General features: G+C 48.0%; 3 protein-coding genes and 1 pseudogene across 3 annotated transcripts in view; all 4 read left to right on the top strand.

Annotated features, from left to right (window-relative positions):
- Positions 1–5,146: 5,146 nt before the first annotated feature.
- On the top strand, positions 5,147–28,839 carry LOC144737573 (uncharacterized). Its single transcript, XM_078620336.1, is given in 5 exon segments — positions 5,147–5,237; positions 5,676–5,761; positions 11,145–12,059; positions 26,450–27,240; positions 27,243–28,839. Coding segments are annotated over 3 exon segments (2,403 nt in total). The 5' UTR covers positions 5,147–5,237; positions 5,676–5,761; positions 11,145–11,154; the 3' UTR covers positions 27,950–28,839.
- Positions 28,840–47,789: 18,950 nt separating this feature from the next.
- LOC144737560 (uncharacterized) lies at positions 47,790–49,671 on the top strand (annotated as a pseudogene).
- A 4,845-nt stretch (positions 49,672–54,516) lies between these two features.
- On the top strand, positions 54,517–64,034 carry LOC144737565 (uncharacterized). The gene is given in 4 exon segments (XM_078620323.1): positions 54,517–54,667; positions 62,092–62,436; positions 62,438–62,905; positions 62,907–64,034. Coding segments are annotated over 4 exon segments (1,152 nt in total). The 5' UTR covers positions 54,517–54,626; the 3' UTR covers positions 63,205–64,034.
- A 7,631-nt stretch (positions 64,035–71,665) lies between these two features.
- The window catches only part of LOC144737571 (uncharacterized), a gene marked incomplete at its 5' end in the record, with an annotated part of 1,042 nt that continues 618 nt past the window's right edge, over positions 71,666–72,089 (top strand). The window contains one exon of the mRNA XM_078620334.1: positions 71,666–72,089. This exon is cut by the window's right edge and continues 618 nt beyond it. Coding sequence (XP_078476460.1) covers positions 71,666–72,089 — 424 coding nt within the window.

Genomic DNA, 72,089 nt, shown 5'->3' on the forward strand with positions numbered 1-72,089 from the left:
GTGCTAGCTCATCATGTTGTGGCCGCCGCGGTCAAAAGCCGTCGCAGAACGCCGTCGTTCACGCGATGGCTAGCCAAACCATTAAAATACCTGCGGGTGCTCAAATGCTCGTGCCGCTGTGTTTGCGCAGAGAGTTGCTTTCTCCGGGGCCAGAGGAGGGGATCCTGTTAACCCCATCTAACGTTGTGTCGCGGTCCCCTTCGTTAGTGGGGGCTGTGACGGTTGTGTCTGCCATGCAGTCAACGTATCTGCAAGTGTTGATTGTGGGATGCGCCGGTTGTGATTCAGGCAGGTACGATCCTGGCACACGCTTCAGCAGCGCATTTTCTTGATGATGCAGGGCCGGCTCGATTGGTTGTCGGACACGTCGGTAATTCTGACGAGCCGGTTTCCGCGTGGTTGGAATCCCTGTGCTCTGAGAACCATGCACTTATGGTAGTGCAGCGAGCTCAACTACGCCGGCTTTTGACATCTTTAGCACTGGAAAATTTGATATTGGACGCACTTCCCTCCTCCATCATCACATGAATACGGGTGATGCACCCCCAATTCGAATTAATTCGCATAGGTTCAGCCCCGCGGAGAAGGAGCAGGTGCGCCTGGCTGTTGACGAGATGCTAGCAGCAGACATCGCTCCGTCGAACAGCCCGTGGGGAGCACCCATTGTCCTAGTCAAGAAGCGTGATGGAAATTAGAGATTTTGCGTTTACTTTCGCAAATAAAATCAAATATCCGTGGCGGATGTATACCCTCTCCCTCGTATGGACAACTCACTCGATGCATTGTCGGGCGTGCAATTCTTTTTGACACTCAATTTATTATCTGGATTTGGCAATTGCCTCTTGATGATGAGCCGAAACCAAAAACTGCTTTTCGCACGCCCCAAGGACTTTATCACTTCAATTTCCTTCCGATGGGATGGAATTCAGCGCCGGCCACCCTTCAGCGATTAATAAAGTTGGTCCTAACAGGGTTGCAATGGGATTCTTGTCTCATATATTTGGATGACGTCATTGTCTTTAGCAAAACTTTTTATGAACATTTTCAGCGATTGCGCTCGGTCTTCGACAGAGTGCGTGCTGCCAAATTGAAATTCAACCCACAGAAATGCCATTTGCTTCAGATGTCGGTTAAGTACTTGGGGCATGTAGTTAGTTCGGCCGGTGTCGCCACGGATCCAGAAAAGACTTTGTGTGTGCGCACATGACAGGCGCCTAAATCAGTGGCAGACATCTGCTGTTTCTTTGGATTCACTTCTTAGTACTGGCGGTTCATTAAAGATTTTGCCACCATTGCTAAACCGCTGCATGCCCTCACGGCCAAGAGCCAGAGATTTTGGTGGGATAAGGCTGAAGAGGATTCCTTCCTCGCCCTCTGCACTGCCCTTGTCGATGCCCCCCCCCCCCGCTCGCGTACCCCAATTTCACTAAGCCCTTCGTTTTGGACACTGACGCCAGCGATACGGGCATCGGGGCGGTCCTTTTCCAGCTTATCGAGAGAACGGAGAGAGTGAGTGCTTACGGCAGTTGAGTGCTGTCTCCTGCTGAGCAGAGCTATTGCGTCATGGTCCATTTCATTCAGCTCTCTCGTCCTTATATTGTATGGACGGGACTTTGTAGCACGGACCATGCGGCCCTCCAGTATTCCCTGCACATTGACCAGCCGTCTAGCCAGTTGTCCCAATGGCTCGAGATCCTTCAGGGATTCTCGTTCACGGTGGCGCACAGGAAGGGCACCCGGCACGTCAATGCTGACGCCTTGTCCCGGTTGCCGCCCCATGTCGCGTGCACGTTTACTTCAGGCGCGTCGAGATGTAAGCCCCCGCAAAGGGGAGGCGCCCATGGTGCTCACGGCAGCAGGGACAATGTGGGATATGGGCGCTCAGTCACCATGTAATTATATTTATTATCTCGACCACGAGACGTGGGCTAAGCTGCAGTTCGATTATGCTTCGCTGTTGACGTTGCGCCGGCATGTTTCTCGGGGTCCGGGCCCTGCGGGTCGCCCCTCCATCGTACTGCGGGAAGGATTCCTCATGCGGTCTGAGGCGGAGTCCCAGCGATATACCTTGATCGTACCCAGGGTCCTTAGGGGTAAACTTCCGAAGGCCGTAAACGAAAAGTTAATGCATTTGGGTGTGCATAAAACATTGGCAACGTTGAAAAATTACTTTTACTGGCCCGGGATGAATAGTTATGTCCTCCTCCTGATTAGAGGTTGCGTCGATTGTGCGCGTCGGAAATCTCCTGCCACACGACCGCAGATTCCATCACAGTCCATTGTTGTGTCACGGGTGAATGAATTGGTGGTCCTGGACATGTTGGGTCTTTTCCCGGTCTCCTGGAGATGGCACAAGTACCTCCTCGTGGGGGTTGAATATCTGGCTCATTGGCCTATGGCCTGGCCCTTGGTCGACCAGTTAGCTGTGTCTATAGCCGACGCCTTTGTGAACGGCTATGTCCTGGATAAGAGGGCCCCGGAGCAACTGTTCACGGATCAGGGTAGGAATTTCTCCTCCAAATTGCTTCAGGAAATGTGTGAGTCTTTGGGCACGTGGAAAATACGCACCTCACCAAATCATCCGCAGACTGACTGGATGCTTGAGCGGTTGCATAGAACCCTCACCGCTATGCTATGCCAGAAAGTGACTAAAGGACAGTCGGATTGGGATCTGCACATCCCGGGGGTCCTTGTGGCTCACAGACTTGCTCCCCATGCCTCCGGGTTTCTCACCACTTTATTTGATGTATGGGAGGAAGCCCGAACCCCTTGTGCAAGTTTATTTGGGACTGAGCCCCCTGCGGAAAGGTTCGGCAGTGCCTGACCCCATATTGAAAACACTGGAGCAGCTGCGGTTGGGCCGTGAAGCCGCTAGGGTCAACTCGGCCCGCAGACAGGCCTGTAACAAGCGGCTGAAGGGTCATGAAGGGCCCAGAATACTGTGGCAAGTGGCGGACAAGGCTTGGCTACATTACCCCCAGGTGGCTGTGGGCACGTCCCCGAAACTGTACCGTCCCTGTCATGGACCCGTCGAGCTCATTGAGGTTCGGCAGCCACAGTGTGTGCGTATCCGTTTGGGCCAGCGGCGCTGGTTTGTGCATCCTTCGCGGTTAGAAACATACGTTCTGTCCGGTCCGTTCGATTCATCCCCACATCCCTGCCGGCCGGTGTTTGATGTGTCCGGTACGTTGACCGCCATGCCTAAAGTAACAGGCCGTGAGGAGGAATGTTCTGTACCGCCTGCAGGGCTGGAGGACCTAAGGACCACGGACGGAGCGTTGCAGACTACCTCATCGGACCACTCATCACACTCACGCGGACCTGTTTCTACCCGCGGGGACGGGCCTGCTGCACATACCCATTCGCGACGTGTCGTGTTTAGTTAATTCCCAATTCCCTTGTTATTGTTCATGGTCACTGCTTATGATTGTCTTGTAGTTAGGGGTCAGCCACTGGTCACTATAGAGTTGTGTGTTAGGGGTTGTCACGTTGCGTGCGCACGAGGGATGTATATTACAGCTGGTACGGCTGTGTTTTTATTCGTGCAGGGGGATGATGTAGTGTGGTGAAATACACGGTGCGCACTGCTGCCCGAGGGCAGCCGAGGGCAGTCAGGTGCGCGTGTGCAATGTAAGGTTGCATTTGCAAGCCGCCACCTCTTTATCGGGAGATTCGGTTGCAGACGGGGTCGGTCTGGGGTCATACGTTGGCACTGGAGGTGTTACCTTGGAGACGTGCGATAAGGAGTGATTGATGGCCTGACAGGTGCCAGCCTGTCGGGCCCGAAAGAGACACAAGAGAGGAGCTGGATAATTGGGAGGAGGAAATAAGGGGGTCTGTGAGGGCGGAGCGGGAGTTCGGGTTCTGGGGCCAAGGTGAAGACATCTCGCTGCTGCCGCTCAAGCTAGGGACAACCTCAACCCTCGCGAGTCGATGGGCGGGTGATGGTTGATCCCCCCGCCCGGATCGGACTAGTGAGTGGGTCTGAGGGAACGTAGGCGAGGGTAGCAGCACAGAGGGAGAGTAGCTGTGTGCAAGCTTTGAACGAAGCTTCTGTGTGAGCGATGCCTCTGTGTGAGCTCTGCTGTGTTCAAGCTCTGTGTGAGAACGACTGTGTGCAAGCTGTGTGAGCTGCTGTCTGTGTGCGGAGCTGTGAGTGCGGAGCTACTGAGAGGAAGAGCTGCCGCAGGCAGGTCAGCTATAGGGGCAATTGGTTAACAAAGTGGCCGTCTAGACAGAGATAGGAGTGCCTATAACTGGTACGAGAGAGAGTAATATAGTGTAAGCAGGTGGCTTGGAACAACGTGTCCGACTGAGTGATTCGGCACGACACTACATTAATTTTGGGAAAAGGCACGTAAGCATTGATTCCACTCTTATATTCATATTTGCATTCATATGGTGCTTGCTTAATTGCCTCAACACTCAGTTTTGTTTCTTATCTCATCACAAACACTCGAAGAGCACCCCCAAGTGGCATCTGCCTCTGTGTGGCATCAGGTGACCCTGCACGAGCCTGCATGTGGGCATGAGTCTGTAAGTAGGGGGTGATGATTGATGTGTAATCTCCATTCTGTAATTTTTGGATATTGTTTGGAATAATCCAAATATTGACCAGGACACCAACATGAAATGACCGATGCGTTTTGAATGACAATAGTATGCTTTACATCCACTGTTAAGCAGACGGTGCATATTTGGTTTAATGTTACTGGAGTAGCCAGGCGTGCCTGTCGGATGTGAACCTTGAACCTCTGCAATAAATAGAGAATGTGCTACCACTTGGCTTCCCTCAATCTGAGTGTAGGCATGACAGCCTGAATGTTTTTAACCGGCGCAGATGTTCCATTTAGAGGGGTCCACGTTTCACATGCCTACAGAATGGAGGGCATTACTGTGGCCGAGAAGAACCGAAGCTTCATGCGGAGCGACAGACCAGGTAGCTTCCACACAGCATAGCGCAGCCGATTAAATGACAATGCTGCCCGACTGATTCGGACCACCCACACACAGTATACAAACAGCCTGTACACACACAGTAACAAGAACAACAACCGCCATTCGCCACTAAGTGTTAATGAGCCCGGTACATTATCATAATTTATTCAGTGACCCTGTTGCTCGTACGGGGCGGGGGATGGTGTGAACCCCGCAAGTGACGTCATGTCACCTGCTGTCGCATGACGTCACGACATACCAGGAAGCTGCCGCTCCGCTCATGCTCGCTGAGATCCGAGGTGAGAAGTTGACATCGTCGTTGTTGTGGTTGTTGTTGTGGTGGTTGTTGTTCTTGTTGTGAACCCAGGTTGAGCCTCGCTCCTTCTCCCTCGTAGGGATATCAATTGAGTAGCAGCGAGTATGAAATCGATGTCCAGGTTGGAACATTACAACGCGGGGCCTAGCCATGCGGGGCCTTGCCTACTGCCCTCGCCTGATTTCATTTGCTTTAATCCTCTGCTTAAGTTGAATTTGTCTTCACCTGGCTCACTACTTTGAAACTTTGTTTTACTTTTAATATTTCTACGGTTTTTTATTTTACCAGGCATAGCCCACTTGAGCTACACCGCTCTTTTTCAGAAGCGACCTGCCCACAACACAGTGGGATTATCAACGCGTGGAAATGTTTATCGGTCAAATACTATAAACGTGTGGTGATGTTGACTCTAAATGTGCAGGGGAAAACCGCAGGATCCGGAGGAAAATCCACGCGACCACGGAGAGAGAGGGACACGCAAACTCCAAATATACAGCCATAATACAGGTTTGTTTGTGTGAAATCGTGTAAATAAATAAATGTGTCGTTAACCCCGCCACCACCCGACACAGCCAATTAGCAAGGGTTGTCACGTAAACAGAACGTGGACCATGTGTCACTAGTACAGCACTAGTGTGTAGTGTAGTGTATAGTGTAGTGTATGGTAGTGTGTAGTGTAGTGTACTAGTACAGCATATCGGTATGTTGGAGAGCCAAGGCACAACATTTACAATCTGAGTACGACGTTTTGACAGTACAGTGGTACGCCGGGGATCGAACTTAATTCGTTACAGAAGGCCATTCGAACACCGATTTGTTGGAACACCGAATTAATTTCCCCCATAAGAGTTAATGTTAAGGACATGAATTGGTTCCAGACACAATACATCTCTCATACAGCATTTTTACACGAAGTTTACAGTAATTACATGAATAAAATCATACAAAAAAACAAACAATAAATGAAATAAATGAACATTGAACTTCACTACCACTAACCTTCTTAGGAGACATAATGTTTGGATAAACACCAAAAAACACTAAAATAAAGGAAATTAACTAAAAAGTTAAGGAACGATGTTTTGCCGGTCTGCACTGGGTGAGAGCTACGCGTTAACTGAGCCTCTCGCACGGTAAAACGTTTGTCTGGGCAAGCGTCATGCATGCTCGCCATACGCGTCTCAGCCGTACAGGTTCTTTCAAGTCGCGATTGCCCGTTCGACCTCCGAATTTCGTTCGGTTTCCGGGGCAAAAAATGGTCGGAAATATCGTTCTAACATCGATTTGTTCGAGTTCTGGTGTGTTCCATCTCCGAGATTCTTCTGTAATTTCAACAAACTTCATCAGGCGACAGCCAAATGTTGTGGCTTGGCTCTGTGGGAATATAAATTGGCTCACTGGGTTCATAGCGCAGCACGCTAACTGTTGCACTACCGCTCCCCACTCACGCAAAAACTTCATCGGAAGTATATTATTTTTCCAGTAATGACTAAGTTACCCGGCTTAGCTCAGGTCTCAGTAATCAAACATTAAGGGTAATGTCTTGCCATTCTGACTTTATTACAATTATTGAATTTTGCCAATGAAGTCTGTAAATGTGTGTATATTGTCTCGGTTTTTTGGTTGTGTTATACAATATCAGGGCTTGTTTGTTTCATAATGAGGACAACTTCTAAATCAGTGACCCTTGGAGAGCTTCATGATAGACAATGTTGGATGTTTTGCCATCTGGTGGGTTTCATCAAATGAAGCTTCCATTTTGGTATACATGTCGACAGAAAATTTGTGGAAGAGCTCTTTGCATCTCAAGAACAGATTGAAGTTGCCGTTCGCACCATGATCCTGAAGGCAAAGCAGTCCATAGCGGAAATCTTCTTTTGTGTTGGCAAGCCTGTTGCTAGGTCAGTTTGGCGAAGTCGGAAAAATTGTAGCCATCATCACCTTGCCAGAAAATCAGTAGATATTGCAGAGCATCATAGGATCGGTGTGTTTCATTTCTGTGTAAGGTATTGTTCCTCAGTTGCAAGACGATGCCTCGAGTGCCATGTTCAGCAGTCAGAATGACAGCGACTTCAGATGTGAGTGCATTTAAGCGGCACTCATGTTGACCATGTGGAATTTAGTCTGCATGAATGACAACATTGTAACTCTGAAGTCATTTTTTCCATGGCACACTTGAAACTGAATGTAAGAGTTTTCCTTATGGAGCATGTCTTGCAACAGCAATAGGACTGGCATCTTGGTGTTTATGACATTTTTGCAATGCTGGTGAGCCTGTCTGGTATTGTCAGATATGCAAGTAGATCTCTGGTAATATAGGTAGGTTATTAGGTAGTGGCAGCAGACTGCCAATGCGATTATGTACCTGGCCCTGCACTTAAATGTGGGCATGTAGCCAGATGTTACGATGAGTTGGTCGGTGCCAAAACATGATCATTTGGAACCATGAGTTAAATCTTAAATTGTTGTTTTGGAAATGGCTTTTCAGGTATCAATACATGAATAGGCTCGGTATGGTCATTAATTGTAGGAAGCTGAACCATGGTACTGTTGCAGAATAGCCTTGGAGGGTCTCCTTTCAATGTCATTGTATGGCAGTAGCTGCAAGAAGTAGACATGGAACCAATAGCAACTAATGGATCGGTGTAAATGAAGTGAGAAATTTATGGAAAAAAATACTTATCCTTTTGGCTGCAGGGTAGGCACCTGGTTGCAGCCATTGTAGTACTGTTTGCAAGCTGACGTGCTTGTTGGCGGACTGGAGTTTATTAGCTGTGGCAACAGCCAATTGTGCTGTGTTACTTTCTGTGGAGCTTATTGCTTTTGATGAGATGCATTTACTGTAGGTGCAGGCATAGCAGCACTGGCAGCATGCCGTCTTGTTTGGTGTTCAGGAGTGTCCTCAATAGGTGCAGCCATCGCAGCACTTGCACAAATAGCATCAATTATTGTAATCCGCTTTGGTGAAGAGAAGCGCACGTTTTCCGCAAGGAACATTATAGGTGGAGGTAAAAGTTAGTAAGCAGAAAAAAGCATAAATAGTGAGTGTGTGAGTAAATGCTGTGGTGAGATTGTTTATTAAATTATAGTTGAATGTGGAACCGTTATAAGAATATGAAGACATAGCTGCAACGGAATAAAGTATGAGGATGTAAGTTGTTGGAGGGAGTAATTGTTTGTAGTGCTTGAAGTGGGTATGAATAGTATGTGTGTGGTGGTGCGTATACACAAAATAAGTTGAATGTGTGTGTGCGTGCTTTTTATTCCTTACCAGGCGATCTAGACTTGATTTATTTAGTCGTAGCTGTTGTATAGCGTCTATATTGTGTAGGAGGAGGTCGGTAGTCCTGGCACATAGATGTAGACATTTTAGAATCGTACATGTCTTTTTAAAATAAATATTGCAGTGTGTGTTAGAAGTGAGCCATGCATGTGCAGAGAGGACAGTAAGGAGCTCTATGTGGATTAATTTGGCAGCAAAAACGCAGGTTTGATAATAGGGACGGATAACATGGTAAATATGACAGCAAATATTGCAGTGCAGACACTTATGTTATGATGAGTGCTTGGAATTGTAGTATATGAAATGTCATAATGTGTTTGCGTGTGTGGCTAACCCATGGTGATAGAAATGGAGGGGGGGTGAGGAATGGTGGGGGGTTGGAGTGTGCAGGTGTCTGAGGTTTTGAAGTTGAGCAGGTAAGCTGAAAATAGTGTGACAAACACACTAACTCACCTGTGAGTACTCATTGAATGTTTACGCTGTGTAGGTTTAATGGTGTTGGCACAATTTGGTTCACGAAAAATGTACATGCGCAAAGTCTGCTTTATTTAATTAGCTTCATACTATTTTTCGTCTTCAATTTTTTTTTTTACGGTTTCTGAATGTTTATTTCAATTGTTTAGTTTTGAGTTGATTTGGAATGCACTACAGTACTTGTTTCGATTGTGATGTGAATTTTATATTCTTATTCTTGGTTCTTTCGGTAAAGTCACGTAGAAGGGAAATGATAAAATAATAATAAAAAACTATAAAATTCTCACGACGTTTCGATTGCAACACAAGCAAGCATCATCAGGTGTGAAAACCACAGCAAGATTGTTTTTTACCTAACACCATTACTTTGGAAAGGCTTAAGTATTGAATATCGCACTTTTAGCTTTCGCTCAGCAATTTCCAAGAAGGTAATTTATTTTCTGTCGATCGAGTACAGAAGAGGAGTACGGATTTTTAGCGGAAACTCGATTTCTGCATTTTTATATAATTAATGCCTATAGTATCATAAAGAGGCTTGGGGCTTTTGGTTGTTTGTTTCGGGTCCAGTTCCACTTGTTGGAGACTCAGTGGAACGTAGACCGTAGATGTAGACGAAGGTTTCTTAAGGTTGAACAACAACGCCGGTTCCTCTGGGGGACCCGGCTTATATTTTCCGCGGTATGGCTGGCTCCCTCCCTTGGCCATGACCACTTTCCAGAATCCTCGAGCAGGATCTGGACCCCGACCACGTGACCACCCCTAGCCCCCACTTGGGGCCCCTTCGTAGACTTAACTGGTCACGTGTCCTCTCGGGTCAACCAGAGTGCCATGGCCTTTAGTAACCTCATTCCTACGGCCGTCACTCCCACACCCTATCCTGTAGGGCCAGCACTGCATGCCAAGCGTGGTGCCATCCTGCGCTATCAATCAGCGCTCTAGGGCTGGTACGACACCCACCATAGTGGTATCCGCGATGTCGTTACACCGCACGCCGTGCCCCTCGAGGGCCAGCACGACACAGTGACATCCCGCGATGTCACTAGATCTGTAAGAGTTTATCTGTGGGGAGCGGTGGCGCAGTTATTACACTGTGTAACAAAAAAACATTTTTGTTCCTGGGTAGTGTTATTTCCTCATTGCCTATTCCTCAAAAGTACAGATTATTCCCCACAAACTTAGCTTTTTTGATCAGGACAGTGATATTTTGAAATTTACCTATTTTCATTTAGAAAACAGACTAATTTGTGTCTTTTCGTTCACATAAAGTCCTGGTCACAAAAGCAAAGATTGTGGGGAATAATAGCGATTTTGTATACTTTTTAGGCATAAGCAATTAAAAAATAACACTTTGTACACAGGAACAAAAATTGTGTTACATAGTATTATTACTGTATTATGAATTCAATAATTTGAGTTTGATTATCTCCAACAACAAACGTGATTGATAAGTGAAAACTTAACTTCTTGTGGGTCTCGGCTATGTTGATTGATCTTCAATTAATTACTTGGTGAAGTGAGAGAAGCATTCATATTGAGCAGATGAAGGTGGCCAGGCATGGTTCTGGACACACCACCCCCTTTTTACCATGCCAGTGTGTAACAGTGTCAAGTTTGTATTTGCAGTAAAGTAGATTAACTCTATTGAACACGGAGGTTAAATCAAAACAATAGTTTATTTTTGTTTTCCTCTGGAAAGTTTTTATTAGAATGGAAACAGGAAATGAACACGACACATATGCAGCTGAAGTTAGATCTTTTAATCCCAGCATTCAGGGAAATCTGAGCCTGGCTTCACACCTCTAAGTTTCGTTTGAACATTAATTTATGCATAATACAAACAGTATTATTTTCAACACCCTTTGCTTTGTTAGCTGAATTTAGCTTTCATAAATATTCATTTTCTAGTCAGACAACCGAAATTGTATGCTTTGAGTTTTGGGTTAACATAGGGCTTCGAGGCATATTTATGACTATTTGCCCTCATTGTTTGTCATAACAGTCCGTGTGATGAATTTGGGAATATTAATAAGTATAGACGTGTAAGTCATATGTGCCTCGATACTTACGTAGATGGTGTGGATATTCTCTTTTTTCTGTCTGCAGCTGACGCTTCCTCTGACACTTCCTCTGCAGAATTGGTCTGATGGAGCAAAGGCACTCAGCGCAGCTTGGTACAAAAAGGCAACAATGCGACCAGTGTGCATACAGCACGGATCGTCCTGGAGATTTGACACAGCACCAGAGAATTCACACAGGAGAGAAACCCTTAAAGTGCACTTTGTGTGAAAAGTCATTTGCATGGCCATCAGTTCTTCGGAGCCACCAGAGAACACACACGGGAGAGAAACCCTTCAGGTGCACTCTGTGCGGGAAGGCGTTTGCCGCGTCATCACATCTTAAACTACACCAGAGAACACACACGGGAGAGAAACCCTTCAAGTGCAGTGTGTGTGGGAAGGCATTTTCAGATTCATCTGCTCTTAAAAGACACCGGAGAACACACACGGGAGAGAAACCCTTCAAGTGCAGTCTGTGCGGGAAGGCGTTTGCAGTGTCATCACATCTTCAACAACACCAGATAACACACACAAAAGAGAAACCTTTCAAGTGCACTGTCTGTGAGAAGTCATTTGCATGGTCATTAGGTCTTAATTGCCACCAGAGAACACACACGGGAGAGAAACCCTTCAAGTGCACTTTGTGCGGGAAGGCGTTTGCTGAGTCATCGCATCTTAAACTACACCAGAGAACACACACGGGAGAGAAACCCTTCAGGTGCACTTTGTGCGGGAAAGCGTTTGCAGGTTTATCAAATCTTAAAACACACCAGAGAACACACACGGGAGAGAAACCCTTCAAGTGCAGTCTGTGCGGGAAGGCGTTTACAGTGTTATCACATCTTAAACAACTCCAGAGAACACACACAAAAGAGAAATCTTTCAAGTGCACTGTCTGTGAGAAGGCATTTGCATGGCCATCAGGTCTTAATTGCCACCAGAGAACACACACGGGAGAGATGCTTTTCACGTGCACTCTCTGCGGGAAGGCGTTTGCTCAGTCATCAATTCTTGAAACACACCAGAGGACACACAATCATCAGATCCCCAAGGAGTGGAGTCCGAAATCGGCTTGTGAAAGTCAAAGTGCTGCAATCAGCCCATCCCTCATGAAACCAGAACTAAAGCCCAGCTTGGACACTTTTGAAGGTATCAAGGTGAAATGTGAAGAGGCGAAGGTGAAATGTGAAGTAGTGATCAAGAGCGAAGAAATGACGATGAAATGTGAAGTGATGGTGAAGAGCGAAGCAATGGTAAACTGTGAAGATGAAGATTCAACTCCGAAATTGGACCTTCACATCGAGGGTGGCAACGTGAAGCAGGAGGAGATTTCTGACTGTGAGGTAGAGGGAGGCAACTCCCAGCAGTTTGTGGAAGTAGAGGTGTGGGTGGACTTCTTAGACAATACAAAGTCAAATGGAGACCCGGTAGATGTGTAAGCTTGGGACAATGAAGCTCCAATAGATTCACCTCTGTCACAGGCCTTTAATGAAAAGAACGTGAAGTCGAACACTCAATTCCTGGGTTTAACCTGCAGAGTAAGAGCGACCAGTATTTGTGGATCTGTGGGTTGGGTAGATGATTAACCATGAGCAAGAGCCAATAAGCTCCCAAGTGTTGTATATATTAGGTCTTGAAAAAGAATGAAAATTAAATGATAACTGAAAATGCGCAATGTTTTGAAATGATGCTAATTATGTATTTATGCTATATCTCGGGGTATTACCAATCGTGATAATAATATGAAGGTGTAATTGTATGAAGTTATGCAAGTGTATGTAATTATGCGAATTAGGCTCTGCTTTGTTGTCTCAGGGTGTATTACCAATCGTGCTAATACATTGACTTAAAGCTGGATTCATATTCTTTGGACCTTTCGGTAAAGTCACGTAGGTAGGTTTTTGTTATTTTCTTTCAACCTATCAACGTGACTTTACCGAAAGACCTAAAGAATATAATACAGTCTTTCTCGCTTGAACGATTACCGATTATGTTTTAGTGTGTTTATGTCAGGTCTCAAAATTCAGATCTCACCGCAGGATACAGTTCTTATAATTATGATTATTACGCATGAACTTGGGAAGGGACACTCAGACTCATCTGCGTTAAGCAACTTTAATATCTAAAAACAAAACACTGTAATATGCTAACTCTTACGCTAGGAATTGTCAACCCAGTACTCCTGGAAATGTTCTACTCATTGATCCATACAAGTAACCCTCAATGGTTACGTTTATTAACTGGATAACAGAACAATCGGCTAATTGCTCAGAGTAAAGCGACCATACACGCCGATAGGAAAAAGTCCTTAAGAATCTGTTACAATATTCATATGAACAGTAGTAAAGAAACATGTGCCCAAGGCCAAAGTAGTTTTCAATGAATTAATTGGTAAGATTATGCAATTGATCGAAATGCCCTGGAACAATAATGTGTGTCAGTGTGCCTGTTTGCCTAATAAATGCTTATCAATTGGCTAATGGGCTTGAATCCGCGGGCAAGATTCCGTGATCAAAAGAAATAAATCTCAACACAATAGTATTCCTGTGAGTGTGTAGATTCATAACATCGACGCTTATAAATGTTTAACGTCAATTAATGTATTGCTAAAGCTATGCAATTAACGAACCGAATGACTAAAATACTTCTATACGACCTTATTCAAGCAGCTCAATGGACCAGACAATGTTTTCCACGATCAGCTAATAGTTAATGCACCACCTTAGGATGGCCTTTTTCGAAACAAAGATCACTTTTGGAGCAATCTTATTAGTTCCCGATATGTGTGTTGTGTGTGTGGGTGTATTGTCTTCGTGCTCAACTCTTTGAGTGAAGCCGGCGCCGAGGTGGGGCTTTCCTTGTACCAAGAATACCTCTGTTCGCTTGCCTCCTGGGCGGTGAGTCGTGTGTGTGTGTGTGGGCGTGTCATACACACGGCGCTCTCTCTTGATAGCAGCTCCAAGCTTCTCCACTGCTGGATGATTGTTGAGTCTGCACGATGATTGCCTTTGGCGGTGCCCGATATCGCTCGCAGCTTGTCCGCTGGTCACCAGCGCTGACACTTAGGGGTTAATTTTCCAAGGCCGTAAACGAAAAGTTAATGCATTTGGGTGTGCATAAAACATTGGCGACGTTGAAAAAGGACTTTTACAGGCCCGGGATGTAGAGTGATATCCTCCTGATCTAATCTCTAGGTTGTGTCGATTGTGCGCGTTGGAAATCTCCTGCCACGCGACCGCAGATTCCGTCACAGTCCATTGTTGTGTCACGGCTGAATGAATTTGTGGCCCTGGACAATTTGGGTCCCTTCCCGGTCTCTCGTGGGGGTCGAATATTTGACTCGTTGGCCTATGGCCTGGCCCTTGGTTGACCAGTCAACTGCGTCTATAGCCGACGCCTTTGTGAATGGCTATGTCCTGGATAAGGGGGCCCCGGAGCAACTGTTCACGGATCAGGGTAGGAATTTCTCCTCCAAATTGCTCCAGGATGTGTGAGTCTTTGGGCAGGCGAAAAATACGCACATCACCGTATCATCTGCAGAGTGACGGGATGGTTGAGCGGTTGCATAGAACCCTCACCGCTATGCCAGCAAGTGACTGGCGGACAGGCGGATTGGGATCTGCACTTCCCAGGGGTCCTTGCTGCATACAGACTTGCTCCGCATGCCTCGACAGGTTTCTCACCATTTTATTTGATGTATGGGAGGGAACCCGCACCCCTTGTGCAAGTTGAGTTGGGACTGAGCCCCCTGCGGAAAGGTTCAGCAGTGCTTGACCCCATATTGAAAACACTGGAGCAGCTACGGTTGGGCCGTGAAGCCGCTTGGGTCAACTCGGCCCGCAGACAGACCTGTGACGAGCGGCTGAAGGGTCATGAAGGGCCCGGAATACCGTGGCAAGTGGGGGACAAGGCTTGGCGACATTGCCTCCAGGTGCCTGTGGGCACGTCCCCGAAACTGTACCGTCCCTGTCATGGGCCGGTCGAGGTCATTGAGGTTTGGCGGTCACAGTGTGTGTGTATCCGTTTGGGCCGGCGGTGCTGGTTTGTGCATCCTTTACGGTTAAAAACTTACGTTCTGTCCGGTCCGGTCGATTCATCCCCACATCCCTGCCGGCCGGTGTCTGATGTGTCTGGTACGCCAACCGGCAAGCCTAAAGTAACAGGCCGTGAGGAGGAATGTTCTGTACTGCCTGCAGGGCTGGAGGATCTAAAGACCACGGACGGAGCCTTGCGGACTCCCTCATCGGACACTCATCACACTCAAGCAGACCCGTCTCGACCTGCGGGGATGGGCCTGCTGCACATACCCATTCGCGACGCATTGTTTTTCGTTAATTCCCCATTCCCTTGTTCTTGTTTATTTTCATGGTCACTGCTTATGATTGTCTTGTAGTTTGGGGTTGGTCACTGGTCACTATAGAGTTGTGTTTATGGGTTGTCACGTTGCGTGCGCACAAGGGATGTATATTACAGCCAGGATGGCTGCGTTTTTGTTCGTGGGGGGGGGGGATGTAGTGTGGTAAAATACGTGGTGCGCACTGCTGCCCGAGGGCAACCGAGAACAGGCTGGTGTGCGTGTGCAAAGTAAGGTTGCATTTGCAAGCCGCTACCTCTTTAACGGGAGATTCGGTTGCAGACTGGGTTGGTCCGGGGTTATACGCTGGCACCGGAGGTGTCGCCTTGGAGACGTGCGATAAGGAGTGATTGATGGCCTGACAGGTGCCAGCCTGTCGGTCCCTAAAGAGACACAAGGGAGGAGCTGGATAATTGGGAGGAGGATATAAGGGGGTGTGTGAGGACGGAGCGGGATTCGGGTTCTGGGACCAAGGTGAAGACATCTCGCCGCTGCCGCTCATGCTAGGGACTGCCTCAACCCTCATGAATCGACGGGCGGGTGATGGTTGATCCCCCCCGCCCGGATCGGACGAGTGAGTGGGTCTAAGGGAACGTAGGCGAGGGCAGCGGCGCATAGGGAGAGTAGCTGTGTGTGCAAGCTCTGAGCGAAGCTTCTGTGTGAGCTCTGCTGTGTTCAAGCTCTGTGTGAGCACGACTGTGTGCAAGCTGTGCGAGCTGCTGTCTGTGTGCGGAGCTGTGAGTGTGGAGCTGCTGAGAGGAAGAGCTGCTGCAGGCAGGTCAGCGAGGTGTAAAGTAGATAGGGGAAGTTGGTTTACAAAGTGACCGTATAGACAGATAGGAGTGCCTATAACTGGTACGAGAGAGAGTAATAAAGTGTAAGCAGGTGACTTGGAACAACTTGTTCGACTGAGTGATTCTACACGACACTACATGAATTTAGGGAAAAGGCACAAAAGCATTCATCGCACTGTTACATTCATATTTGCATTTATGTGGTTCTTGCTTAATTGCCTCAGCAACTCAGTTTTGTGTCATATCATCACAAACACTCGAAGAGCACCCCCAAGTGGCAGCTGCCTCTGTGTGGCATAAGGTGACCCTGCTCTAGCCTGCATGTGGGCATGAGTCTGTCATTAGCGGGTGATAATTGATGTGTTATCTTCGTTGTGTAATTTCAGGATAATCTTCTTGGTTCTTTCGATAAAGTCACGTAGAATTTAAATAATAAAAATAAAACATAATAAAATAATTCTCACGACGTTTCGGCCACAACAAAAGCAGCCGTCCTCAGATGGAGAACAGGTGTGTCGAGGAGACAGAGTCTGAATGACAAGCCCCAGGCTTGGAGCGACTATTTAAGCTGGAATGGAGGGGCGAAGAGCGCCTTGACTAAATAATTTGCATATCAAGAGCAATTTAGCATATTTATGGGAAATGCAGATATGCGATTAGTACTACTTGTGAAATGCGGAGGAGGTTTAGCGAGGGGTTTAAAGTCATTATGCCCGTGCATTATGCAGGATTAGCAGTTTAGGGGTAGCATTAATAAAGGGAAGGAGTGTTAATAGTATGTAGCTGCAGTAACTAAACCACCACGTAAACAACTAAAGTATAAACTACATAGTATCAATATACTAAATATACTCTACAATAAGCTGAGTTACTAACAGTAAGTAATACATTACAATTCTATGTCGCAAAAAATATTATATGCTTCCATCTAAACTTTATTCTCTTACATCACACGAGTCAACACCGTACTATATACTGCCATAGACAAACCCAACATTAAATTATATACTGTATTGCTATACACCACCCTATACCTTCGACTATACATTGTAATATTACACTGTATTATTCTACCCACCCTAATGTATATCACACTGCTGTATATTCACTATACAATTACGATACTATATATTACTTTGTACATTGTATCAAGCATTACAATTTTATACTATTTATTATTATACACTGCCATTGACCGTCGTGTGAAAGATAATAAGAGGAAGCAATGAAATATGTCAATGGGAGAGTGGTTGGAGGAGACTTGCAGCGGAGCAAAGAATCCATTCCCTGCGGAGAATACAAGATATATAGTCAATGCCAGTGAGTGGAACGCGGTCTGAAAGTCACCGTAAACGTGAACACAATCAGTTAAGATCCGAAATGGTTTAATTACGTCCTTCCAATGATTGCCGAGCCAAAATCTATCTTCTCGGTCAAGAGGAATTTAGCATATTTATGGGAAATGCAGATATGCGATTAGTACTACTTGTGAAATGCGTAGGAAGAAAGAACCAAGAAGATGAATCCCTGCAGTCACGAAAGCTTTAAATCGAAATTTAACCGCCACTACGGGGTGGGATTCCACAAAACTTTAAGATCTTTCAACAAGCTCCGGGATAAGAAGGCTCAAAAACAACAACCGCCATTCGTCACTAAGTGTTAATGAGCCCGGCACATCATAATGTATTCATATTCTTGGTTCTTTCGGTAAAGTCACGTAGAAGGGAAATAAAAAAATTCAATTCTCGACGTTTCGGCCACAACACAAGCAGCCGTCCTCAGGTGAAGAAGAGAGCTGTCGGAAAAACAGCGTCTCAATGAACGCTTTTAAGCTTGGTAGCGTCTTTTAAGCTGGGTGGGAGGAGCAGAGTGCTTGACAAAGGAGTTTTGGTAGTCATTATATAGTATAGTGCAGGGGTCGGCAACCTGCGGCTCCGGAGCCGCATGCGGCTCTTTTGAACCTTGACCGCGGCTCCGGGGCGGATGCTAGCGAGGGGAGGAGGCGCACTGTGACACCTGCTCTGGCGTTGCCGCTGCTGACAGGTCGCCGCTCCGCTCCACACTGCCCGCCCGGTGACAGGCAATAACGTTGCCGTTGCTAAGTAACGCAAAACATGGCTGCCTCCATCAGCTCCGCTCCTCAGCTCCGCCTCGCCGCTAGTACAGTGCCTGGTGACGTCAGGCCGCCTGCGTGCGAGGGGAAGGAGTGACGGAGCCGGAGCCAGCCCTGCGCGGGAGTGAAGAACACACGCACACAAAAAAAGGTAACTTGTTAATTTAACGTTTATTTCTATGAGAAGTAATTCTGAGGGGTCAAACCAAAAAATAAAAGAGTGACAAAAAAGTTATTTTTATAATGACGAGGATGACATTGAGCCCTCATTATTAATTATTATTTACATCAGGCACTGATTATGATTTATGGTACACTGGGGCCCTGATTAATTTTCTATGGCATTTTGGGGCATTGGTCATTTGGGGGCATTGGTCATTTTCTCTGGCACTTTGGGGCAGTAATTCGTTTTTTTATGGCACATTGGGGGCATTGTTATTGGCTGTGTAATGTGCTGTTCAATTGCATTCTTTTTTTTGGTTGGAGTAGGTTGCAGGGAAAGGAAGGGGAGGGGGTGGCTGGTGCTTGAGGGGGGGGTGGGCATAGCAAATTTTGCTATGGGGCCCTGTGATTTCTAATTACGTTGCTGTTTTCGACCCCCCGGTAGGCCAGCCATGGATAAAGGCAAGAAGAGAAAAATTTCTGAAGAAAACAGAGTGTTTAATGATACATGGACAGAATCATTCGCATTCTCTACTGACGAGACTGGTTTACCAGTATGCTTAATATGTGGTGTGAAATTTGCAAACAACAAAAAGTCGAATATTGCAAGACATTTCCAGAATAAACACACAGCCTTTGCTGAAAAATATCCAGATGGAGATGAGAGACGAAAAGCCATTGCAGAACTTATGAGGAAGGTTAATATGAGCAAAAATAATTTCAAGAAGTGGGTGAAGACTGAAAATTCCACAACATATGCTAGTTTTGTGGCCGCTCAGGAAATAGTCAAGCACGGGAAGTCCTTCACAGATGGAGAGTATATAAAAGAAGCATTCATTAATATTTCGGAACATCTATACATGGACTTCAAAAACAAGAATGAAATTGTGCAGAAAATCAAAGACATGCCTCTCTTTGCGAAGGCTGTCAAAGACAGAACCCTAAAAATGGCAGAAAACATTAGCAAACAGCAAATTCAAGACATTAATTCAGCTGTGGCGTACTCCATCGCCTGTGATGAGTCCAAAGATAAAGGTGATATTGAACAAATAGCGCTGTTCTGCCGATATGTGAACTCTTTTGGGCCACAGGAAGAACTGATTGAGCTGATACCACTAAAAGACCAAACAAGGGGTGAGGATATCTGTAAGGCTGTCCTGGACTTTTTAAGTGCTAAAAAAATAAACACCAACCACCTGGTCTCAGTGGCTACTGATGGGGCACCGAGCATGAGAGGAGCACAGAAGGGCTTTGTGGCTCTACTGCAGAAGGCGCTGGGTAGAACGCTGCTGTCATTTCATTGCATCCTGCACCAAGAGGCATTGTGTGCTCAAACATTTCCCCCGGAATGCACAAAAGTGATGGATGTGGTCATTCAGATTGTTAATAAGATAATGGCAAAGGGTTTAAACCACCGCCAGTTCCGTTTGCTATTGGATGAGGTGGAAAGCATATATTCTGACCTCCTGCTCCACAACAAGGTCCGGTGGCTGTCCAGAGGCGAGGTGCTAAAACGCTTTGTCACATGTTTGGAAGAAGTAAAAACCTTCCTGGGCAGCAAAGAGCTCACCTTTGCTGAGCTGGAACAGCCAGAGTGGCTGGAAAAATTACATTTTATGGTAGACATGACAGCACATCTAAACACGCTAAATACAACCCTTCAGGGGAAAGGAGGCACAGCCCTGCACATGCTGGAGGAGGTTTTGGAATTCGAGCGCAAGTTGACAGTGTTTGTCAAAGATTTACAGAGAGGTACACTGTCTCACTTTCCCTCTTTGAGAGAGTTCAAACAAAGTCATGATACGATAAATTTGGAATATTTCAAGTCTGCAATCACCACAATGCAAAGTTCGTTTGGGAAACGATTCTGTGAGTTCAGAGAGGAAAAAACGACATTATCCTTCCCTGTCACTCCCCTGGCGATCGATCCATCCCTATTGAATGACTGCATTTGCAGGTGTAAGTCAACCTGATCTTGAGATGGAACTGGCCGATATAGCCGACAAAGATATATGGGTGTCCAAGTTCAAATGCTTGACCGCTACTCTTGAGGATGTTGCCCGTCAGAAGGCCATTCTGGCTCAGAATCATAAATGGAGTGATATTGAAAACCTTCCCAAACAGGACAAACTTGTATTCGAAACATGGAATGCCATCCCCAACACTTATATAAACATGAAAAAGTATGCATTTGGAGTCCTGTCGATCTTCGGCTCCACATATGTATGTGAGCAGGTCTTCTCCAACATGAACTATATTAAAAACAAACATCGATCACGCCTCACAGATGACAGCTTGCAAGCCTGTGTGAAAATGAAGGTGACGTCTTACAGCCCTGATGTGCAGACACTGTGCACTGAGGTTCAGGAGCAAAAATCCCATTAACCAGGTAATTTAGCTATTAATTTGCAAAAATATATTTTACATTGTTAAGTGAAAAAGTCCTTTTTTTATTCAGATTAACAGCTGACTGCACGATCCTGTATATAGCAATAAGGTAAGAAACAATATATGCAGTGTTATATTTGTTTTAAATGTTGCAATGGTTTTGCGGCTCCCAGTTTATTTTTTCCTTCGGAAACGGGTCCAAGTGGCTCTTTATGTCTTAAAGGTTGCAGACCCCTGGTGTAGTGTATACCCAGTTACGTAATGTTCAGAGCTCAGGTTATTGGAGAGTATATTGAGTACATTGATTATATTGATGTAGTTTATATTTAGTTGTTTTCACGTCGGTTTATTGTATGGTAGTAGGGTAGTTGCAGTTGTTTAGCGTCAATATGCTAAATTCCCCTGTTTATATGTAACTCCTTTGTCAAGGCGCTCTGCTCCTCCCACCCAGCTGAAAAGACGCTGCCAAGCTTAGCAGCGTTCATTGAGACGCTGTTTTTCCGACAGCTCTCTTCTTTACCTGAGGACGGCTGCTTTTGTTGTGGCCGAAACGTCGTGAGAATTTTATTTTATTATGGTTTATTTTTATTATTTTATTATCTCCCTTCTACGTGACTTTACCGAAATAACCAAGAAAATGAATCCCTGCAGTCACGAAAGCTTTAAATCGAAATATTATTTATTCATCTTCTTGGTTCTTTCGGTAAAGTCACGTAGAAGGGAAGTAATAAAATAATAAAAATAAAACATAATAAAACAACCGAGAAGATGGATTCAGGCTTAGCAATCATTGGAAGGACGTAATAAACCATTTCGATACACATTAGGGTGAGTTGAATAATACATAGTGTTATATTAAAATGTATAAAGTATAGGGTGGTTTACAGCAATACAGTATATAATTTAATGTTGGGTTTATCTATGGCAGTATATAGTACTGTATATGCTAAGAGAATAAAGTTTAGATAGAAGTATATTATATACTTCTTACGACGTACAATTGTAATTTATTATTTGTTGTTAGTAATTCAGCTTATTGTAGAGTATAGTAAGTATCAGTTTATATTTTAGTTTTTTATGTAGTTTTTACTTTGGTTTTCTACGTGGTTGTTTGGTAAATGCAGCTACATATCATTAACATTCCTTTCCTTTATTAACGCTGTTCCTTGCGCCCCCCCGTGGTGCTGTTGATCCTGCATAATGCATGGGCATAATGGGACTTTGAAACCCCTCCGCCCACCTCCTACTCATTGCCCATTGGTATGTTAAATTCCTCTTCATATGCACATTCTTTTGTTAAGGCGCTCCTCCTCGCTACACCTATATAAGCTCCTAGCTTGATAATGTTCTCATTCTTCGCCTGAGGACGGCTGCTTGCGTTGTGGCCGAAACGTCGTGAGAATTGTTTTATTATGTTTTATTTTTATTATTTTATTACTTCCCTTTTACGTGACTTTACCGAAAGAACCAAGAAGATGAATCCCTGCAGTCACGAAAGCTTTAAATCGAAAATTATTTATTCAGTTACACTGCTGCTCGCTCGGGGAGGGGATTGTGCGAACCCCGCAAGTGACGTCATGTCACCTGCTGCCGCATGACGTCACGACATACCAGGAAGCTTCTGCTCCGCGCACGGTCGCGCACGGAGATCCGTGGTGAGAAGTTTACATCGTGGAGGTTGTTGTGGTGGTTGTTGTGAACCCAGCTAGAGCCTCGCTCCTTCTCCCTGTCGTAGGATTATCAATTGAAACATTACAACGCAGGGCCTAGCCATGCGGGGATTTGCCTCCTGCCCTCGCCTGATTGCATTTGCTTTAATTATCTGCTTAAGTTTAATTTGTCTTCACCTGGCTCACTACTTTGAAACTTTGTTTTACTTGAAATATTTCTACGATTTTATTTTACCAGGCATAGCCCACTTGAGCTACACCGCTCGTTTTCAGAAGCGACCTGCCCACAACACAGTGGACTTATCAACGTGTGGAAATGTTTATCGGTCAAATACTCTAAACGCGTGGTGATGTTGACTCTAAATGTGCAGGGAAAACCGCAGGATCCGGAGGAAAATCCACGCGACCACGGAGAGAGAGGGACACGCAAACTCCAAATATACAGCCATAATACAGGTTTGTTTGGGATTGATCGCGTAAATAAATCAATGTGTCGTTAACCCCGCCACCACCCGACACAGCCAATTAGTAAGAGGTTTGTCACGTAAACAGAACGTGGCCAGTGCGTCACTAGTACAGCACTAATGTGTAGTGTAGTATATAGTTGTGTATAGTGTAGTGTATAGTTGTGTATAGTGTAGTGTATAATGTAGTGTATAGTTGTGTATAGTGTAGTGTACTAGTACAGAATATCAGTGTGTTGGAGAGCCAAGCCACAACATTTGCAATCTAAGTACAACGTTTTGACAGTAATTCCAACCAGCTTCATCAGACGACAGCCAAATGTTGCGGCTTGGCTCTGTGGGAATAGAAATCGGCTCGCTGGGTTCATAGCGCAGCACGCTAACCGTTGCACTACTGCTCCCCACTCACTCACAAACTTCATCGGAAGTATAGTATTTATCCAGCAATAACTAAGTTACCCGGCTTAGCTCAGGTCTCAGTAATCAAACATTAAGAGTAATGTCTCTGCTTTTTTTATGTAATTAAGGTCTATCGTACCATATGGAGGCTTGGGGATTTGGGTTCTTTGTTTTTTATGTCTCTGCCTCTGCTCACATTCATTGACGATTTTTATGATTTTGGGCAAGCCCGTCTAAAGCTGCGTGACCAGGAGTTGGAGCCATTTACTGTTCAACTTGGCTTGTGACAGAAATTAAATCTGTCCCCATGCATTACATTACATAGCATCTTCATTAGTTATGCAGTTTGATAAGCTCAAAATAGCCATATAAATAAATTGCATTCGTTACAGTTAAAATGATACCCGCATCGATGCCTGGTTATAGTTAAGGGATCGTTCCCTGGTCAACCATGTTATATCTGCTGATGATCTGGAAATGGCTACTCAATGAGATGGGGTTAGATAATCTCGTTCTGTGCCTGGATAATTCCATCATGAAAGGTGGCCTTGCGTATGTTACACCAAAATAAATCACCTGCCTGGGAATTTCATGTCATACAACACTGTACCTGCTCAACTCTCCATGAGTAATCAGGCATTTCTACAAGTAATGGAGGAGCTCCCATACCTGGTTAATGTGTTCACGACCAGCTCTGGTTTGGCAGCCAAAGTCTCACTTGAAATTTGTCTAGCAGCATTCTTTCATTCGACTGTGTAACACTGTGTGAAAGCTTCCTGGGCTTTTGTTCCATACAAAGCTGTGAGTGTCCATCGCCAAGGTCTAGTCTGTCTGAGACCATCCCTCTCCCTACCATACTGGCATCGCACCCGCCTCTCACCCTTCGTCCTGTGGATGGTGGGCGCACAGGACGGTGCCACGCAGCCATTCCAGGTTGAGCCCAAATCGGTTATGTGGGTCTGCTAGCCACCAGGCATCGTTCCATGAGTGATATCAATATATAATATCTGTAAGGAGTCCCCCCAATAGACTGTCCTAGGAACTCTACCAGGCACGTCCCACTGGGGGACGTCCCAGGGGCCTGGCCCAGGACATTCTGGTGAGAATACGTCGCTTGGCTGGCTTTGGGAACGCCTGGGAATTCCCCAGGAAGAGCTAGATTCTGTCGCCAGGGAAAGGGAGGTCTAGACTGCCCTACTGAATGTGCCGCCACCACCAACCTCACCAAGACAAGAGGATTCAGAAATAAATGAATGAACAAAAGCTGTGAGTCTTCTTGGCCACATATATTACTCCTTTCTCTGTGGATGCAAAATATGAACTTATTTTAAGGACTGTCTGTTCTGGCTTTTAATTAAGGCTGGCCTGCCTATGATCCCCTCTATTGAACCAAACAAGGTTGTATTAAAACCTTACAGAGCCCTAAAATATCAGTACAGAATATAATCTGAGACTTTGGCAGGTGAGGCTGCATTGGTTGGGTCATTAATTCCGCATAAACAGACAGCATGCTCAAGCATCTTCTGTTAGTCCAGATGTTACGGGCTATGCGGGCAGGCATTGGCTAGAGAAGAGATTGGAGGATGTGGAATTGATCAGACGTGCTGTCAAGATCGGCCTCTGGAAGAGGCCCGTGATGTATGCTACAGGGCAGTTGGAGGTATTTGCTCTGCAACAACAATGAGGTTGGAGTAGCAATGCTCACATGAATGGGTGGAACGCTGGTTGCCTGAAATGCAGCAAGACAGCAGGAAGCACAGCTGTTGCATCTGTTAATCATCTCAGTCATCCCTTGACACCTGGATCATTCCCATGACCTGCTGACAAGTGATCCACACTTACATGGCATTCATGTGAAATATATGTGTATGTAAGAGTTTATCTATGTGGGGAGCGGTGGTGCAGTTATTCCACTGTGTAACAAAAAAAAGTGTTTTGTTCCTGGGTAGTATGTGTTATTTACTAATTGTTTTTGCCTCTTAAGTACAAAAAATTGACATTATTCCCCACAAACTTTGCTTTTGTGACCAGGACAGTGATATTTAGAAATGTATCTCTTTTCAATGAGAAAACAGGTGAATTTGTTTTTTTAGTTCTTGTATAATTCTGGTCACAAATGCAAGGTTTGTGGGGAATAAGCCATTTTCTAGACTTTTTGGCATAAGCAATAAAAAATAACACTTAGTACCCAGGAACAAAAATTGTGTTACACAGTGTTATCACAATTAAAGTTTGATTATCGCCGACATCAAACGTGATTGATTGGTGAAAACTTCACTTATTGTGGGGAAGCATTATTACGGAGCATATGAAGGTGGCCAGGCATGGTTCTGAACACACCACCACCTTTTTACCATGCCAGTGTGTGTTACAGTGTCAAGTTTGTATTTGCTGTAAAGTATATTAACTCGATTGAACACAGAGGTTAAATCAAAACAATAGTTTATTTTTGTTTTCCTTTGGAACTTTTTACGAGAATGGAAACAGGAAATTAACACAGCACATATGTAGCTGAAATTAGATCTGTTCATCCCAGCATTCAAGGAAATCGGAGCCTGGCTTCACACCTTTAAGTTGTGATTGAACATTAATTTATGCATTTCTGCATAATACAAATAGTATTATTTTCAACACCCTTTGCTACGTTAGCTGCATTTTGCTTTCATAAATATTCCTTTTGTAGCCAGACAACCGAAATTGTGTGCTTGGAGTTTTAGGTTAACATTCATTTTTAAGATACTAGGGCTTCCAGGCTGACCATTTGCCCTCTCATTGTGTGCCCATGTGATGAATTTGGGAATCTTTTTCACTCTTATCATGAATATATGAATGAGTATAGACATGCAAGTCATGTTTGACTGTGTATATATGCATTCTTTTGTGCCTCTATACTGACGTAGATGGTCTGGATATAATTGTTTTCTGTCTGCAGCTGACGGTTCGTCTGACACTTCCTCTGCAGAATTGGTTTGATGGAGCAATGGCACTCAGCGCAGCTCGGTACAAAAAGGCAACAATTCAACCAGTGTGCATACAGCACGGATCATGTTGGACATCTGATACAGCACCAGAGAACTCACACAGGAGAGAAACCCTTCAAGTGCAGTGTGTGTGGGAAGGCATTTTCATATTCATCTGCTCTTAAAACACACCGGAGAACACACACAGGAGAAAACCCCTTCAAGTGCAGTCTGTGCGCGAAGGTGTTTTCACGGTCATCTTCTCTTGTATTACATCAGAGAACACACACGGGAGAGAAACCCTTCAGTTGCACTCTGTGTGGGAAGGCGTTTGCAAATTCACAACATCTTAAATTACACCAGAGAACACACACGGGAGAGAAACCCTTCAAGTGCACTGTGTGTGACAAGGCATTTGCACGGTCATCATGTCTTCATAGACACCAGAGAACACACACAGGAGAAAAACTCTTCAAGTGCAGTATGTGTGGGAAGGCATTTTCACATTCATCTGCTCTTAAAAAACACCGGAGAACACACACAGGAGATAAACCCTTCAAGTGCAGTCTGTGCGGGAAGGCGTTTTCACAGTCATCTGCTCTTGTATCACACCAGAGAACACACACAGGAGAAAAACCCTTCAGTTGCACTGTGTGTGGGAAGGCGTTTGCACATTCACAACATCTTAAAATACACCAGAGAACTCACACGAGAGAGAACCCCTTCAAGTGCACTGTGTGTGACAAGGCATTTTCACATTCATCAGTTCTTAGGAACCACCAGAGAACACACACTGGAGATAAACCCTTCATGTGCAGTGTGTGTGGGAAGGCATTTTCAGATTCATCTACTCTTAAACAACACCGGAGAACACAGGAGAAAAACCCTTCAAGTGCAGTCTCTGCGGGAAGGCGTTTTTACAGTCATCTGGTCTTGTATCACACCAGAGAACACACACGGGAGAAAAACCCTTCAAGTGCACTGTGTGTGACAAGGCATTTGCACGGTCATTAGGTCTTCATAGACACCAGAGAACACACACAGGAGAAAAACCCTTCAAGTGCAGTCTGTGCGGGAAGGCGTTTTTACAGTCATCTGGTCTTGTATCACACCAGAGAACACACACGGGAGAGAAACCCTTCAGTTGCACTCTGTGTGGGAAGGCGTTTGCACAGTCATCAAATCTTAAAAGACACCAGAGGACACACAATCATCAGAAGATCCCCAAGAAATGGAGTCTGAAATCGGCTTGTGAAAGTCAAAGTGCTGCAATGAGCCCATCCCTCATGAAACCAGAAGTGAATCCCAGCTTGGACACTTTTAAAGGTATCAAGGTGAAATGTGAAGAGGCGAAGGTGAAATGTGAAGAAGTGATGAAGAGCGAAGAAGTGAAGGTGAAATGTGAAGTGATGGTGAAGAGCGAAAAAGTGACGGTAAACTGTGAAGATGAAGATTCAACTCCAAAATCGTACCTTCACATCGATGGAGGCAACGTGAAGCAGGAGGAGAATTCTGACTGTGAGGCAGAGCGAGGCAACTCCCAGCAATTTGTGGAAGTGGAGGTGTGGGTGGACTAGACCAGGGGTCGGGAACCTTTTTGCCTGGGAGAGCCATAAAAGCCAAATATTTCTAAATATATTTCATTGAGAGCCATATAGTATTTTTAACGTATAATAAATTAAATGTCTTACTTTTAATGCGATTTCTGGTGCTGCATGGTTTTGCTGATGGCCTTGTAGTCTGGTTCATACGTGGTGAGGTTGAGATTCATGTAGGCGTGACTCGTGAAATTTATCTTCAAAACTAATTTCTGTTTACTTTAAAATGACACAGTATTATTAAGCAATATCACAAGTATTTTAAAATCAGTTCCAAACTGATTTTTTTTTCATTTTTTCAACTCAAAATTATCTGGGAGCCATATGCCGTCACTGGAAGAGCCATATATGGCTCGCGAGCCATAGGTTCCCGACCACTGTCCTAGACCAGGGGTCAGCAACCAAAATAACAAGAAGAGCCATTTCTTTCCAATTCGGTACAAAATTCAGTATTTCAAGAGCCGCAATGCATACTGTACATACGTACATATCGTCAAGAAGCAGCCCGTAAAGAGCCGCATGCGGCTCCGGAGCCGTAGGTTGCCGACCCCTGTCCTAGACAATACAAATTAAAATGGAGACCCGGTAGATGTGTAAGCTTAATAAAGCTCCAATAGATTCACCTTTGTCATTGGCCTTTAATGAAAAGAACGTGAATTCGACCACTCAAATTCCTGGGTTCAACCTGCAGAGTAAGAGTGGCGAGTATTTGTGGACCTGTGGGTTGGGTAGATGAATAATCAGGAGCAAGAGCCAATAAGCTTCCAAGTATTCCACTGTTATATTTATATTTGCATTGAGTCAAAAGTCAAGTCAAAGTCACTTTATTGTCAAGTGTGTTACATGTGTAATAAACGACTGGACCACGATGTCTGGCTCAGTGTCCTTTATTCGGTTCGTGCTGTACTCCCACACGGCTGTCTCTCCTCTGTAGCTTCTCCACGGTGCTGACTCCGATGTCGGCCCGATCCACAACAGCAGCCCCGCTGCTGTTACTCTCACACAGCCCCCTTGGCTGTACTCGCTGCAACTCCTCTCTCCTTCGTCCTCTCTGCAGCTCTGACAGCCTCGTGCTGTCTCTCTCTCTCTTCTCTCCCGCCACACCTGGCAGCCACACCGCTGCCTCTAACACGCAGCTCTTCTGGCTGTCTTCTCCGCAGCTGCACACCACTCCGTAGCTTCCGCCTGTCTTCGGGGTTGGCTCCCGATGGCCGTCGGTGCCCCCCCCTCTTCTCACTCGCCCGCGTGGCCTCTCTCTTTTCCGCTCACACCCCGACTGACTCCCCCTTCCGGTTTACCCGCTTAAGGACCCGAACCTTTCACCCACGTCACATGGCTCCACCCCCCGTGACGTCACATCCGGAAGGTCGCTTACGCCCGCATTACACCACCCTCCCCCGTAGAAAAATCCCAGCCGACCTCGGCTGACCAATAGCAATCGTAATGCGGCGAATCGACCTACCCCCCTAAAGGACACTAAGCATACAATGTAACAGCAAGAACAACAACAACAACGCAATTAACATCAACGAACGTACAAAAAGCATGCAATAAATACAACCGTAAGAAAAAGATAAAAACACAGCAACAATCAACGAAACGTAAGCGATTTGGAACGTGTGCGGGTCGCCGGCCCGTCCCGGACGGTCGGCGGCCCACTCGCAGAACGGGAACGCGATGAAAGTCGAGGAATGACAGGGGGTAATCCCCCTGTCGCAGCTGGAAGTCCACCAACGTCCCGTGTCCCTAAAGAATTAGTCTTGGGCTTGTCCTGTGACCGTGCCCGCAGCTGGGTCGGAAGGGCTGCAGGGCTCGAAGGTCCCGCAGACCTGGCAGGCGTCCTCCGAGCAGGGCCCCTCGTCCCCCGCAATGTCACGGCCGGCCTGTCTGGAACAGGTACGACAGGCGCTCTAGCAAGATCAATGGACGCAGGCAGGGGAGAGTCAGCAGCAACAGACCCCGGCAAGGCAACATTGGGGGATGACGCATCATGTAAGGGAGCAACATATGGTTTCAAGCGCGACGTATGCACAACCCAGCGACGAGACCCAATTTGGACGCGTGCTGACTGTGGGTTGGGAACCGCAATGAGGCGTACGGGACCATGCCAGGGTTTGTGCAATTTCGGCGAGGTTCCCGGACGTACTTGTGGACAATGAAGCCAGGCTAGGTCCCCAACCTTCCAGGGGCACTCCCCCACGGACCGTCGCGCATATCGCTCGTTCCGGGCCTGGGCTTTGGCCGTAGCCACGCGGGCATTCTCCCGCGCCTCCGTGACTCGGCGAACCGTGTCCTGAATGTATTCAGGAAGTGGTTTACGAGGTCCCTTCACCCCAGTTCCCAATTGCACATCCACCGGCGGCACGTTTTCCCGACCATACATAAGGTAAAACGGCGAATACCCTGTAGCCGCATGAGGCGTCATCCTGTATGCCGAAAGCACTCCGGGGATGTGCAGATCCCAATCTGATTGTTGTTCGCTCACGGTATGGCAAAGCATGGCAGACAATGTCCTGTTCAGCCGTTCAACCCGTACTTTCTTAGTCCCAAGGCCCGCGCACACTTCCGCCAATAATTTAGAAGAGAAATTTCTGCCCTGGTCCGTGAGGAGTCTCTCAGGCGCCCCCTTGTCCATAATATACCCAAACAAAAAGGCGTCGGTAATGGCCGCGGCCGACTGATCGGGCAACGGCCAGGCCATCGGCCAACGGGAGAGGTACTCAACCCCTACCAGCAAATATTTATTTCCCCTCGCCGATGGTGGAGAAGGTCCCAATATGTCCAGTGCCACCAATTCATTGACTCGAGACACCTGAATCGACTGGAGAGGCGGCACGTAAGGATGTTTCGGCGGCTTACGTCGTGCACACGCAGGGCACGCGCGCACGTGCCCTACGACATCTGTCGCCATGCCGTGCCAAAAATAATGACGTTGCAACGTCAACAAGGTCTTCTGCACCCCTAAATGTAAGAGAGTGTCACAATGGAGAGTTCTAATCAACTCGAATCGCAAGGACGTTGGTACCATCAGGCGCCAACGTTCCTGGAACCCCTCCCGCCACATAAGCAGACCATCTCGGAGAGCGGTTTGCGGCCCCACAGCCGCACTCGGACTCCCATTGTCCCTAGCAGACCGCTTCCGCAAGGACACCAACGACTCATCCATCATCTGTTCCCGGATCCAGACAGACCGCGGCAGATTCAAAACCCCGTCAGCCAGTCCCGGTTCCATCGGAGTATCCGACTTCTCGACGGCCAACGTAAGCGGCTGAGGGGGGTTTGGAATCGGCGAACACCTATGCGTCCCCGACTCACATTTACAAGGGGCGCGCCGCGGTAATCTGGAAAGTGCGTCAGCGTTCGCATGGCGCACTCCCTTCCGATGTTGAATTTGGAAGGAAAATTCCTGTAGCGTGTCCAACCAACATGCCAACTGTCCGGATGGCTGGTCAATTTTAAGGGCATATTGCAAGGCCGCATGATCCGTACGCACAATAAAAGAACGACCGTAGAGGTATGGTCGAAATTGCCGTAGGAAAAAAACAACCGCCAATAGTTCTCTGCGAGTGACACAGTAGCGGGTTTCCGCAGGAGACAAGACTCGGCTACCATACGCCACGACGCGCTCTACACCCCCTTTAGACTGTGATAATACCGCCCCAATACCCGTGTCACTCGCGTCCGTATCAAGAATGAATGGGTGATCGAAATCGGGATAATCCAATGTTGGGGCCGTGGCCAATAGATCACGCAGACTCCGAAACACCGCCTCCTCCGGCTGTCCCCAACCAAACTTCCGTCCTTTACCCGTAAGGAGATGCAAGGGCCTCGCAATCGTCGCAAAACCCGGCACAAATCTTCGGTAATACGAGGCAAATCCCAAAAACCACCGAACATCCCCCACGGTGGCCGGAGTCGGCCAATCCCGGACGCACGCCGTCTTTTCCGGATCCGTGGACACCCCCTCAGCACTCACAATGTGCCCCAAATAGCGGACGGACCGTTGCAGTAGGTGACATTTCTTTGGTTTGAATTTCAATTTGGCAGAACGCATCCTCGTGAACACTGTCTCCAGCCGCGTCAAATGTTCATCAAATGTGCGGCTGAAGACAATAATATCATCCAAATATATAAGACACGTCTCCCACTGCAACCCCGACAAAACGAGCTCCATCAATCTTTGAAATGTAGCAGGGGCCGCATTCAATCCCATCGGGAGACAGTTGAATTGAAATAACCCCTGCGGCGTACGGAATGTGGTTTTCTCCCGTGAGGACTCGTCAAGGGGAAGCTGCCAAAATCCCGAAGAGAGGTCCAGTGTGGAAAAGAACTTAGCCCCCGACAATGCGTCGAGGGAGTCATCCATACGCGGCAGGGGGTACGCATCTGCCACCGATATCTTATTCAATTTCCGGAAATCAACACAAAATCGCAATTTGCCATCCTTTTTCTTAACCAAGACGACCGGAGCGCCCCATGGGCTGTTAGATGGCGATATAATGTCCGCAGCCAACATGTCTTCCACTGCCCCCCGTACGTGTTCTCGCTCCGCAGGACTCATCCGATGCGAATTTAATCGAATAGGGGCAGCATCGCCCGTCTCAATGTGATGGTAAAGCAACGATGTGCGGCCCAAATCCAAATCATCGGAGCTGAACACATCGTAATATGTCAACAACAATTTACGCAGCGCACCACGTTGCTCCATGGACAGGGAAGAATTTCCGTCACATAAATCAGCAACCCAACGATTATCCGAACCCCTTGGCTCGGAAACCCCAGCAACCACTCCCCGGCTATGCGGACAATCATGGATCGCAAACGCCGTAGTGGCATGTGCCACAACCGTACCGGCCGGAACACGGACGTTTTCCCCCCCCCGCATTAAGCACCTGTAAAAACGGTAATTGATCCGGCCGGACGATGGTCTGTGCCCCCACTAACGCCAACCCGGTTGTTATCGTGGCGGACGGTGACAACAAGACCCCTACTGCTCCTAGCCGATCAGGCAGGGGCTTCCGATACCGCAAGGGTATAAGCATCTGTGTACCAGGTGGGATGTCCACAGATGCGACGGACAGCGCCTGCACTTGTACGGCCGAAGCAGGTCGCCCCCAGGGCGACGGCAGAAACGAGATTTGACGGCCCCCCGGCAGTTCAATACAATTCTCATTGATTTTGATCAAAATGGGCATCTTAGCCAAAAAATCGGTGCCTAACAAACAAGGAACCGCCAAAGATCTCGATATTAACACAACGCCCGAGGCCGACACATCCCCAATAGATATCTTAGCATCCACCTGGCCCACGATACCCATGCTACCCCCGTTCGCAGCGACGCACGACCCATAAACCGGACGCACAGCCCCCGGCGGGATGCCCAACAGATGGAAAATGACATCCGAAATAATAGTTGCAGACGCGCCGGAGTCGACCAAAATGTGTACGTCCACCCCTTGTATAGACTCCGGTACAGTGGACGAACCCGTAGCGGCCGCGACGACTCTCCGTGCCAACTTGCGCCACTGCGTGACCGAGCGACAAGGCCCCGTCGAAGGGCTTTCTTTAATCACAACATTAGGATGGCGCAACGAAGGCGATGGGTGAGGTGTAAAGCCTTGCCGAGTGTCTGGTGCGTGCCGACATGCCTGTTTCGGAGGATCTTTAGTCGACTTGTCCGGTACCGAGGCCTCCTGCTGCGGCGGAACCGGGAAGCGGGCCCAGCAGTCTCTGGCGTAGTGGCCCCTACGCCCGCAGCGGAAACATTCGGCCTCGTTGCGCCGAAGCGCAGGCCTTGCCTCCTGACGGCCCCGTTCCGGTAGCGCCGCGCGCGGCCTCGGCCCGCCGCGTCCCGTCCATGGAGCGGAGGCGGCCGTCAGCTGTTGAGGGCCCCGGTCATCCGGAACATAGACAGCCTGCGCAGGGTTCCACCCCAGCGCATCCCCTTCTTTGACGGGCCCCCCCGTCCACGCCGTCACTTGTTTCCAGCGACGGAGGTTGAATTGCGCATCGAGACACTTTGCAGCCGTCCGGGAAGTTAGCTTCTCATGCCCACACACAGGCATGGGGATCCCTAGATCCCGAGACAGCTCCAACATTTTCCCTAATATGAGAGGCTCGAGCAGGTCCTGTGGCGTCTCAGGATAAGCTGCCATGGCCAGCTCCAGCACCGCACCCCTGAACGCCACGGGCGACTCCTCTGGTGCTCGTTGTCGTTGAGCGAATCGCCGATGCGCATCATCTGGTGGCTCATAAGCGTAGGCCATTTCTTGAAAAACACCACGTAAAGTTACCTTCTTATCGGTCGTTATGGAACGGAAAAATCGGACAGATTCGTCGTCCAGGAGAGTCGGCAACACCTCCAAAGCCTCCGCATCGGACCATCTTGCTGTGCGTACCGCCGCCAAGAAGCGGCAGGCGAACGCGCTCCAGTCCCCACCGACGGAAAATTCTTTAACCGTGGTAAGGTGGCGACTCCAACTCCTCTTCCCGCCGTCTTCCAATGGTGGTGGTTGTGGTGGCAAATTCAAAATGGCGTCGGCCCGCGGCGTGGCCAAGATGGCGGTTTGGCGCCGCGGAGCGCGCAAGATGGCGGCCTCTTGCCGCGTGGGCAATGGCGGCGGCAGGACAGGCGACGTGGCGGCCCGCGGAGCACCAACTGCGTCCTCCATCGTCCCTGGCGCGACGAGATGGCATAAATGCGTCAGGACGTCCTTAAGTGCCTCCAGTTGTACCGCCATCGCTTGCCATCGTTGATCCGCGTCTGATGATGTCGCCGGACCCGCCACCGCGCCAACATCCTCCACTCCCGTTCCCGTGCTCGCCTCAGCCGGGCTCTCCTCCACCACCCCAACAGAATCCGTGGTTGGAGGGAGTTCGTCGTCGTCGGACGAAGAAGCCGATGCAGGCGCCGGATTAACTTTCTTCCTCACTTGTTTCGACATGCCGTTGCACTTCCGACACCAGTGTAATAAACGACTGGACCACGATGTCTGGCTCAGTGTCCTTTATTCGGTTCGTGCTGTACTCCCACACGGCTGTCTCTCCTCTGTAGCTTCTCCACGGTGCTGACTCCGATGTCGGCCCGATCCACAACAGCAGCCCCGCTGCTGTTACTCTCACACAGCCCCCTTGGCTGTACTCGCTGCAACTCCTCTCTCCTTCGTCCTCTCTGCAGCTCTGACAGCCTCGTGCTGTCTCTCTCTCTCTTCTCTCCCGCCACACCTGGCAGCCACACCGCTGCCTCTAACACGCAGCTCTTCTGGCTGTCTTCTCCGCAGCTGCACACCACTCCGTAGCTTCCGCCTGTCTTCGGGGTTGGCTCCCGATGGCCGTCGGTGCCCCCCCCCTCTTCTCACTCGCCCGCGTGGCCTCTCTCTTTTCCGCTCACACCCCGACTGACTCCCCCTTCCGGTTTACCCGCTTAAGGACCCGAACCTTCCACCCACGTCACATGGCTCCACCCCCCGTGACGTCACATCCGGAAGGTCGCTTACGCCCGCATTACACATGCATAACATACAACACAGATGAAATTACAGTCCTCTCTCATGGTCCCACGGTGCAACCAAGCAATTAAAAAATGAATCACAATTAACAGACATAAATAAACAATAAGCAATCGGCGATCAACACAAAATAAATAATCAAAAATGTAATAGACTTAAAATAAACAACAGTCAAGAATTATAAAATGTAAAATATTATTTAAATAAAGTATTTAAAGAAATAAGATATTTAAACCGGTGTGGTAGTGCGATGTAGTGCAATGTGCAGTCCAGAGATCAGGATGTACGAGTGAATGTGTGTGTGGGGGTTGGGGTCAGGGGGCAAAGGGGGGAGGGTGGGCAGAGGGGGGGAGTGATAGTAGAGCAGGGAGGGAGTTGAGTCTCCTGACAGCCTGGTGAAAGAAACTGTCTTTGAGCCTGCTGGACTTGGCCCGAAGACTCCGCAATCTCCTCCCTGACGGCAGCAGGCTGAAGAGGCTGTGAGATGGGTGGGTGGGATCACCTGCAATCTTGATTGCTTTGCTGGTGATGCGGGTGTTATAAATGTCCAGAAGAGGGGGGAGAGAGACACCAATGATCCTCTCAGCTGCTCTCACTATGCGCTGCAGAGTCTTGCGGCAGGACACGGTTCAGGTGCCGTACCACACGGTGATGCAGCTCGTCAAGATGCTCTCAACGGTGCCTCTGTAGAAGGTGTGCATGATGGGGGGCGGGGCTCCTGCTCTTCTCAGTTTGCGGAGAAAGTACAGGCGCTGTTGGGCTTTTTTGGCCAGTGATGCAGTGTTGTGACTCCACGACAGGTCTTCAGAGATGTGCACACCCAGAAACTTGGTGCATCTCACCCTCTCCACTGCAGCACCGTTGATGGTTAGCGGAGTATGCTGGGTGTGCACTCTCCTGAAGTCCACAACAATCTCCTTCGTCTTCTCAACATTCAGGTGGAGATTGTTGTCCTTGCACCACGTGGCCAGCCTGCTCACCTCACTCCTGTAGTTTGTCTCATCCCCGTTTTTGATGGCACCCACCACAGTTGTGTCATCCGCAAACTTAATGAAGAGGTTGGAGCTGAATGATGGTGTGCAGTCGTGGGTCAGCAAAGTGAAGAGGAGGGGGCTCAGCACACATCCTTGGGGGACCCCTGTGTTCAGTGTGATGGTGCTGGAGGTGTTGCTGCCAACTCGAACTGCCTGTGGTCTCCCTGTCAGGAAGTCCAACAGCCAGTTGCACAGGGAGGTGTTGAGCCCCAGGTGGTCTAGTTTGTGGATGAGCTGCTGGGGGATGATTGTGTTGAATGCTGAGCTAAAGTCGATGAACAGCATTCTGACGTAGGAGTCTTTAGTCTCTAGATGGGTGAGAGCTGAGTGGAGGGTAGCGGAGATGGCGTCATCGGTCGAGCGGTTAGACCGATACGCAAACTGGAAAGGGTCCAGGGCGGGGGGAAGGACAGACTTGATGTGTTGTAGGACTAGCCGCTCGAAGCACTTCATAAGGATTGGAGTGAGTGCGACCGGGCGGTAGTCATTTTTGCCGGAAGGTTGATGACTTCTTCGGGACCGGGATAATGTTGGTAGCTTTGAGGCACGTAGGTACAACAGCCTGTCTCAACGAGGTGTTAAAGATGTCGGTGAAGACATCTGTGAGCTCCTCCACACAGTCTCTCAGGACACGACCCGGAATGTTGTCAGGGCCCTGGGCTTTCCTTGAGTTCGTCCTTCTGAGGGATCTCCTCACGCTATCTGGGGATAGCGTCAGCACCTGGTCGCCGGGAGGTGGTGGAGTCTTCTGTGCTGGGGTGCTGTTGTCTGCCTCAAAGCGAGCGAAGAAATCCTTCAGCTGGTTCAGCAGAGAGGTGGAGCTGTCACAGGTCTGCGGAGAGGGTTTATAGTCCGTGATGGTCAGCATCCCTCGCCACAGGTTCCGGGTGTCTCTGCTGTCATTGAAGCGGTCGGCGATCCTCCTGGAGTACTGCCTCTTGGCCAATCTGATGCCTCGCGACAGGTTGGCCCTGGCTGTCTTCAGGCCCATCTCCTCGCCAGCTTTGAAGGCGGCGTTCCGAGCCCTCAGGAGCCTGTGGACTTCCCCTGTCAGCCATGGCTTCTGGTTGGCCCGAATGGAGATGGTTCTGGTGACCGTGACATCCTCCATGCACTTCCTCATGTAGGAAGTGATGGTCTCCGTGTACTCCTGGAGGTCTACGGTGTTGTTGTAGGTGGCTGCCTTTCTGAACATGTTCCAGTCGGTGGTGGAGAAGCAGTCCTGGAGTGCCTCTGAAGACCCCTCAGGCCACACGCAGATCCGCTTTATAACTGGTTTGGTGACTCTAACCAGCGGCCTGTATGCTGACGTTAGCAGAACAGTGGTGTGATCTGAAGCCCCAAGGTGGGGGAGGGGACGGGCTTTGTAGGCACCTTTGTGTGTAGTGTAGACATTGTCCAGGATATTGTTTCCTCGTGTGGGAAAGTTGATGTGTCCCTGGAGTTGTGGAAACACGCTCTTGGGGTTGGCATGGTTGAAATCCCCAGCCAGAATGAAGGCATCTGGGTGGGCTGTCTGCTGGTCACCGATGTGCTGATGGAGTTCATACAGTGCCTCGTTCCTGTTGTTTTCGGAGCCAGGGGGGATGTATAGTGCCACCAGCAATATGGCACTAAATTCCCTCGGCAGGTAGAATGGCCGGTATTTAATTACCATAAACTCCACCAATGATGAGCAGTGTTGGCAGACCACAACAGCGTCGCGGCACCAGGCATCGGTGATGTAAACACAGAGTCCCCCGCCGCGAGTCTTCCCCCCCTCGACGAGCGCTCTGTCCGCCCGGTAACATGTTAGCCCGGCTAGCTGAATGGCATGGTCCGGGACGTTATCGTTAAGCCATGTTTCCACAAACACAAGGACACAGCACTCACTCACAGTCCTGGAAGTTGTACGAAGAAGGCAGATATAGTCCAGTTTGTTTTCCAGCGAGCGTACGTTGGCCAGTGTGATGGTAGGAATAGCCGGCCGGTGAGGGCTAGCCGCTCGCCTAGCCTCGATACCTCCGCGCTTTCCCCTCTTCTGCTTCCTCATACACCGCCTGTGGCGCTTCCACTGTAGGCTGGTTGCAGTAGTGGGGGTCGGTGGTAGAGCAGGCCTCTGGAGCAGACCGCAGTCGCGTAGCTCTTCCGCGTCTGCTGGGTTTATATCCATGAGTGTGGTTCTGCCGATGGCGAGAAGAAATTCGCGAGAGTATGTGCGCCTTACGTTTAATCGACGTGATGATGACGAACAAATGCACGTAGATGGATAACACAAAAAACATAAAAACACCGATCTGATGGGAGAGAGAGGAGCCGCTGCATGTGTACGCGCCGCCATCTTCGCTGCTTAGAGATATGCTGCTTGTTGAATTGCCTCAGCAACTCAGTTTCATATCTCATCACAAACATTCGAAGAGCACCTTCAAGTGGCAGCTGCCTCTGTGTCATCAGGTGACACTGCTGTCACCTGCATGTGGGCATGAGTCTGTCAGTAGGGGGTGATGATTGATGTGTAATCTTCATTATGTAATTTCTGGATCATGTTTGAAATTGCCCAAATATTGACCATGACACCAACATGCAATGACCTATGCGTTTTGAATGACACAATAGTATGTTTTACATCCACTGTTAAGCAGACGGTGCATATTTTGTTTAATGTTACTGGAGTAGCCAGACGTGCCTGTCGCATTTGAACCTTGAACCTCTGCAATAAATAGAGAATGTGCTACCACATGGCTTCCCTCAATCTGAGTGTAGGCATGACAGCCTGAATGTTTCTAACTGGCGCAGATGTTCCATTTAGAGGGGTCCACGTTTCACATGCCTACAGAAGGGAGGGCAAAACTGGCCGAGAAGAACCGAAGCTTCATGCGGAGCGACAGACCAAGTAGCTTCCACACAGCATAGCGCAGCCGATGAAAAGATATTGCCGCCCGACTGATTCGGACCACCCACACACTGTACACACGCAGTGTACCCACAAGGTCTACATACACCATGTACACCGCGTACACACAGTTTACCCACACAGTATACAAACAGTCTGTACACACACAGTGTATACACACAGTAACAACCGCCATTCGCCACTAAGTGGCGGTGACGTGAGGGTCGCTAGCCCCCGAGATCCCTCCCTCGATAATGCTAACGGCCGGGCTAGCATCATCAATCGCCCCCCCGCTGCTAGGTTCCTCACCCGTGGCGTGGGAACCATCGCCCGAGGATTCCCCTCCCCCGCGGGTCCGCGTAGCCGGCATGGCTAATTACCGAGTAGTATTCTGCCCCTCCCTACTACGATACCTCCCTGTCCTAATCGCGCGCCTGCAACCCACACGGAGCGAACGTACGCACGCCCACACACACACACGCCGCTCCGCGCACTCCAACTCAACTCGCGTTATGATCGCGCACCTGTATCGCACACGGGGTGGTCGCACGCACACACACGCAGCTCCCCACGCGACACACTGCTCAACAATCTCTCGCGAGACCACGCTTCGCTATTAATGATTTATTATATGCTACCTGCGAATTGATGTTGAATCAGTGAGTCGACGAGGCTGGCCTATTCCACCCAAACCTGTACCTATTCCCTATTTATCGGCTTACGCTACCCTACTTCACCTCCCCACTCACTGTTTGGTGCCCGCGGTGGTTCGCTGCTCCCGGTGCTAACAGCGCACCTCGACGCGTCGCACGGACGTCCGGGTCGCTGGCTGGAGCTGCTGCGGGTCCGCTGGCCTGGAGAGAACCGTCCGATTTCCCCTTTGCGCTTCCCATTTATCCTGATTCCCGGACCCCTACCCCCTTCCCACGCACCGTGCGCCTTCGCTATGCTAATTAATCCTTTGTCCGCGCGGCGTGAACTCCAAACAATGGCACGCGCCCCCCTCGCCCGGGCCAGGCAGCTCCGCGGTGCCTTTGTTCCGCTAATCAATGAGCGACCTGCACGGCGCAAATTCCAATCAATCCTTTTCTCACGCAGGCCCCCATCATCGAGGTTCATGCGGCGGTGTCCATCACAAAGGCCCGTCGTGGGAAGCTGTGCATGGCTCCTCGCGCGCCTCCCCTCTCCCAATTATTTATACTAATAGCCTTATCCTTTAACTCCCCTAACAATGGTGCCTGCGCGCTCAAGCGTAATTATCCCAACCCTCCATGACTATGCGCAACAGCTCCTGCGGTCCCGCTATTCGTGCTGTCCCGTCCTTCCCCTGCTTGCCCCGTCGACCCGTGGGGGTGTGTGTGGGGGGAAAATGCACCTCAACCGCGGTGGCCGAATGCCCCATGCCGCGACCACACCATATTACGGCTGGTCACAGCGCCGCGGCGCAACGTAGCACGGGGGAGGTCGTCCAATTCCCTGATCGCCGGAAACCGTGAGAGTTAACCCCGATAAGGGTTTCTCGGATAAAAACCGGTCGGCCAGGTGACCTCCCCTCGGAGCTCTATGGGGGGGGGGGGAATGCGTGCGGGTGTGTTCGTGTGAGGTGAGGTGAGGGGGACGCGGGGTTGGCTCCGTTGCTTGGTGGTGGCGAAGTCGGGGGTTTGGGCGCCTGCCGAACGGCTTCGTGGCGGCGGCATCACAACGTCACCAGGGCGCTTATGCCAGGCTATGTGCACGGGGCAGATCCAGGTGTCATGGGTCGACTGACAGATGACTGGCCAATGCTCCACCTGTGCCCCCGACTGCGCCAACAAACAGTGTACACACAATGTTAACGCACACAATAATGTTCACGTTGTTGTTGTTGAGCTCACGCACCCAAGGGGTCTCTGTTCAAGAGAGGGAGCCATCGAAGTGGAATCTAAATAAACTTGGACTCTAACCCTGATTTCGCTCTGACGTTACCACTCATTAACTCTGCGTGAGACGCGAGGGGGAGGTGTCCCCCACTAGTAACGTCATGTCACCGAGGTATTTACCCCCCCAAATTCCCCTCCACCGGGATTTTGGGCGTGACGTCACGTCTGCCGATTTCCGTTCCAGTAAAGTGCTTATTTGGGACGGGGTCAGCAGCCAAGCACCATCACCTGACATGGGCCCCTCTCATTAACATAATATATTCAGTTACCCTGTTCGTTGGGGGAGGGGATTGTGTGAACCCCGCAAGTGACGTCACGTCACCTGCTGCCTCATGACGTCACGAGTTACCAGGTCTTTGCTGCTTCGCGCATGCTCGCTCACTGAGATCCGAGGTGAGAAGTTTACATCGTGGTGGTTGTTGTGGTGGTTGTTGTAAACCCAGATAGAGCCTCGCTCCTCCCTCGTAGGGATATCAATTGAGGAGCAGCGAGTATGGAATCGATGTCCAGGTTGGAACATTACAACGCGGGGTCTAGCCATGCGGGGACTTGCCTCCTGCCCTCGCCTGATTGCATTTGCTTTAATTATCTGCTTAAGTTTAATTTGTCTTCACCTGGCTCACTACTTTGAAACTTTGTTTTTACTTTAAATATTTCTACGTTTTTTTTATTTTACCAGGCATTGCCCACTTGAGCTACACCGCTCTTTTTCAGAAGCGACCTGCCCACAACACATGGGGTCTTATCAACTTGTGGAAATGTTTATCGGTCAAATACTCTAAACGCGTGGTGATGTTGACTCTAAATGTGCAGGGGAAAAACGCAGGATCCGGAGGAAAATCCACGCGACCACGGAGAGAGAGGGACACGCGAACTCCAAATATACAGCCATAATACAGGTTTGTTTGGGATTGATCGCGTGAATCGATGTGTCGTTAACCCCGCCACCACCCGACACAGCCAATTAGTAAGGGTTTGTCACGTAAACAGAACGTGGCCAATGCGTCACTAGTACAGCACTAGTGTGTAGTGTAGTGTATAGTAGTGTATAGTTGTGTATAATGTAGTGTATAGTAGTGTATAGCAGAGGTGTGGACTCGAGTCATGTGACTTGGACTCGAGTCAGACTCGAGTCATGAATTTGATGACTTGCAACTCGACTTGGACTTGCATAACAATGACTTTGTCCCACCTATGAGATGTGGACTCGAGTCATGTGACTTGGACTCGAGTCAGACTCGAGTCATGAATTTGATGACTTGCGACTCGACTTGGACTTGCATAACAATGACTTTGTCCCACCTCTGGTGTATAGTGTAGTGTACTAGTACAGCACATCAGTGTGTTGAAGAGCCAAGCCACAACATTTACCATCTTAGTGCAACGTTTTGACACTAATTCCAACCAGCTTCATCAGATGACAGCCAAATGTTGCGGCTTGGCTCTGTGGGAATAGAAATCGGCTCGCTGGGTTCATAGCGCAGCACGCTTACCGTTGCACTACCGCTCCCCACTCACGCACAAACTTCATCGGAAGTATAGTATTTATCCAGCAATAACTAAGTTACCCGGTTTAGCTCAGGTCTCAGTAATCAAACATTAAGAGTAATGTCTCTGCTTTTTTATGTACAGTAATACCTCGGTTCACGAACTTAATTCGTGAACTGACTCTGGTCGCGAACCGAATTGGTCGTGAACCGAGGCACATTTTCCCATAGGGTTCAATGTAAATCCGGTTAATCCGTTCTGACCTTTTTTTTTGGTTTTTGAAGCACAAAAATATGAAACAAATTACAATACACATTTGTACTGTACAGTATAGTAATGTATAAAGAGAGAACACTAACCTTGCTTGAGATGACTTCTGGCATGGAGGAAGGCAGGTGGAAGACGGGTGGGAGGCGGTTATTGTTTGGAGGGAGAGTCCCCCTCCATAAGGACATCAGGGGGATCTCCTTCAGGGGTTTCCTCTCTCCTTTGTCTCCTAGCTGCAGGCTCAGTTTTGCTGAAAAATCTGACCAATGTCACTTGTCTCTTCCTGCGCTGCATAACCCTCCGGAAATGAGAGACCACATTATCATTCATGAGATTTAACACTCTGTTCGTGACAGTTATGTTGGGGTGGTGCTTTTCAAAAAAGTCATGGCACTCATTCCATTTTTGCATAATGGATTTTATGGCATCACTGCTAACCTCCTCCCTTTCTTCCTCTTCCTCAGTGGAATGCTCCTCAAGAAGTGCCTTCTGCTGCTCACTGTGGAGTTCAGAAAGTTATTCCGTGGTCAGCTCCTCCCTATGTTCCTCAACAAGCTCTTCCACATCAGCACCATCAACGTCCAGACCCATACTCTTGCCCATGGACACAATTTCCTCCACTACCTCTGCATCAGACCCTTCTAAGTCATGTTCACGTTCAGTGACACATTCTGGCCACAGTTTCCTCCAGGCTGAATTTAGGGTTCGGGGAGTGACCTCTTCCCAGGCTTTGTCAATGAGGTTAATGCAGTGGGCAACATTGAAATGTTTCTTCCAGAAGTCTTTCAAAGTCAAGGACGTCTCTTCAGTGACATTAAAACACCTAGTGAAGAGCGCCTTTGTGTACAGCTTCTTGAAGTTGCAGATGACTTGCTGGTCCATGGGCTGCAGAAGTGGTGTTGTGTTGGGGGGGAGGAACTTTACCTTGACGAAGTCATACTCAGCATCCATATCATCCACCAAGGCTGGAGGGTGTGCCGGGGCATTGTCCATCAGAAGAAGGCACCTTTCAGGCAGCTTGTTATCATAAAGATATTTTCTGACGGTGGGTGCGAACACCTCGTGCAGCCATTCCATAAACAATTGCCTTGTGACCCAAGCTTTGGCATTGGCTCTCCACATGACGGGCAGTCTGGCCTTGTTCACATTTTGTTCCCTAAATGCACGAGGGGTCTGAGAATGGTACACCAGTAGTGGTTTAATTTTCAGATCGGCGCTTGCGTTGGCACACAGCAAAAGGGTCAATCTGTCCTTCATGGGCTTGTGCCCTGGTAGTGCCTTTTCCTCCTGCGTGATATAGGTTCTGTTCGGCATTTTTTTCCAGAAGAGCCCTGTTTCATCACAGTTGAACACTTGTTGAGCGACGTATCCTTCTGTCTTCATGAATTCCGCAAATTCTAACTTGTAGGCTTCTTCTGCGGCCTTGTCAGAACTAGAAGCCTCACCATGTCTAATCACACTGTGGATGCCACTTCTCCTGCGGAATTTTTCAAACCACCCCCTACTGGCTTTAAATTCGTCACTTGCTGCACTTGTAGAGGGGCTTTTTTGCAGTAAATCACTGCAATTTCCTGGCTTTCTCACAGATCATAGCTTCACTAACGCTATCACCTGCCAGCTGTTTCTCATTCAACCACACCAACAAAAGTTTTTCCACCTCTTCCAGCACTTGCGTCCTCTGCTTGGTTAACATTGTTACTCCTTTGCAACATCAGCTCCTTTGATGGCGGCTTTGTTTTTCAAAATAGTCGAGATTGTTGACTTTGCCATCTTGTACTCCGAGGCCAGATCAGTCACACGAATACCACTGTCATGCTTTTCTACAATTTCCTTCTTCAGCTCAATGGTTATTTTCTTCACAACCTTGCTGTCACCTTTACTACTGCTCTGCACTTTCTTTTTGCCACCATGCTTGCGCTGCACATTCTTGTCACCTGCATTTCCACTTTGCACATTGTCACTTGCATTTCCACTTGGCACATTGTCACTTGCATTTCCACTTGGCACATTGTCACTTGCATTTCCACTTGGCACATTGTCACTTGCATTTCCACTTTGAACATTGTCACCTGCATTGCTGTTCTTGTCACCTTCATTGCTGCTCCGCACTTTCTTCTTTCCACCATGCTTCTTGGGAGCCATATTGGGAGTCCAGTACAGTAAGCACTCAAACGGGTGAACTGTACAATACAGTAAGTAAGTACAGTATTGTACAGTACAGTAGTACAGTACTGTATGTGCTAAAAAGCACACCAAAAAGCAAAAAGTCACTTAAAGTGTCTTCACAGTACTCAAAGTACTTATTTCTGTGTCTCTTCTTCTTTCCACGATCTTCCTACAGGAAGTCACGACCATGTGACAGCCTGGAAATAGCATTAAAATGGCCGCGGCTCCTGTTCGTGAACCGAAGCGGAGTTCGTGAACCGGAGCATATTTTTATGAACTTTTGTGTTCGTGAACCAAGTTGTTCGTGAACAGAAGCGTTCGTGAACCGAGGTATCACTGTAATTAAGGTTTATAGTACCATATCGCGGCTTGGGGCTTCGGGTTGTTTTTTATGTCTCTGCCTCTTCTCACATTCATTGACGATTTTTATGATTTTGGGCAAGCCCATCTAAAGCTGCGTGACCAGGAGTTTGAACCATTTGCTGTTCAACTTGGCTTGTGACAGAAATTCACTCTGGCCCCATGCATTACATTACATAGCATCTTCATTAATTAAGTAGTTTGAGAAGCTCACAATAGCCATATAAATAAATTGCATTCATTACAGTTAAAATGATACGCGCATCGATGCCTGGTTATAGTTAAGAGATCGTTCCCTGGTCAACCATGTTATATCTGCTGATGATCTGGAAATGGCTACTCAATGAGAAGAGGTTAGAGAATCTTGTTCTGTGCCTGGAAAATTCCATCATGAAAGGTGGCCTTGCGTATGTTCCACAAAAATAAATCACCTGCCGGGGAATTTCATGTCATACAACACTGTACCTGCTCAACTCTCCATGAGCAATCAGGCAGTTCTACAAGTGGTGGAGGAGCTCCCATGCCTGGTTAATGTGTTCACGACCAGCTCTGGTTTGGCAGCCAAAGTCTCACTTTAAATTTGTCTAGCAGCATTCTTTCATTAGACTGTCACACTGTGTGAAAGCTGCCTGGACTTTTGCTCCATATAAAGCTGTGAGTGTCCATCGCCAAGGTCTAGTCTGTCTGAGACCATCCCTCTCCCTGCCATACTGGCATCGCACCCGCCTCTCACCCTTCGTCCTGTAGATGGTGGGCGCAGACAGCATGCTCAATCATCTTCTGTTAGTCTAGATGTTATGGGCTAAATGGGCATGGCTTTGGCTAGGAAAAAGAGATTGGAGGATGTGGAGTTGATCAGACCTGCTGTCAAGATTGGCCTCTGGAAGAGGCCCGTGACGTATGCTGCAGGGCAGTTGGAGGTATTTGCTCTGCAACAACAATGAGGTTGGAGTAGCAACGCTCACATGAATGGGTGGAACGCTGGGTGTCTGAAATGCAGCAAGACAGCAGGAAGCACAGCTGGTGCATCTGTTAATCATCTCAGTCATCCCTTGACACCTGGATCATTCCCATGACCTGCTGACAAGTGATCCACACTTACATGGCATTTATGTGAAATATGTGTATGTAAGAGTTTATCTATGTGGGGAGCGGTGGCGCAGTTATTCCACTGTGTAACAAAAAAAAGTGTTTTGTTCCTGGGTAGTATGTGTTATTTCCTAATTGCTTTTGCCTCTAAAGTACAAAAAATGGATATTATTCCCCACAAACTTTGCTTTTGTGACCAGGACAGTGATATTTAGAAATGTATTACTTTTCAATGAGAAAACAGGTGAATTTGTTTTTTTAGTTCTTGTATAATTCTGGTCACAAAAGCAATGTTTGTGGGGAATAAGCCATTTTCTAGATTTTTTGGCATAAGCAATATAAAAATAACACTTAGTACCCAGGAACAAAAATTGTGTTACATAGTGTTATCACAATTAAAGTTTGATTATCGCCGACAGCAAACGTGATTGATTGGTGAAAACTTCACTTATTGTGGGGAAGCATTATTACGGAGCATATGAAGGTGGCCAGGCATGGTTCTGAACACACCACCACCTTTTTACCATGCCAGTGTGTGTTACAGTGTCAAGTTTGTATTTGCTGTAAAGTATATTAACTCGATTGATCACAGAGGTTAAATCAAAACAATAGTTTATTTTTGTTTTCCTTTGGAACTTTTTACGAGAATGGAAACAGGAAATTAACACAGCACATATGCTGCTGAAATTAGATCTGTTCATCCCAGCATTCAAGGAAATCTGAGCCTGGCTTCACACCTTTAAGTTGTGATTGAACATTAATTTATGCATTTCTGCATAATACAAATAGTATTATTTTCAACACCCTTTGCTACGTTAGCTGCATTTTGCTTTCATAAATATTCCTTTTGTAGCCAGACAACCGAAATTGTGTGCTTGGAGTTTTAGGTTAACAGTCATTTTCAAGATACTAGGGCTTCCAGGCTGACCATTTGCCCTCTCATTGTGTGCCCATGTGATGAATTTGGGAATCTTTTTCACTCTTATCATGAATATATGAATGAGTATAGACGTGCAAGTCATGTGTGACTGTGTATATATGCATTCTTTTGTGCATCGATACTGACGTAGATGGTCTGGATAAAAAAACATTCTGTCTGCAGCTGACGGTTCGTCTGACACTTCCTCTGCAGAATTGGTTTGATGGAGCAAAGGCACTCAGCGCAGCTCGGCACAAAAAGGCAACAATGCAACCAGTGTGCATACAGCACGGATCATGTTGGACATCTAATACAGCACCAGAGAACTCACACAGGAGAGAAACCCTTCAAGTGCAGTGTGTGTGGGAAGGTGTTTTCACGGTCATCTTCTCTTGTATTACATCAGAGAACACACACGGGAGAGAAACGCTTCAGTTGCACTCTGTGTGGGAAGGCGTTTGCACATTCATAACATCTTAAAATACACCAGAGAACACACACAGGAGAGAAACCCTTCAAGTGCACTGTGTGTGACAAGGCATTTTCACATTCATCAGTTCTTAGGAACCACCAGAGAACACACACGGGAGAGAAACTCTTCAGGTGCAGTCTGTGCGGGAAGGCGTTTTCACAGTCATCTGGTCTTGTATCGCACCAGAGAACACACACGGGAGATAAACCCTTCAAGTGCAGTGTGTGTGGGAAGGCATTTTCAGATAAATCTACTCTTAAAAAACACCGGATAACACACACAGGAGAAAAACGCTTCAAGTGCAGTCTGTGCGGGAAGGCGTTTTCACAGTCATCTGCTCTTGTATTACATCAGAGAACTCACACGAGAGAGAAACCCTTCAAGTGCACTGTGTGTGGGAAGGCGTTTGCACATTCACAAAATCTTAAATTACACCAGAGAACACACACGGGAGAGAAACCCTTCAAGTGCACTGTGTGTGACAAGGCATTTGCACAGTCATCAGGTCTTCATAGACACCAGAGAACACACACGGGAGAGAAACCCTTCAGTTGCACTCTGTGTGGGAAGGCGTTTGCACAGTCATCAATTCTTAAAAGACACCAGAGGACACACAAGCATCAGAAGATCCCCAAGAAATGGAGTCTGAAATCGGCTTGTGAAAGTCAAAGTGCTGCAATGAGCCCATCCCTCATGAAACCAGAAGTGAATCCCAGCTTGGACACTTTTAAAGGTATCAAGGTGAAATGTGAAGAGGCGAAGGTGAAATGTGAAGAAGTGATGAAGAGCGAAGAAGTGAAGGTGAAATGTGAGAAAGTGATGGTGAAGAGCGAAAAAGTGACGGTAAACTGTGAAGATGAAGATTCAACTCCAAAATCGTACCTTCACATCGATGGAGGCAACGTGAAGCAGGAGGAGAATTCTGACTGCGAGGCAGAGCTTGGCAACTCCCAGCAGTTTGTGGAGGTGTGGGTGGACTTCTTAGACAATACAAAGTCAAATGGAGACCCGGTAGATGGGTAGGCTTGAGACAATGAAGCTCCAATAGATGCACCTTTGTCACAGGCCTTTAATGAAAAGAACGTGAATTTGAACACTGAATTCCTGGGTTCAACCTGCAGAGTAAGAGCGGCGAGTATCTGTTGACCTGTGGGTTGGGTAGATGAATAATCAGGAGCAAGAGCCAATAAGCGTCCAAGTATTCCACTGTTATATTTATATTTGCATTGATATGGTGCTTGCTTAATTGCCTCATCAACTCAGTTTCATATCTCATCACAAACACTCGAAGAGCACCTTCAAGTGGCAGCTGCCTCTGTGTGATAAGGTGACACTGCTATCACCTGCATGTGGGCATGAGTCTGTCAGTAGGGGGTGATGATTGATGTGTAATCTTCATTATGTAATTTCTGGATCATGTTTGAAAGTTCCCAAATATTGACCATGACACCAACATGCAATGACCTATGCGTTTTGAATGACACAATTGTATGTTTTACATCCACTGTTAAGCAGACGGAGCATATTTTGTTAAATGTTACTGGAGTAGCCAGACGTGCCTGTCGGATATGAATCTTGAACCTCTGCAATAAATAGAGAATGTGCGACCACTTGGCCCACAATCTGAGTGTTGGCATGACGGCCTCAATGTTTCTAACTGGCGCAGATGTTCCATTTAGAGGGGTCCACGTTTCACATGCCTACAGAAGGTAGGGCAAAACTGGCCGAGAAGAACCGAAGCTTCATGCGGAGCGACAGACCAGGTAGCTTCCACAGCATAGCGCAGCCGATGAAAAGATATTGCCGCCCGACTGATTCGGACCACCCACACTACACACGCAGTGTACCCACAATATCTACACAAACCATGTACACAGCGTACACACAGTTTGCCCACACAGTATACAAACAGTCTGTACACGCACAGTGTATACACACACAGTAACAACCGCCATTCGCCACTAAGTGGCGGTGACGTCACCACGGCGCTTGTGCCAGGCTATGTGCACGGGGCAGATCCAGGTGTCATGGGTCGACTGACTGAGATGACTGGCCAATGCACCACCTGTGCCCCCGACTGCGCCAACAAACAGTGTCCACACACAATGTTCACGTTGTTGTTGAGCTCACGCACCCAATGGGTCTCTATTCAAGAGAGGGAGCCACAGAAATGGAATCTAAATAAACTTGAACTCTAACCCTGATCTCGCTCTCTGACGTCACCCATCGCTAACTCGGCATGATATGCGAGGGGGAGGTGTCCCCCACTAGTGACGTCATGCCACCGAGGTATTTACCCCCCCCCACCGGGATTTTGAGCGTGACGTCACGTCTGCCGATTTCCGTTCCAGTAAAATGCTTATTTGGGACGGGGACAGCAGGCAAACACCATCACCTGACATGCGCCCTTCTCATTAACATAATGTATTCAGTTACCCTGTCTGGAATGCTGTTGCCAATAAATTGAAACTTGAGTCACTACCTATGAGATCTTCACTCAAAACTGCTCTAGAGGAGTTGTACACCCCTAGCTGCCAGTGCTATTCAGTGACCTAAAATAAAATGTTTCGCTCCGGATGATCGCTACAAAGTATGACCTGTGTTTTGATTTAGTGTGCTGATCTTAAAGGTGGAGTGACTCATGCAGCCAGCTATGGCTGCAGGGTTTTGGTAGTACATGTTGTTTATGCCATTTATTGTGAAAATTCTGTCACAGTTCCTATGATTGCTTTTTCATTGCTTTCATGGCTTTATTTTGGTGATTTCGAAAAGTGTATTGGTTTAGCCATGTTTGTTTGTTGTAGTACAGAGTTAGACTGATGGCCTTAATTTAAGCTGTCTTGTGGTTGTTGTTGTTGTTGTTGTTTGACTTGCATCCCACTGGGATTTTTGCACACAGCGTTGGTGTACGGTGTTTTTTCTGCAATATTTTGCTGTCTTTTCTTGGATTTTCTGTTTGCACTTAGTCACATATTCACTTTAAGATGTTTTTTTGTTCATGTTTTTGTTTTTTGTTTGTTGCGGTTGCACCCGATTCAAGAGCTGAATGGCTCACAGGGCTATACCTAATAAATGAACTTGAACTTGCTCCTTGGGGGAGAGATTGTGTGAACCCCGCAAGTGACGTCATGTCACCTGCTGCCGCATGACGTCACTATTTACCAGGTAGCTGCTGCTGCGCGCACACTAGCTCACTGAGATCCGAGGTGAGAAGTTTACATCGTGGTGGTTGTTGTTGTTGTGGTGATTGTTGTTTGTAGTTGTTGTTGTGAACCCAGGTAGAGCCTCGCTCCTTCTCCCTCGTAGGGATATCAATTGTGTAGCAGCGAGTATGGAATCGATGTCCAGGTTGGAACATTACAACGCGGGGCCTAGCCATGCGGGGCCTTGCCTCCTGCCCTCGCCTGATTGCATTTGCTTTAATTCTCTGCTTAAGTTTAATTTGTCTTCACCTGGCTCACTACTTTGAAACTTTGTTTTCTTTTAAATATTTCTACGTTTTAATTTTATTCACCAGGCATAGGCCACTTGAGCTACACCGCTCTTTTTTAGAAGCGACCTGCCCACAACACATGGGGGCTTATCCACTTGTGGAAATGTTTATCGGCCAAATACTCTAAACGCGTGGTGATGTTGACTCTAAATGTGCAGGGAAAACCGCAGGATCCGGAGGAAAATCCACGCGACCACGGAGAGAGAGGGACACGCAAACTCCAAATATACAGCCATAATACAGGTTTGTTTGGGATTGATCGCGTGAATCGATGTGTCGTTAACCCCGCCACCACCCGACACAGCCATTTAGTAAGAGGTTTGTCACGTAAACAGGACGTGGCCAATGCGTCACTAGTACAGCACTAATGTGTAGTGTAGTGTATAGTAGTGTATAGTAGTGTATAGTGTAGTGTATAGTTTAGTGTAGTGTATAGTGTATAATTGTGTATAATGTAGTGTATAGTAGTGTATAGTGTACTAGTACAGCACATCGGTGTGTTGAAGAGCCAAGCCACAACATTTACAATCTGAGTACAACGTTTTGACACTAATTCCAACCAGCTTCAGACGACAGCCAAATGTTGTGGCTTGTCTCTGTGGGAATAGAAATCGGCTCGCTGGGTTCATAGCGCAGCACGCTAACCGTTGCACTACCGCTTCCCACTCATGCACAAACTTCATCGGAAGTATAGTATTTATCCAGCAATAACCAAGTTACCCGGTTTAGCTCAGGTCTCAGTAATGAAACATTAAGAGTAATGTCTCTGCTTTTTTATGTAATTAAGGTTATCGGACCATATCAAGGCTTGGGGCTTCGGGTTGTTTTTTATGTCTCTGCCTCTTCTCACATTCATTGACGATTTTCATGATTTTGCGCAAGCCCGTCTAAAGCTGCGTGACCAGGAGTTTGAACCATTTGCTGTTCAACTTGGCTTGTGACAGAAATTCACTCTGGCCCCATGCATTACATTACATAGTATCTTCATTAATTATGTAGTTTGAGAAGCTCACAATAGCCATATAAATAAATTACATTCGTTACAGTTAAAATGATACGCGCATCGATGCCTGGTTATAGTTAAGAGATCGTTCCCTGGTCAACCATGTTATATCTGCTGATGATCTGGAAATGGCTACTCAATGAGAGAGGGTTAGAGAATCTTGTTCTGTGCCTGGAAAATTCCATCATGAAAGGTGGCCTTGCGTATGTTCCACAAAAATAAATCACCTGCCGGGGAATTTTATGTCATACAACACTGTACCTGCTCAACTCTCCATGAGTAATCAGGCAGTTCTACAAGTGGTGGAGGAGCTCCCATGCCTGGTTAATGTGTTCACGACCAGCTCTGGTTTGGCAGCCAAAGTCTCACTTTAAATTTGTCTAGCAGCATTCTTTCATTAGACTGTGTCACACTGTGTGAAAGCTGCCTGGACTTTTGCTCCATACAAAGCTGTGAGTGTCCATCGCCAAGGTCTAGTCTGTCTGAGACCATCCCTTTCCCTGCCATAATGGCATCGCACCCACCTCTCACCCTTCATCCTGTGGATGGTAGGCGCACAGGATGGTGCCACGGAGCCATTCCAGGTTGAGCCCAAATGGGTTACGTGGGTCACCTAGCCACCAGGCATTGTTCCATGAGTGATATCAATATATAATATCTGTAAGGAGGCCCCCCAATAGACTTTCCCTGGAACTCTACCAGGCACGTCCCACTGGGGGACTTCCTAGGGGCCTGGCCCATGACATTCTGGTGGGAATACGTCGCTTGGCTGGCTTTGGGAACGCCTGGGAATTCCCCAGGAAGAGCTCGTCTGTCGCCAGGGAAAGGGAGGTCTGGACTGCCCTACTGAATGTGCTGCCACTGCAAACCTCACCAAGACAAGAGTATTTAGAAATAAATGAATAAAGCTGTGAGTCTTCTTGGCCACAGATATTACTCCTTTCTCTGTAGATGTGTAATGTAGTAACTTAGCGGGAGACGACTTTACGGGTAGCACACTTTTATTAACACCAAACTTAGTTACACGTATGGCCACTGTAGCCTAAGCTGTGCGGGTCCCCCGGCTACACACCCACGGGCTCTTCCGCCCTGTAGCTTCTCGGGAAACCACCCCAACTGGGGTATCAGTCTCGACCCCTGGGTCCCACAGTCTTGCCCCACATGGACGTCAGACCGCGGGTCCCACAGTCTCGCCTCTGAGCCGCACAGGGCCCCGGCCCTTACAAGGACAGCGGGACTAGGGGTCCCAGGGCCCTATCTCTCCAACTCCGTCTTCGATCTTCACTGGTTAACAACTCCCCGAGTGCTCCCGCGCGTCCCCCTTTATAGTCCTCCGCTCCCGGGGGAGGCGGAGCCCATGCGGACGTCGCTGAGAGCACCCACCCCAGTTGCCCAATCACCACGCGCTGCCCCATGATCCTGTTTCCCATCTTGTGTCAGCGCACACAACCACGCACCACGCGCTGCCCCGTGATCCATCACTGTCAGCGCGCGTCACCGCTATACCATGCGATGTGACCACACCCGGCGCGCTCACACACGCTCCCCCGTTGTCAGCGCGTACCGCCACTACATCACCCCCTACCACATAGCTCGCAGCCGGCCCGGCTGCTAAAAATATTTTCCTCCCCGTGTGTGCCCCGTAACACCAACAATAACCATGCAACACAACAACATAAGACAACACAACAACACAACACAACAACACAACACAACAAGGACTACGCAAGCCCGTACGAGTCAGAACACGCCACCGTAACAACAAGAACAATATGTACAAACCGGCGAGCGACAACAATAAACTACATACAAAAATGACCCGTGTAGCGTCCCTTCTTTCCCGACCGCCCCTTGAACGGGACATTAGACCGGGCCGAAGGGGAACGCCGCGAAGAGATGCAACCCCGGCACCCCCTCTCTATTCTTTTTTTTTCTCTCTTCAGGAAAAGTGTCGTGTCTTAGCACGAGTCCGCCTGGCCGGTCCGTCGTACGGCACCAGACGCGGCAGACCGTCCGGTGGCGCCGGCAGGCCAGGAAGGCACGGGGCAGGCATCGGAGATCCGCGCATGCCTCGGGGTTCCGGTTCCCGACGATCAGCAGCCGTCAGGTCCGAGACACCTGGGAGTGGGTTAGGCGGAGACACGTGAGGATCAGACTGCGACACATCCCTCCCCGAGTCGACGGCCACATGGCACGCTCGGTCGTCCCGGCACAAAGGGAGGCCATGTGGTGCCGCGAAAGGTTTCAGACGGGAGGGGTGTACGTACCAACGGCGTTTTCCCCATTTAATCTGAACACACTGGGGTCGAGCAATACGCACGACTTCCACAGGTCCCCTCCATGGTCTCAACAATTTAGGGGACGTGGCCAATGGTGCATGTGGGCAGTGCAGCCAGGCCTTATCGCCTGGTTTCCAATCGTGCGTATACACCTTTCGTGCATGCAATCTTTCGTTAGCGATCTGGCGAGACCTCGAATTCAACCTCGCAGCCTCCCGCGCTTCAGCCAATTTGGCGATATTAAATTTGATGTGGTCGGCCAATTTAGACTTCGCACGTGGCTGGGAAATCCCCAGTTGGGCATCCATGGGCGGATCGGCCTCTCGCCCATACATAAGAAAAAATGGGGAAAAACCCGTCGCCGCATGGGGTGCCATTCGATAGGCCGCGAGGACCCCTGGTACCTGTAAGTCCCAGTCAACTTGATCGTCAGAGACCTGTTGGCACAACATAGAAGTAATCGTCCTGTGGAGACGTTCAACCATTCTATCAGTCTGTGGGTGGTACGGGGAGGTACGCACTTTCTTCGTACCCAACAGGTCGCACACCTCGCGCAACAAGACGCTCGAAAAATTTTTCCCCTGGTCAGTCAACAAGCGTTCGGGGGCACCTTTGTCCAAAACATAGCCCTGGACGAAGGCGTCCGCCACTGCTGCAGCCGACTGGTTGGCGAGCGGCCATGCCATGGGCCATCGGGTGAAGTATTCTACGCCAACCAGCAGGTACTTGTTGCCCCTAGGTGTAACGGGAAAGGGCCCCAAGATGTCGAGCGCGACCAGTTCGTTCGTGCGTGAAACCTGGATGGACTGTAGCGGTGGATTAGCCGCTACCTGGCGGCGGTTTTCTTTGAGCGCATCCCACACACCCCTTGAGGATGTTCGCCACGTCGCTCCCCATACCCGGCCAATAATAGTCCCGCTGGAGTAGAGCGAGCGTTTTGTGAAATCCCAAATGCAGGAGTCGTTCGTGAGCAGCCAGAACGACCCTACCTCGCATAGCAGATGGCACAACGAGTGCATGACGCCGGGACATATTGTCCCACTTCATCAGGAGGCCCTGCCTGACCACCCAGGAGCTGACCCCCGTCTCCCCCACCCCGGAACCCTCTGCCCTCCAACGCAACGTGAGTAGGGAGCTGTCCGCCATTTGGAGACGGCCCCACTCAACAAGAGGCAACGCGAGTAACGAGTCCCCGCACGCGGGAGCGGCAGGTACGTCGACCCATGGGGCGTCAGTGGCGGCGAGCAGAACTTCCGCGGGGACAGCGACAGGGGGTTTACACCGCGCCGATCCCAGAAGACATGCGCAATCCGAGCGAGGCGACAACCGCGACAAGGCATCCGCATTCGAGTGCCGCACACCCTTACGGTAAATGGTCGTGAATTGGTAGTCTTGGAGGACCTCCAACCATCGGGATAATTGACCCGAGGGTTGTGCAACCCGCATTGCGTACTGGAGCGCCGCGTGGTCCGTACGAACAGTAAAATGACGGCCGTAGAGATACGGCCTGAATTGCTGGATAAAAAAAACGATCGCTAGCAATTCACGACGCGTCACACAGTAGCGCTGTTCCGCAGGTGACAAAACTCTGCTACCGTAGGCGACCACTCGTTCGACACCCCCGACCACCTGCGAGAGCACTCCCCCGATACCCGTGTTACTGGCATCCGTGTCAAGCAGGAACGGTTGCGTGAAATCGGGGTAACACAGGGGAGGAGCCCGCACTAAGGCGTCCCGAAGGGAGCAGAACGCAGCCTCCTCCTTCGGCCCCCAGTGAAACCTTACCCCTTTAGCCGTCAAAGCATGTAGGGGCCTGGCTATGGTGGCAAAATTTTCTACAAAACGGCGGTAGTAGGAGGCAAACCCTATGAAGCTGCGGACCTCAGTGACTGAGGTTGGCGTTGGCCACGAGCTGACGCAGCGCGTCTTAGCAGGATCTGTAGAGATTCCTGAACGGCCAACGATATGCCCCAAGTACCTCACCGATTCCCGAAGCAGGTGACATTTAGCTGGTTTAAATTTTAATTTAGCGGAACGCATCCTGAGGAACACCTCCCTCAATCGTTGGAGGTGTTCCTCGAAAGTCCGGCTAAAAACGATGATGTCATCGAGGTAAATCAAGCAGGTGTCCCATTGGAGTCCTGACAAAACCAATTTCATGAGCCTCTGGAACGTGGCGGGAGCGGAATGTAGCCCCATGGGCAATCGATTAAATTGAAATAGGCCTCCAGGTGTCCGGAAAGCGGTCTTTGGTTTCGATTCCTCATCGAGGGGCAATTGCCAAAATCCCAAAAGCAGGTCAAGCGTTGAAAAAAACCGTGCCCCCGCCAAGGCATCTAGCGACTCATCCATCCTGGGGAGTGGATACGCGTCGGCCATCGAGATTTTATTTAGGCGGCGGAAGTCCACGCAAAACCGTAAGGACCCGTCCTGTTTTTTAACAAGGACGATGGGAGCACCCCATGGACTGGAAGAGGGCGAAATGATGTCGGCAGCCAGCATGTCATTGACAGCCGACTGCACATGCTCCTTCTCGGCTGGGCTCAGCCGGAAGGGATTTTGCCGAATTGGGGCCGCATCACCCGTCGCTATGTGGTGGCGCAACAGGTCCGTGCAGCCGATATCGTACTTGTGTCTGCTAAACACATCAGCGAATTCGAGTAGCAGGCACCTCAATGCTCCCAACTGCACACTAGACAGGTTACTAGACCCAGCACACAACGAGTCCAACCATTCTGTATCCTCCTTTGATGGAGGGTGCGGATCGAGGTTAGAATCCACGTGTGCAACGATCTGCTCATCCACAGGTAACGGCGCCGTGTGAGCAAGCACAGTGCCCTGTGTAATGACAGCCGGTCGCGACCCCGTGTTCAGAACCATAACGAATGGATCGCCGTCCGCCCGCACCATGGTCTGAGCTACCGCTAAATCGAGGCCCCCAACAGCTCTGTTTGACGGCCCCAACAGAACACCCTGTTCCGCCGCATCCACCCCAAAGGGTTTCCGCAATCGAAGGGGTACCAGCATCTGCGATCCCAGGGGCACTCGCACAGTCTGAGTTGCCAGCGCCTGGACCGTCGCACAAACCGTGCGTATTTTGGTAGGACTTGTCAAAAATGCAATACGCCGACCCGATGGAAGCTCAATGCAGGCCTGATCTACGAGAATCTTAATGGGCATTTTAGCCAGAAAGTCCGTACCCAGTAAACAAGGAACTGCCAGGGACGATGAAACAAAAATAGGACCCGCCAATTTAATATCGCCAATACAAATTGTCGCCCGAATCTGTCCGACAATTCCCAAAGAGCCCCCGTTCGCCGCGTAACATGGTACGTCCACCGGGAGTAGGGGTCGACATTGTACGGGGAGGATGTTATAAATAAGGTCCGAAATGATCGTGGCCAACGCACCCGTGTCCACCAGCACCCGGATCTCAACCCCGTCAATAAATCCCGTTACTACGGACGACCCGGCCGACGCAGCCACTATCCTGTGGGCCAACTCAGACCATTTGACTGCTCCCAGGCCGTGTACGGACCCCCCTCGCCGAACCGAATTCCCGGCCCCAATGCGCGGTCCCTCCACCGCGAAGCGGCGACCCGAGTGTGCCGTGTATGTGGACCGAGCGTGTATGGTGCCGAGACTTGCCGGGGGTAGCTGGGACGACTTTGGCCCTTGGTCGTCGTCCGGACGTGGTCCCGTGGCTCGCTGACGCGGGGCCCGGCACCCGGCCGCGACGTGACCCCGAAGGCCGCAGTTGTAACACATGACGAGAGACGTCGCAGGTTTCGGTTGCTCCGGCTTGCGGGACGATCGCATGGGCGAGCGACCTCCCGATCTCCAATCTCCCGGTCTCGCCACGGTGAAGACCTCCTCCCGAGCCGGAACAGTCTGAGGCTCGGCGACCATCGAGGCAGGTGTCCCGATCCCCGCCGATGCACAGACGACCGTCCGCTTGCGCTTGAGGACCTCGTGTGCATGTATACTTGTAGCAACCCCCAAGGAGCAGATGTCCATTTCGTCAGCCGTATTGATGGGGACCCCCAGGTCGTGGGCCAACGCCAGCAGCTGTTCTGTCACCATGGCGTCCTTCCCCTCCTCGTCCATGCGGGGAAAGGCGGCGTCCGCCAGGGCGAGCAGCGACGTGCGGTAGGCGAGCGTAGTTTCTCCGTCCCCTTTTCGCCGTTCGTAGAACTGGTGGCGACAGGTCGAGGGCGGTCCAAACACCTTGGCCATGAGGTGCAGCGCGGCCTGGAGCGTAGAGCGGGACGATTGCGGGGCGGATGTGAAGGCCGCGAGTGCGTCGTCGTCCAGCGTCGCCGGCAGCGCACACAGGGCAGTGGCGTCGGACCACCCCGACATTTCTTGATGTGCAAGAAACCTTCGCTGGAAGGCCCCCCAGTCGCCCTTCTCAGCCTTGAACGCCGTCAGCGCGGGCAGTCTTTGTTGGAAGACTTGGTCGTCCTCCTCCGATGGACGATTTTCCCGCGCGCCGCTGTGGTTGAGAAAAATGTCGGCTCCCTCGGCAGGTGCATGGTGGAGACTTTTGGCGCGCGCTGATGACGCGGGCTGTGTGGAGTGGAGGTCCCCGACCACATGGTGTCCACGCTTCCCGCCAATCGATGGCGGATCATCAAAATTGGCGCCAATCTCAAAATTTGAAGCGCGGAGCGCATTCTGGCGGGATCGTTCGGGCCCCGCTTCCTCCTCCAGCCTTGCCGTCGTCCTCCCGCCTCCAGAAGCAGTGATTTCCGCCAAAATAGAAGCGGCGGCGAACAGCAACTCCGCCAGGCGGGAGTGTGCATCCTGGAAGCCGTTGTCGGGCCCGAGCGGAGCGTCAGGTATCGCCGCGAGATGCTGCCGCGTCGGCATCTCCTCGTCCTCCCCTCCCGTGGCTTGTAGCTCCGGTAAGTCGTAGTCGTCTTCCCGATCTTGCTCGTGGGTACGGGTAGTCTTCCTAGTATCCATCCTTTTGAAGACAGGTTTACTTCTGACGCCAGTTGTAATGTAGTAACTTGGCGGGAGACGACTTTACGGGTAGCACACTTTTATTAACACCAAACTTAGTTACACGTATGGCCACTGTAGCCTAAGCTGCGCGGGTCCCCCGGCTACACACCCACGGGCTCTTCCGCCACGTAGCTTCTCGGGAAACCACCCCAACTGGGGTATCAGTCTCGACCCTTGGGTCCCACAGTCTTGCCCCACATGGACGTCAGACCGCGGGTCCCACAGTCTCGCCTCTGAGCCGCACAGGGCCCCGGCCCTTACAAGGACAGCGGGACTAGGGGTCCCAGGGCCCTATCTCTCCAACTCCGTCTTCGATCTTCACTGGTTAACAACTCCCCGAGTGCTCCCGCGCGTCCCCCTTTATAGTCCTCCGCTCCCGGGGGAGGCGGAGCCCATGCGGACGTCGCTGAGAGCACCCACCCCAGTTGCCCAATCACCACGCGCTGCCCTATGATCCTGTTTCCCATCTTGTGTCAGCGCACACAACCACGCACCACGCGCTGCCCCGTGATCCATCACTGTCAGCGCGCGTCACCGCTATACCATGCGATGTGACCACACCCGGCGCGCTCACACACGCGCCCCCGTTGTCAGCGCGTACCGCCACTACAGATGCAAAATATGAACTTATTTTAAGGACTGTATGTTCTGGCTTTTTATTAAGGCTGGCCTCCCTATGATCCCCTCTATTGAACCAAACAAGATTGTATTATAACCTTACAGAGCCCTAAAATATCAGTACAGAATATAATCTGAGACTTTGGCAGGCGAGGCTGCATTGGTTGGGTCATGAATTCCGCATTAACAGACAGCATGCACAATCATCTTCTGTTAGTCCAGATGTTATGGGCTAAACGGGCATGGCTTTGGCTAGAGAAGAGATTGGAGGATGTGGAGTTGATCAGACCTGCCTCTGGAAGAGGCCCGTGATGTATGCTGCAGGGCAGTTGGAGGTATTTGCTCTGCAACAACAATGAGGTAGGAGTAGCAACGCTCACATGAATGGGTGGAACGCTGGGTGCCTGAAATGCAGCAAGACAGCAGGAAGCACAGCTGGTGCATCTGTTAATCATCTCAGTCATCCATTGACACCTGGATCATTCCCATGTCCTGCTGACAAGTGATCCACACTTACATGGGGCATTCATGAGAAATATATGTGTATGTAAAAGTTTATCTATGTGGGGAGCGGTGGCGCAGTTATTCCACTGTGTAACAAAAAAAAAAGTTTTGTTCCTGGGTAGTATGTGTTATTTCCTAATTTCTTTTGCCTCTAAAGTACAAAAATTGGCTATTCTCCACAAACTTTGCTTTTGTGATATTTAGAAATCTACCTCTTTTCAATGAGAAAACAGGTGAATTTGTTATTTTCGTTAACGTAAAATTATGGCCACAAAAGTAAAGTTTTTGGGGAATAATAGTCATTTTCTAGACTCTTAGAAATAAGCAATAAAAAAATAACACTTAGTACCCAGGAACAAAAATTGTGTTACATAGTGTTATCACAATTAAAGTTTGATTATCGCCGACAACAAACGTGATTGATTCGTGAAAACTTAACTCATTGTGGGGAAGCATTAATACGTAGCATATGAAGGTGGCCAGGCATGGTTCTGAACACACCACCTTTTTACCATGCCAGTGTGTGTTACAGTGTCAAGTTTGTATTTGCTGTAAAGTATATTAACTCGATTGAACACAGAGGTTAAATCAAAACAATAGTTTATTTTTGTTTTCTTTTGGAACTTTTTATGAGAATGGAAACAGGAAATTAACACAGCACATATGCAGCTGAAATTAGATCTGTTCATCCCAGCATTCAAGGAAATCGGAGCCTGTCTTCACACCTTTAAGTTGTGATTGAACATTAATTTATGCATTTCTGCATAATACAAATAGTATTATTTTCAACACCCTTTGCTACGTTAGCTGCATTTTGCTTTCATAAATATTCCTTTTGTAGCCAAACAACCGAAATTGTGTGCTTGGAGTTTTAGGTTAACAGTCATTTTCAAGATACTAGGGCTTCCAGGCTGACCATTTGCCCTCTCATTGTGTGCCCATGTGATGAATTTGGGAATCTTTTTCACTCTTATTATGAATATATGAATGAGTATAGACGTGCAAGTCATGTGTGACTGTTTATATATGCATTCTTTTGTGCCTCGATTCTGACGTAGATGGTCTGGATATAATTTTTTTCTGTCTGCAGCTGACGGTTCGTCTGACACTTCCTCTGCAGAATTGGTTTGATGGAGCAAAGGCACTCAGCGCAGCTCGGTACAAAAAGGCAACAATGCAACCAGTGTGCATACAGCACGGATCATGTTGGACATCTGATACAGCACCAGAGAACTCACACCGGAGAGAAACCCTTCAAGTGCAGTGTGTGTGGGAAGGCATTTTCACATTCATCTGCTCTTAAAAAACACCGGAGAACACACACAGGAGAAAAACCCTTCAAGTGCAGTCTGTGCGCGAAGGCGTTTTCACAGTCATCTGCTCTTGTATTACATCAGAAAACACACACGGGAGAGAAACCCTTCAGTTGCACTCTGTGTGGGAAGGCGTTTGCACATTCACAACATTAAAATACACCAGAGAACTCACACGGGAGAGAAACCCTTCAAGTGCAGTGTGTGTGGGAAGGCATTTTCAGATTCATCTACTCTTAAACAACACCGGAGAATACACACAGGAGAAAAACCTTTCAAGTGCAGTCTGTGCGGGAAGGCGTTTTCACAGTCATCTGCTCTTGTATTACATCAGAGAACTCACACGGGAGAGAAACCCTTCAGTTGCACTCTGTGTGGGAAGGCGTTTGCACGGTCATCAGGTCTTCATAGACACGAGAGAACACACACAGGAGAGAAACTCTTCAGGTGCAGTCTGTGCGGGAAGGCGTTTTCACAGTCATCTGGTCTTGTATCACACCAGAGAACACACACGGGAGATAAACCCTTCAAGTGCAGTGTGTGTGGGAAGGCATTTTCACGTAAATCTACTCTTAAAAAACACCGGATAACACACACAGGAGAAAAACCCTTCAGTTGCACTGTGTGAGAAGGCGTTTGCACATTCACAACATCTTAAAATACACCAGAGAACACACACAGGAGAGAAACCCTTCAGTTGCACTCTGTGTGGGAAGGCGTTTGCACAGTCATCAATTCTTAAACATCACCAGAAGACACACAAGCATCAGAAGATCCCCAAGAAATGGAGTCTGAAATCGGCTTGTGAAAGTCAAAGTGCTGCAATGAGCCCATCCCTCATGAAACCAGAAGTGAATCCCAGCTTGGACACTTTTAAAGGTATCAAGGTGAAATGTCAAGAGGCGAATGTGAAGAAGTGATGAAGAGCGAAGAAGTGAAGGTGAAATGTGAAGTGATGGTGAAGAGCGAAAAAGTGACGGTAAACTGAATATGAAGATTCAACTCCAAAATCGTACCTTCACATCGATGGAGGCAACGTGAAGCAGGAGGAGAATTCTGACTTTAAGGCAGAGCGAGGCAACTCCCAGCAGTTTGTGGAAGTGGAGGTGTGGGTGGACTTCTTAGACAATACAAAGTCAAATGGAGACCCGGTAGATGGGTAGGCTTGAGACAATGAAGCTCCAATAGATGCACCTTTGTCACAGGCCTTTAATGAAAAAAAACGTGAATTTGAACACTGAATTCCTGGGTTCAACCTGCAGAGTAAGAGCGGCGAGTATTTGTGGACCTGTGGGTTGGGTAGATGAAGAATCAGGAGCAAGAGCCAATAAGCTTCCAAGTATTCGACTGTTATATTTATATTTGCATTGATATGGTGCTTGCTTAATTGCCTCAGCAACTCAGTTTCATATCTCATCACAAACACTCGAAGAGCACCTTCAAGTGGTAGCTGCCTCTGTGTCATAAGGTGACACTGCTGTCACCTGCATGTGGGCATGAGTCTGTCAGTAGGGGGTAATGATTGATGTGTAATCTTCATTATGTAATTTCTGGATCATGTTTGAAATTGCCCAAATATTGACCATGACACCAACATGCAATGACCTATGCGTTTTGAATGACACAATCGTATGTTTTACATCCACTGTTAAACAGACGGTGCATATTTTGTTAAATGTTACTGGAGTAGCCAGACGTGCCTGTCGGATTTGAACCTTGAACCTCTGCAATAAATAGAGAATGTGCGACCACTTGGCTTCCCTCAATCTGAGTGTTAGCATGACGGCCTCAATGTTTCGAACTGGCGCAGATGTTCCATTTAGAGGGGTCCACGTTTCACATGCCTACAGAAGGGAGGGCAAAACTGGCCGAGAAGAACCGTAGCTTCTTGCGGAGCAACATACCAGGTAGCTTCCACACAGCATAGCGCAGCCGATGAGAAGATAATGCCGCCCGACTGATTCAGACCACCCACACACTGTACACACGCAGTGTACCCACAATGTCTACACACACCATGTACACAGCGTACACACAGTTTACCCACACAGTATACAAACAGTCTGTACACGCACAGTGTATACACACAAAGTAACAACAACCGCCATTCGCCACTAAGTGGCGGTGACGTCACCACGGCGCTTATGCTAGGCCAGGGGTCTGCAACCTTTAAGACATAAAGAGCCACTTGGACCCGTTTCCGAAGGAAAAAATAAACTGGGAGCCGCAAAACCATTGCAACATTTAAAACAAATAGAACACTGCATATATTGTTTCTTACCTTATTGCTATATACAGGATCGTGCAGTCAGCTGTCAATCTGAATAAAAAAAGGACTTTTTCACTTAACAATGTAAAATATATTTTTGCAAATTAATAGCTAAATTACCTGGTTAATGGGATTTTTGCTCCTGAACCTCAGTGCACAGTGTCTGCACATCAGGGCTGTAAGACGTCACCTTCATTTTCACACAGGCTTGCAAGCTGTCATCTGTGAGGCGTGATCGATGTTTGTTTTTAATATAGTTCATGTTGGAGAAGACCTGCTCACATACATATGTGGAGCCGAAGATCGACAGGACTCCAAATGCATACTTTTTCATGTTTATATAAGTGTTGGGGATGGCATTCCATGTTTCGAATACAAGTTTGTCCTGTTTGGGAAGGTTTTCAATATCACTCCATTTATGATTCTGAGCCAGAATGGCCTTCTGACGGGCAACATCCTCAAGAGTAGCGGTCAAGCATTTGAACTTGGACACCCATATATCTTTGTCGGCTATATCGGCCAGTTCCATCTCAAGATCAGGTTGACTTACACCTGCAAATGCAGTCATATTCAATAGGGATGGATCGATCGCCAGGGGAGTGACAGGGAAGGATAATGTCGTTTTTTCCTCTCTGAACTCACAGAATCGTTTCCCAAACGAACTTTGCATTGTGGTGATTGCAGACTTGAAATATTCCAAATTTATCGTATCATGACTTTGTTTGAACTCTCTCAAAGAGGGAAAGTGAGACAGTGTACCTCTCTGTAAATCTTTGACAAACACTGTCAACTTGCGCTCGAATGCCAAAACCTCCTCCAGCATGTGCAGGGCTGTGCCTCCTTTCCCCTGAAGGGTTGTATTTAGCGTGTTTAGATGTGCTGTCATGTCTACCATAAAATGTAATTTTTCCAGCCACTCTGGCTGTTCCAGCTCAGCAAAGGTGAGCTCTTTGCTGCCCAGGAAGGTTTTTACTTCTTCCAAACATGTGACAAAGCAACGGCAACGTTATTGCCTGTCACCGGGCGGGCAGTGTGGAGCGGAGCGGCGACCTGTCAGCAGCGGCAACGCCAGAGCAGGTGTCACAGTGCGCCTCCTCCCCTCGCTAGCATCCGCCCCGGAGCCGCGGTCAAGGTTCAAAAGAGCCGCATGCGGCTCCGGAGCCGCAGGTTGCCGACCCCTGTGCTAGGCTATGTGCACGGGGCAGATCCAGGTGTCATGGGTCGACTGACTGAGATGACTGGCCAATGCACCACCTGTGCCCCCGACTGCGCCAACAAACAGTGTCCACACACAATGTTCACGTTATTGTTGAGCTCACGCACCCAATGGGTCTCTGTTCAAGAGAGGGAGCCATAGAACCAGATGACACCAGAAGGCGTACTACTCAAACACAGTGCAGTATCAGAGAAAGCCGTCTCGGGTGTGGACCAATCAACTTCAAGGACAGTGCATATTATCATTATCAGAGTTGCTTTTTTTGTTTGCATTTTTGACTACTTGTGTTGTGGTTATTGCAAACATGATGCCTTGTATAAAGGTGTCAGTTTTGTACCAGTTTAAAAGGGTAAAAACCTATTACTATAATATACTGTATTCAGTTACCCTGATGCTGGTTGGGGGAGGGGATTGTGTGAACCCCGCACGTGACGTCATGTCACCTGCTGCCGCATGACGTCACGAGTTACCAGGTCGCTTCTGCTTCGCGCACGCTCGCTGGTGAGAAGTTTACATCGTGGCGGTTGTTGTGGTGGTGGTGGTTGTTGTTGTGAACTCAGGTAGAGCCTGGCTCCTCCCTCGTAGGGATATCAATTGAGTAGCAGCGAGTACGGAATCGATGTCCAGGTTGGAACATTACAAAGCGGGGCCTAGCCATGCGGGGCCTTGCCTCCTGCCCTCGCCTGATTGCATTTGCTTTAATTCTCTGCTTAAGTTTCATTTATCTTCACCTGGCTCACTACTTTGAAACTTTGTTTTTACTTTCAATATTTCTACGTTTTTTTTTTATTTTACCAGGCATAGGCCACTTGAGCTACACCGCTCGTTTTCAGAAGCGACCTGCCCACAACACAGTGGGCTTATCATCGTGTGGAAATCGTCTTGGTTCTTTCGGTAAAGTCACGTAGAAGGGAAGTAATAAAATAATCAAAATAAAACATAATAAAATAATTCTCACGACGTTTCGGCCACAACGCAAGCAGCCGTCCTCAGGTGAAAACCAGGTGTCGACAGACCTGGTTTTCACCTGACGGGTGCTTGCGTTGCGGTCGAAACGTCGTGATAATTATTTTATTATGTTTTATTTTGATTATTTTATTACTTCCCTTCTACGTGACTTTACCGAAAGAACCAAGAAGATGAATCCCTGCAGTCACGAAAGCTTTAAATCGAAATTTTACGTGTGGAAATGTTTATCGGTCAAATACTCTAAACGCGTGGTGATGTTGACTCTAAATGTGCAGGGAAAACCGCAGGATCTGGAGGAGCATCCACGCCACCACGGAGAGAGAGGGACACGCAAACTCCAAATATACAGCCATAATACAGGTTTGTTTGTGTGAGATCGCGTAAATAAATAAATGTGTCGTTCACCCCGCTACCACCCGATACATCCAATTAATAAGGGGTTTGTCACGTAAACAGAACGTGGCCAATGCGTCACTAGTACAGCACTAGTGTGTAGTGTATAATACTGTAGTGTATAGTAGTGTGTAGTGTATAGTGTAGTGTACTAGTACAGCACATCGGTGTGTTGAGCCAAGCCACAACATTTACAATCTGAGTACAACGTTTTGACACTAATTCCAACCAGCTTCATCAGACGACAGCCAAATGTTGTGGCTTTGCTCTGTGGGAATAGAATTTGGCTCGCTGGGTTCATAGCGCAGCACGCTAACCGTTGCACTACCGCTCCCCACTCACGCACAAACTTTATCGGAAGTATAGTATCCAGTAATAACTAAGTTTCCCGGCTAAGCCCAGGTCTCGGTAATCAAACAATAAAAGTAATGTCTTGCCATGCTGTCTTTATTAGAATAATTTAATTCTGCCAATGAAGTCTGTAAATGTGTATATTGTCACGGTTTTGTGGTTGTGTTATACAATAGCAGGGCTTGTTTGTTTCATAATGAGGACAGCTTTTAAATACGTTGCCCTTGGAGAGCTTCAGGATAGACAATGTGGGATTTTTGCCATCTGGTGTTGTTGGCACAATTTGGTTCCATAAAAAAACGTTCAACAAAGTTTGCTTTATTTATATAGATTTTTCCCATATTTTGTCTTGTGTATGGTTTCTCAATGTTAATTATAATTGTTTAGTTTTTTAATTTTCCTTTTACCTCATGCCATTATTTAGGTAAGGCTTAAGTATTGAATATCGCACTTTTGGCTTTGCGATGCACTTTCCCAGATCGTAACCTCTGATATTCAAGGGGCTGAGGAGTGCCGATTTTCAGCAGAAACTATATCTCTGCTTTATTGATGTAATTAAGGCATGTAGTACCATATAGAGGCTTGGGGCTTTGGGTTCTTTGTTTTTTACGTCTCTGCCTCTGCTCACATTCTTTGATGATTTTGGGAAAGCCCGTCTAAAGCTGCGTGACCAGGAGTCGGAGTCATTTCCTGTTCAACTTGGCTTGTGACAGAAATTCACTCTGGCCCCATGCATTACATTACAGAGCATCTTAAATAATTATGTCGTTTGAGAAGCTCTCAATGGCCATAGAAATAAATAGCATTGGTTACGGTTAAAATGATACGCGCATCGATGCCTGGTTATAGTTAAGGGATCGTTCCTTGGTCAACCATGTTATATCTGCTGATGATCTGGAAATGGCTACTTAATGAGATGGGGTTAGATAATCTTGTTCTGTGCCTGGATAATTCCATCATGAAAGGTGGCCTTGCGTATGTTCCACCAAAATAAATCACCTGCCGGGGAATTTCATGTCATACAACACTGTACCTGCTCAACTCTCCATGAGTAATCAGGCAATCTTAATTTTGGAGCTTTCGTGACTGCAGGAATTATTCTTTGGTTCTTTCGGTTAAGTCACGTCTAAAGATAAAATAATAAATTAAATAATAGCATATTACGACGTTTCGATTGCAACACAAGCAATCATCATCAGGCATATAAGAAAGAGCAACAAAAATCTAACTAGAAAACTATAGACAGACATACAAGCAGACAGACATCACAAGGACACACAGAGAGAGAACACATATCGGCACAAAGAGAGAGGTCGTTTCTGTGACGGGGCCTTATATATAGAGAGGGGGGCGGGGGCGGAGAGAGGGAGGGGGCAGAGAAAAATTAGCATATCAATGAGTGGACGACAACGTGATGCTGCAAGTAAGATGACGACGCGGCACGGCACGCAATAACCTAGTAAAATATCGAAATGTAATGTAATCACAACACAGAGTCGGTCAACACACAATTAACGCATAGCCCGGTTGATTACGTATTTCAAAGATTGCTAAGTTCGAATTTAAGTGTGAAAATTCCAAAGAGAGGACACAGGCAGAGAGAACAAATAGCCTGAGAGAGAGAAAAAAGATGAGCTTAAATTTTCCCCGAAGAAGTGGTTCAATCTTAATTTTGGAGCTTGCGTACCGTACCACGTCGTCATCTTGCTTACCGCTGTCTGTGATGATTGCTTGTGTTGCAATCGAAACGTCGTAATATGCTATTTAATTTATTATTTTATCTTTAGACGTGACTTAACCGAAAGAACCAAAGAGTAATCAGGCAGTTCTACATGTGGTGGAGGAGCTCCCATGCCTGGTTAATGTGTTCACGACCAGCTCTGGTTTGGCAGCCAAAGTCTCACTTTAAATTTGTCTAGCAGCATTCTTTCATTAGACTGTGTAACACTGTGTGGAAGCTGCCTGGACTTTTGCGCCATACAAAGCTGTGAGTGTCCATCACCAAGGTCTAGTCTGTCTGAGACCATCCCTCTCCCTGCCATACTGGCATCGCACCCGCCTCTCACTCTTTGTACTGTGGATGGTGGGCGCACAGGACGGTGCCACGTAGCCATTCCAAGCTGGGTCCAAATGAGTTACGTGGGTCACCGAGCCACCAGGCCTCATTCCACGAGTGATATCAATATACAATATCTGTAACGAGGCCCCCCAATAGACTGCCCCTGGAACTCTATCGGGCACGTCCCACTGAGGGAAGTCCCCGGGGCCAAGGCAAGTACATGCTGGTGGGAATATGTCGCTTGGCTGATTTGGGAATGCCTGGGAATTCCCCAGGAAGATCCAGAGTCTGTCGCCAGGGAAAGGGAAGTCTGGACTGCCCTACTAAATGTGCTGCCGCTACAACCCTCACCAAGACAATAGGATTTAGAAATAAACGAACAAACAAAGCTGTGAGTCTTCTTGGCCACAGATATTACTCCTTTCTCTGTGGATGCAAAATATTAACTTACTTAAAGGACCATCTGTTCTGGCTTATAATTAAGACTGGCCAGCCTATGATCCCCTCTATTGAACCAAACAAGATTGTATTAGAACCTTACAGATCCTTAAAATATCAGTCCAGAATATAATCAGCGAGTTTCTTTGGGAGGCCAAGCTGCATTGGTTGGATCATGAATCCCGCATAAACACACAGCATGCTCAAGCATCTTCTGTTAGTCCAGGTGTTACGAGCTAAACAGGCATGGCATTGGCTTGAGAAGAGATTGGAGGATGTGAAGTTGATCACACCTGCTGATGACTGGTACCAGGAGTGTCATGATCAGCCTCTGTGGAGGAGGCCCGTGATATATGCTGCGGGGCAGTTGGAGATATTTGCTCTGCAACAACAGTGAGATCGGAGGAGTAACGCTCACATGAATGGGTGGAACGCCGGGTGCTTAAAATGCAGCAAGACAGTGTGAAGCACAGCTGGTGCATCTGTCAAACATCTCAGTCATTGATCCCTTGACACCTGGATCATTCCAATGACCTGCTGACAAGTGATCTACACTTACATGGCATTCATGTGAAATATATGTGTATGTAAAAAGTTTATCTATGTGGGGAGCAGTGGCACAGTTATTCCACTGTGTAAGAAAAAATATGTTTTGTTCCTGGTTAGTATGTGTTATTTCCTAATTGCTTTTGCCTCTAAAGTACAAAAATGGCTATTATTCCCCACAAACTTTGCTTTTGTGACCAGGACATTGATATTTAGAAATGTACCTCTTTTCAATGAGAAAACAGGTGAATTTGTTATTTTCGTTAACATAAAATTATGGTCACAAAAGCAAAGTTTGTGGGGAATAATAGCCATTTTCTAGACTCTTAGGCATAAGCAATAAAAAAATAACACTTAGTACCCAGGAACAAATATTGTGTTACATAGTGTTATTACAATTAAAGTTTGATTATCGCCGACAACAAACATGATTGATTCGTGAAAACCTAACTTATTGTGGGGAAGCATTAATACGGAGCATATGAAGGTGGCCAGGCATGGTTCTGAACACACCACCACCTTTTTACCATGCCAGTGTGTGTTACAGTGTCAAGTTTGTATTTGCAGTAAAGTATATTAACTCGATTGAACACGGAGGTTAAATCAAAACAATAGTTTATTTTTGTTTTCCTCCGGAACTTTTTACGAGAATGGAAACAGGAAATTAACACAGCACATATGTAGCTGAAATTAGATCTGTTCATCCCAGCATTCAAGGAAATCGGAGCCTGGCTTCACACCTTTAAGTTGTGATTGAACATTAATTTATGCATTTCTGCATAATACAAATAGTATTATTTTCAACACCCTTTGCTATGTTAGCTGAATTTTGCTTTCATAAATATTTTGTAGCCAGACAACCGAAATTGTGTGCTTGGAGTTTTAGGTTAACATTCATTTTGAAGATACTAGGGCTTCCAGGCTGACCATTTGCCCTCTCATTGTGTGCCCGTGTGATGAATTTTGGAATCTTTTTCACTCTATCATGAATATATGAGTGAGTATAGACGTGCAAGTCATGTGTGACTGTTTATATGCATTCCTTTGTGCCTCGATACTGACGTAGATGGTCTGGATATTATTTTTTTTCTGTCTGCAGCTGACGCTTCCTCTGACACTTCCTCTGCAGATTTGGTTTGATGGAGCAAAGGCAGCACGGATCATGTTGGACATCTGACACAGCACCAGAGAACTCACACAGGAGAGAAACCCTTCAGTTGCACTCTGTGCGAGAAGGCGTTTGCACATTCACAACATCTTAAAATACACCAGAGAACACACACGGGAGAGAAACCCTTCAGTTGCAGTCTGTGCGAGAAGGCGTTTGCACATTCACAACATCTTAAAATACACCAGAGAACACACACCGGAGAGAAACCCTTCAGGTGCACTGTGTGTGACAAGGCATTTTCAGATCCAACAGTTCTAAGGAACCACCAGAGAACACACACGGGAGAGAAACCCTTCAAGTGTAGTTTGTGCGGTAACGCGTTTTCATATTCATCTGCTCTTGTATTACACCAGAGAACACACACGGGAGAGAAACCCTTCAGTTGCACTCTGT

The sequence above is a fragment of the Lampetra planeri genome, chromosome 71 (genome assembly GCF_965212315.1).
Source record: "Lampetra planeri chromosome 71, kcLamPlan1.2.h2, whole genome shotgun sequence".
Taxonomy (NCBI): domain Eukaryota; kingdom Metazoa; phylum Chordata; class Hyperoartia; order Petromyzontiformes; family Petromyzontidae; genus Lampetra; species Lampetra planeri.